The sequence below is a fragment of the Barbatula barbatula genome (assembly GCF_947034865.1).
Source record: "Barbatula barbatula genome assembly, chromosome: 2".
Classification (NCBI taxonomy): Eukaryota; Metazoa; Chordata; class Actinopteri; order Cypriniformes; family Nemacheilidae; genus Barbatula; species Barbatula barbatula.
In genome coordinates this window covers 31,217,101-31,287,365 of record NC_136767.1, presented here as the reverse complement: position 1 = coordinate 31,287,365, position 70,265 = coordinate 31,217,101, and the positions used below count along the sequence as shown (strand labels likewise).

Genomic DNA, 70,265 nt, shown 5'->3' with positions numbered 1-70,265 from the left:
TATGGCCGCTCCGGCGAAGGAAGTCCCACCTTCCAGCTAAAACGAGCCAATCGTCCATCACAATAAACCTGACGATTCTCTGTGCGGGGCTCTCCTGAGGCACTTGGAAGCCCATGCGCAGGCGCAGCAGATGAGGCGACCTTGAATTTTTTGCGCAATTTAAGCTTCACAAACCAAAGTTCTGATACAGTTCATGTCATGTTTAATTAATGATCGGAAATACAGTAGGCTGTTTAATCGCGCTTAAATCCAATGGACGTTGGTTTGTCCCATCTAAATTTTCTATAAAATACGCTTAATGCAAATAAAAACTATTTTAATTTGTAATTTAGAAGATGTTTTTAAAATGTAAAATGTGAAACTTCTGTGAACTACGTAAAAATTTTAATTTTACACATACCTATAACTCTTTGTAAATTGCTTTGGATTAAAGCGTCTGCTAAATGACTAAATGTAAATGTAAGTGGTAAATTCAGAAAAACTGAAAATAATTTTTCCATGGCTATTCAGGCTTTGTTGTTTGCCAGTCTTGATCTTAAAGGAAACTATTTTACAAGGTGGCTAATTTATGTGCATCTGTATGATTGAAATCGTACAAAACCGTCAGATTACTAGGAAAATCAAACTAACTAACTTACTCGTCCCTAACCATTTCTGATGTGAAAGCAGAAACATCAGCCGAATTAACCACCTCGCGAAATTAATCCAGCACTCTTATCCAAATCATTTTACAGAGTGTCACGTTTTGTTGCTTCAAGTATTTTAGTATTACACAACAAGCGGTCTTTAAACTACTTCTGAGATCAAGATACCTCTTGTTTGTCTTTCGTCCATCACGTGCGGGTCGACGGTTGGAGGTCCAGAGACTGATGGTTGTATGTCTGTGTAGGAGGGTCTGGACAGACTGGAGCAGGTGATGGCTTTTTGGAGTGCTCCCTTTCACACCCCTCTTATTTTGCGCTTGAGCAGCATGAAGAGGTGGGAGAGGCAAAGGGCCTCCGTTTCTCTCTCGCACAAGCTGCACCTGCCCAAAGAGAGAGAGAGAGACAGAGAGCGAGAGAGACAGAGGGAGAGAGAGAGTTTGGAGTGAGGGGAGAGAAATGGTGAACTCTGACCAGCTGACCTCATGGTCACCTGCCCCACAAGCATAATGAAACTCACTACTTTATGAAACTTTAATGACGGCTCTGGTGGTGTGATAAGTCACCATTGTGCAATAAATATTACATAAATCACAATAAACCTTCAATTTTAACTAGCCAAACTCTTATGCTATAAGTACGGAGCGGATATGTTGGTTTATTGTATATTTAACACAAATTAAATAAGCAAAATGCATTTTAAACATTTTGAAGTTCTTACTGTTACGAGGTCATTCACATCGCCGGAGAAAGAAAAATAATGCAAGTTCTGCTCTATTTTATCCTCCACTGCGAACAACACAATATCTTTGTCTATGTTGCCCATCAATTCAATGCCAAACTCATCCAATAAGGTTTAGAAGCGGCGGTGACGTTGTGATTGTAGGCAGGGCTTTGTTTTTGTAGGCCGCCTACTTGTTACATGTTGTGTATTATCAGTATGCAAAATGAGTAGTATGTCTGAAACCTCAGTATGCGAAACACGCCCAGATGATCTAGATTTGTAAGAATGTGTCAGATGGACACTTTTGTGTCCCATGAGACTTAGGGAGCCAAGTCTTACAAAAGAAACCTATTGCTTGTGGTTAAACTGTACTTGTTTAATAACACCGGAGTTATATATTTTCACGTTTGATGCTTACAGGTTTTGTAAAAAAAGGCCCTTGTGTTGCTCAGGGCAACGGTGTGCAGTCAGGCAGTCCTGCGTTAGATAATTGTCTAATATAAAATTTTGACATATTTTAATACACAAGCACCATCGCATTAAATATAATATGTTTGTGTAGTTTTAAATCGGGTTTTGCAACATTTTTTGTTGCAAAACAATGCTCCTCACAATGCTCTTTTACCCCTTTATCCACACCCAACTACACTCATATAAATGCATTACTGTGTTAATCCAATTGATTTGTAAAAAATAATGGATTACACTTTTTTTAAGGCAGTAACACATTTCTTTCCAAAAACAAGACTTGAAAAATAACATATATAAGTCTTTGAAAGAAGTTTAGTTGCTTCATTAAACATGTAAATCATATGTTTAAGCAAAAATAAAGTACATATGCCTGGCTTGGGATCACTATTTTAAATGATAATATTGTATACTTTGGACACGTTCAACTTCACGTCACACATACAGTAGAACGTGTCCACAGTCCATACTTGAAATTCTGTGTTTTCATGGAAGTGTTTATAAATTGAACGTCTGTATATTGTTTCTCTGGTGTGGTCTGTGCATGAGAACGCCAGCCACGGGATACAATGCTCATTTATAATGTCTGTCCCTCTCATGACGGGCTGTCATGCCGATGCCGGCGGCTCTTGTTATGTCAGACAAACTGGGTACAAATGGGGTATTATTTAGCGCACGGAGGTCTGTTTGGGTTTCATCTGGTTCCGGGTCTATGTCATAGCACCCCTGGCCTGCTCCGGTCCGCTGAAAGCAGGTTTCCAGGGAGATAGAGAGAGGGCGGGGGTCGTCAGCGGCCCCTCCCGGGACTGCGTCCCGCCGCGTGTCGACCCCTAAATTGAGCGCATCTGCAGAAAGGCAGGGAGCCTCCGCTCCTGCCCACTGACCCGTTCACACTTCAGCCACACAAAAACACACCCAACAAATTTTATACCCTGAGCACAGGCTTTCTCTGCACCCCTCCCCGACGTCATAACTCAACACAGGCAAACACATATACAAAAACGGCTGTGAGAGAGAGAGAGAGAGAGAGAGAGAGAGAGAGAGAGAGAGAGAGAGAGAGAGAGAGAGAGAGAGAGAGAGATAGAGTGTGTGTGTGTGAGAGAGAGAGAGAGAGAGAGCGAGAGAGCGAGAGAGCGGTTGCTCTGGTCATTAGTAAAGGGGTAGAAGTCAAATGCAAGAATGAAAGAGACCAGAGAAAAAAAAATCAAAGGGAAAGGCAAACACAAAGGCGACTCTTAAACACAAAACAGTTCATGGAGGTTTGGGAAGAAAAGGGGATATTGGGTTATGAAAATGAATCAGGGGGCTTTTATTGCACATGCAAATGGGCCTTTTTAGATTTCTCATTTATTACCCTGAGAGCGTAACTCTGGCCAAAAAAAGCATCTTTACGCCTCCTCTGATATAGTTTTCATTATCAGTCTTTAATCCTCATAATTGAATTATAATGTCTATTCTAATAGACATTACAGTCAAGCAAAGAACGACAATGCGTAAGCCATGATTCGACCCTGTGACTGTGAGCTATTCTCGTTGTGAAAGGATTGACTATATATTGTTAAACTATATTGAGTCGAGTTAGCATACAGTTAAAAAAAACATGATTTTTAGAAATGTTAAAAATCTTCTTTTTTGCAAAAGTGTGAAAAAAGACTCATGTTGTTTGAAAATAAGATACCAAATCAATCCTCGACTAATGTCACTTTTATGTCTGTAAAAAATCTAATCTGATAAAAGCTAAAATGTCATTTTAGCTGGCTCAAATTTTCACCTACAATATACAACAGAATCAATTTATCACAGATGAGATGTTTGTCATACCTCAGTAATTTCTCATAGACATCACCGAGATGTAAACTTGAAAGTCTCATCTGCATCACAAATGTCTCATTGGAGTTTCAGAAGAGATGTCAATGTCTCAAACTGAGCTCAGAAGGGTCAAGTCTGCAATCAAAAGTCTATATTATTGACCCAAATCCAGATTATTTTACCTCTGCAATCTACATTCACTTTACGCCTCCATATTACGGTTTCTGTTTTGGAATCTCCTAAAGAATTTTAAGAGAAACTTTGTTAATACTTTAATCAAACACAACAGAGAACGGTCTTTTAAAGGAGATAAAGAGATAACAAATATTTTATTATTCCAAATCTGTACGACTTTCTTTCTACTGCAAAACACACAAGAAGATATTTCGAAGAATGTTGATAATCCAACAACACTGGACCCCATTGACTTCCTTTGTATGAACACAAAACCACTGAGACATTTCTATAAATATCTTTATTATCTATACTTTTCAAAAACTCTTGCATGAAAACTAAAAAATGAACGCAATGAAACCAAATAGATCAGTTTAATTCGAGTCAAACGTATTTGTTAAACAATGGGTCACGTTTAAAAAAACACAACCTCTTCCGGTAGTAACCAAGGCACATTTTGACTTGTTTCAGTGCAAGAAGGGTGAAATCAATTGATTTAAGCACGCACATCAGACAGCAGGTGATTCAATTTAAACTCCTTCCCATCCATCATCCTTTCAGATCCTCTACCTCCCTCTCAGTCTCTCGCCTCTTCCCTTCATCTCCTCCCAGAGAAACAAACAAGACGGGATTAAAGAGAAGACGGGACGAGAAAAGCCAAAGTCAGACTTGTGCGTGCTACAAGCATCTGAAGATCTTCCCAAACTCATTCTGGAGGTGGAAAATGCGGTTCGCATTCCTGGACTTTTGTTGTGCGGGAGCGCCGTGGCCAGTGAAAGAGGAACTGGCTCAAATCGAGAGAACAATGGAGAAACCTCCGATGACAGGACCATCACTGCAGCCCTCGACACTTTGAACATCTTGTCAATGGGGACACTGAAGAGGTCTGCATTCTAAACATTGTCACATTTGTGTACAAACCTCTTGAAAGAACTTTGCTGACCTGCCTATCCGCCTTTATGGAAGTTCAAATGGCAAAACACTTTCTTTGTGTCGGCCAGTTCATTAAATTCATTGCTTTGACCCACCACTTTTTAAAGACCAAATGTCCACTGAATTGGAAACTAACTTCCATGGATAAAGACAAACCCCTTTTGAAGCACATGTCAGTGCTTTTAACGCAAAACGGAGGAAAAAAGATGACTTCTCAATCGTCGCTGTACCATAACCAATGGATTTACATCAAAAGACAATTCAGATTCACAAAGAGATATTAAGAATCCTTCACTTGATCTATCAGTCTGTCAAAGTAATAACCCTGGATCTCAACACTGGTGTGGTTGTCCACACGCACATCAGGACATTTCCACATTTTTTTCTCATCATACAGGCATTCTCATGACAACCAATTTGACAAAACACCAACAGCGATTTCACATATCCACGGTCTCATTTTCATCACACACAACATAACTCAGACCTTCAGTTTTGTGATAGAGATACTTTTAGTAGTGTAACAATTATGCATTTTGTCAATTCTACACACTTGATAATGATGTAAATAATTCAACACCCGTTTCAAGTTTTGCCTTAATAACCACAATAACCACTGACCGAAAGAGTAAAAACACAAAATAAACTAAACTAAAGAATTTTACTGATGGCATGCAAATACAAAAATGTATATGATACCGTGGAAATATCATTATCATATAGTCTTATTTAATGTATATCAATATAACCACAAACAAGACTAACTGCTAACTGCAAGTACTTTTAACCAGCTGCTTCAAAGATGAGCGTGTCAGTTCAAGTTCACTCACTGTTCTAGAAAAATAAACAAAGGTGAAGTTATGTGCATTGATTTCGTTTATATCATTTAATTAAGTCTTTCGAAGTCATTTCATTTGATGTTTCTACATCTAATGCAATGTTTTAGACATATTTTAAGGCACTTTAAAAAGTGTTATGCTCTTTCATAGCTCAGGAGATTTGAGTTCTCAGTTGTGCTTCATTAAAGCGTTGATTTATTTTTAGTTTTTTCCCCCAATTTGTTTGAGAGAAATAAAAACAGAAACAAACGAGAGTCTAATCGTTGAAACGCAAAATGAATGTGGATCTGGATTAGTGTGAATGTGATGAGAAATGTTTGAGATAGAGATCTTCAATAATATTGACTTTCGAATGCAAACTTGACAAATCTGAGCTCAGTTTGACACATTGTTGATCTCTTCTGAAACTCTAATGAATATTTGTGGGATTTCTGACTCTTTTTCCTCAGGAGAAAAATCTTAAACACAGATGAGACTTAAAACAAAGTTTCCTTTTGCTCTCAATATATACAAAAAAACAATAAAAACATGATAACATCATAAAATAAAACTCATTTTGGAAACAAACTCTTCATATATATATATATATATATATATATATATATATATATATATATATATATGCTTTCCTGTTGTTAACAACGCAAGGTTGTGGTTTCGATCCCAGGGATTGATACCTAAAATGTATAGGATAATGCTATGTAAGTCGCTTTGGATAAATGTAAATATATTATTATTATTATTATTAGACCAATCATTATTAGTGCAATCAAATTAGTTTTATTACAAACTAATTGAATTGAATTACACAGCACATTTCTTAAAGGAAACAGCTTTACGGATAAAACAATACAATTTCAATTATTGACTAGTTAGATTTTATTTAAATGTCTTAATATCTATGTACTCCAATAATTATTGTTAGACTTATCATCAAAAAATAAAACATCTGCTTGGATAAAAACCATGGCGAAAATGAATAAATGTAAATACGGTACAAAAGCTTTCACAAACTATTTTGGAAATATAGTTTTATGGTGACTCCTTAAGACACACACACACACACAGCAATGAATTCATCACTAGTCTTTCTGTTTGATATAAAGACCTGCAAATGCGGCTGGTGGCTGAGCAGCATGTAAAAGATACTGAGAGCCATTCAGCATCCATCATTTATTAAAGCAGGGGAATCTGCGGTCTGTGTCGTATACAGCCCCGGGCAATCCAGGAGGGGGACCAGCCACAGCCACAGCGCCCCGTCCAACTCCGGCAAATCCCAGTGGGACTTTAAATCCCGTTTCACTGTTAGCCCTCCATGCAGACAAGCGGGGGCGACAGGACCAGCACGCACTTCAACCTGTCTCTAACCAATACAGTCTCCGACCATGAATAATTCACACCATACGGAAGCCATTGACCCCCAAACCCAATGAACTTAATGCTCACTTAATTTTATTTTATTACTCACAATTGAGAGCAGGGAAAACAAATGCCGTGAAAGAGGAGCCTGCTGAATATAGCAGCTGCAGGCCAGGAGAACAAAACAACATCCCGGGACATGCCTCAGGCTCGACTCCGACAGCTAAACGGCTTTTATTATTGATTTCTGGACTTTTGTTGAGGATCAGATAAAAATTCATAAGGACAGAAGTAATCAAAGCTCCTGCTTTTTTCTGTTTAACCTACTCATGAAATATTTATTAGCAGAGCTGAAGCTTTACTTGGGATACTTAATCGTTTTTTACTTTTATTTATATATTTATTTTTATTTTGTTATGTATTTAGATGACACAATTGTTGCAGCTGTTACATTTTTGTGTGGCATTGTTAGATTTAAACAATATATGTATATATGATATAATCAAACATGCAATACATCTTAATATTATGATTTAATAATAGACTCGTTTTAAACATAGTATCTGTAAATACATGCATTGCTTCTTTGAAAATGTAATTTACACTAAATATTTATTCTTCTCTCTTTTTATTTTATTTAAATTTCACTCTTCATTTGATTATTCTTTCTTTTGTTTTTCAATGTCTGAACGGGATGTAAGGCACTTCTGGCAATAAAGCTCTTTGTAAACATGAACATTTTTCATAAGTAAATGTTGGTTATGCATACATCATTCCAGAATATAAATTCTCAATGCTGTTTGAGTTAAATGATTATTTACAGCTATGTAGATCAAGCCCAGTCCCTGTTGACTGCGTTTAAAGGAGACACCTCTGGAGGGCAGTCTGCGCCTCCTGCGCGGAGGTCAAACTTATTTGTCGGTCTCCAGTTGAGTGTACAAATGAGGATGAGCTTCCCTGAGAAGAAGCTCTCACTCTCTGATGAAGAGATCACAGGTGCTTCGCCATGGCAACCGCAGAGACGATTATTCTGTGCATAATTGAATATACATTTTCTTCGTGAAAAATCTAAACCCAATGCGCAGCATACCTATTAAAATGTGAAACGAACGAGATCCATTTTGCAGTTACATTAAACTGAGAGGAAACTAAGAAGAACTTTACGTGTGCGTGTTTTATTTCATTTTTCTCGTTTGCACTAAAGAATTTCAAGAGAAAAATCGGAGACACCGCGAGTCCCATTAAGTCTCATCAAAGCAAAAAAAAAACTCGTCTGTGGTGGGTTTAGATGACTAATTCTCAAGGAGACTCTAATGGCTGTTATTGATGTTGCCAAAACAAGGGTAAAATGTATTTATATTAAGTCTGAGTTATATTATAATGCCATAATCAAGTCATTTGGTAATTATGGACTTGGAATAAAACCGGGGTTGGTAAGGGGACGGGTGGTACTTTCCTGTTGGTTAATGGCGAGCGCCTGGCATGCGGTGTCGAGGGAAATGAAAGGCTTTATCACACCATCCCTCTTTCACTCCCTATCGGATAACAGGCCCTTGTCCGCGTGACTCTGTACCTGCCGCTTGTTTAAGGGTTTAATTGCTCCTAATTTGTCCAGCAAAGACCCACTATTATGGCGCTGCAAAGTTGCGACCAAATTATACCCTTTATGCGCGTCGAGTGGTGATTCCAGTGGACTGAAATGTGGTGGGAGGGTGGAATGGACGAGGGTCCGTTGTCATTTTCCAGAAAATAAAACGAATGGCTGGAGTCTACAGTCCATTACCGACTCAAGGCTCGGTTCTGAGCACAAGAGCTTCCTATTAAGCGAGTCGGCTCGCTTCAGGGCATGTACAGTATAAGAGGGTAGGAATAATTGTTACGGTTGTCAGGGGCCATCAGTGTTGTACACGGGTGGGCTTTAGATGGACGTATGCGCAGGTCACGCGCAGACCTGCTGATGCGCGTAAACACGGCCGCGTAAAACTGGGCAGACCCACGGGCGCGTTTTCCATCCCACCGTAGCGTGCATTTAGCGCAAAACCAAAAAGCTTTCACTGTGTTTTTGAGCTGGAAAAATAAACAATGCGTTACGCATAAGAGGATGCCGGCCGGGTGCCCGTGTAAGTGTAGTTAAATGAACTAATCTGAACAAACATAACCCGTAACCCATGATGCGTAAACATAAAAATCTCCATTCGTTCATATATTATCATGCAGGATGATGCGGGTGTCTTTCGTGTTTTATATGTTATGTTACTCGCTTCTTCATAAAGTGATGAAACAACAGAATTTCCAACTCGAAATGCTTCAAAATGGAACATTAAAGCCACATTTCGATGTTTACTCACACATTAGTCGTCTCTTTTCCCTTTGAACGTCTTGTTTAGCAAACCTAAAGTGAAAGAAAATGTTTTCCTATTACTTAATTCAATCAGGGCGCGGCGGGCAGGGCCTTTCACTCGCGCGCATTCGGGTCCTCGCTGACAGAGTCGGCTTTGTGCCACTTTGTCCGCCGCTGTCACACACTTTAATTCGAGCCTTTCTCTCTCGCATTGAAAACTCTCCACAATGACATTCAATAAGGGCTGGGAGAGTGAAAACCTGGTTATTTTTATATATTCCTTCCCGGACTCGGCGGGGGCCCGCAAGCAGGAATTAATCACTGTTCTTTAACCTCATCGCTTTGAGGTTGTGACGCGTCTTTTTTTCTCAAAATAGACAAGTGCCCATAGAGCTCATTTTAAAGCATCATATTGTTGAAAAAAGCACGGCTTCAAATGTTCAAATATTTTCGATACGTTTGCATGGGTCTAAAACGTCGATGCGCTGATGGCATCGAAAGGTAATACGCATCTGTAAAAAGTACAGACATAAGGGAAATGACGTGAAAACGTTTAAAACCAATTATCATCGAAACCTTTAGGTTTTGGTTTGTTAAGGGAATAACAATTTAACAAACGTACTTTTAATTAAAAACAGAGCATGCCTTGTAATTGTTGTGATAGTTAATAATGACCAGAGCTGCAGGTGGACGGAGCCCCGGTGACATTAGTCCTATATGCACCGCATGTCTAATAAGTCTCCATGTCTGCGTAAATACGCGCCTCACTGAATGAAATAATTAAAAGAGCAATAGTCTCCATGCGATCGGGTGAGAAAGAAAATAAAGTTTAAAACGACACTAAAGAGTAATAGTATAAAAGGAGGGGACATTTTTAAAGGGAGAAGGGGCAGTACCGCCTCTTGCAGTGTGGGTGGGGCTGACAAGAATAGACTACATTATGCAGTTCATTTAGTTAACAAGTGAAATAATAGGGAAGCGTGCAGAGTGAATGCCAAGAGAAAAGGCACAAAACCCTATTGAGGGCTCTCAGCCGCTAGTAGCGTAACCGTCACATGGACAAACTGGCTCTCCAACTATTTAAGCAGGAACATTCTCTGCCCAGCATCACTCCGCCGTCCAGCCTTGGCAACACACAGACTTAAACTAAGAGAAACTTTTCGAAGCTCTCAGACTTTTTTTGGTGAGGACACGCAGTGCTGTCAACATGCCAAGATCTTTTCTAGTGGATTCCTTGATTTTGAGAGAGAGCCGCGAGAAGGGGAGCGAGAGCAGCCCTCCGTTATTCCCGTACGCCGTGCATCCGTCGCATCCTCTCCACGGGCTCTCCGCCGGCACCTGCCACTCACGGAAAGCGGGTTTGTTGTGCTTTTGCCCGCTGTGCGTCACCGCGTCTCACCTGCACCCGTCTCCCCCGGCTCTGCCACTCATCAAGGCTTCTTTTCCTGCCTTCGGTTCTCAGTACTGTCACTCCGCGCTATCCAGACAGCACTCCAGCGGTATAAATCTCAACAGCGCCTCGGGGTTATATCAAGCCACGTATCAGGTGCCAGATCCGCGCCAGTTCCATTGCATATCCATAGGTGAGTTGTCTTTCTCTCTCCCCCTCTCTCTTCCACAGTAGCGTGTAAACATTAATAAAATACACCATGCAATACTCCTCCGATCTAAGTTATAATATACGAAGCTAAATGTTATATTTCTCTCCAACAGAAAACAACAGCAGCCAACTTCCGAGCAGCAAGCGCATGCGCACCGCCTTCACCAGTACGCAACTCCTGGAGTTGGAAAGGGAATTCACTTCCAACATGTACCTGTCAAGACTTCGACGCATAGAGATCGCAACTTACCTCAACCTGTCCGAGAAGCAAGTAAAGATCTGGTTCCAGAACCGCCGCGTCAAGCACAAAAAAGAAGGCAAAAGCGGTTCCCACAGGACGGGTTCACATAACTGCAAGTGCTCGTCGTCTCTATCTTCCGTCCGGTGCTCCGAGGAAGAAGATGACCTGCCCATGTCACCACCGACATCGGAGAAAGAGGACGGAGATCTGTCCGTAAGCCCATGAACTCTTATCCACCTCACCTCAAAAGACTCTGTGCCACACACCTGTGGTATCTTGAATGCAGCCAAAAAGCGATGGTACCTGCGTGCGCCGTCATCTGTAAATAGCGAGAAAGAAGAAACCTTTATATATGTTCGGGGTCTGCGCATCCCTTTAATGTTGTACATTTGTATACATGTTCTGTGTTTGCATTTTCTCCTGAAAACGACTTGTAAAGCCCAGAGTTCCGCATCCAACTTCAAACACAGTCCAAAATGATCAGAGGTTATTCTTTGGTTTCATTTTGGATATTTAGTTTGAGTGCAGGGTAGCTTCAAGCACATCCTTTGGGACGGAATATGGGATGTATACGGAACGGCGGAAATGAACTAGCGTCACTTCAGTGACATCATTTGTTATTGTACTTTTATTGTAATGAGAATATTTATTTATTTAAAAATCTTAATACTGAAAATAAAGAATATTTCTTAGAGACAAAATGTTGCCTCATGTAAGTTTGTTTTACAACCACATCACCCAATATAACGCATGCAACGCAAAAAACTTTCACTGAAACCTTTAATGTTGGATTTCACAGATATTTTACTTTTTCTAATATTTTGGGAACACGTTTGAAAGCAATATGAAACAATAAACACTCTAAAATATTATAAATTATTAATATTAACGTCTGAAAGAAAACCTTGTTTTGCACCTGTCACTTGGAAAAGCATGCGTAATTCCAAAAATGTATAAACACGGGAATATCGAAATGAATGTCAAGGACACACATTTTTATCTTAGTGCAATGGTGGACGTTTTAGGGGCATTTCGAAACATAAAAGTTGGATCAAATACACAGATTTACATGAGAAATACATCGTAGCCTAACATATGTTTTAACATGACAGCATGAAACTGGGAATAAGGAATTAGGTTGGTTTTGTGATATATATTGCATAAAATAAAATATAATTTAAAAGTACTGTATTTTAGAGTAAACGCGTATAAGGTGGTAAGCAAATGGTAAGCAATTGGATGCTTACCAGGACAAGGCTCGCGTGTGGAGCGCACGCCAACTTCTTTAATTAAACATTTAGAAGGTCTTTAACCCAGAATAGGAACTCAGTTACGGTCTTGTCCAGGCTGCTGTGAGGACTACATAGGTAGAAACTTACATTTTTGGGATCCTATACAGTTTAAATAAAATTTTGACTTGTATAATACGCACTCTTATCTTATCTAGTCGTCGTGAGAGTTTTGGCGCGTTGAAAGTATATATGCTTATCTAAATACAAGCGTCTCATGCTCTTCTATTCACAACTCAAGTACATCGGGATCGATCTCCGTCAAGAAGTCCAAAGAGACCAGTATTCATCTGGTTTCTCTGGCGTTCCCTGGGGACGCAGCTGAAAGCGCCTGGTGTCCCCCATGCATGGGGCCTCCCGTTAAACACTGAACCCTTTAACTCACGGTTCTTAACAGTCTCGTGAGAGCGGGTTAATAAAATTCCAAGTAGTGTATTAATGCACAGACAATAATACGCAAATGAATAAAATATGCGAATCAACGCGACAGATTAATCGATGTTTGTATTTTAATTTATTTAAAGGGGTCGAGGCGCGCACTTGGCGATTACGGTGATTATTATATTTTGCCTTTTCCGCTGGGGATCGGTGATATAACCAAAGCTTTAGTGGATTTAAATAACTGGATACATAAAGAGACAACAAGACAATAGATGAACGATATGAATGCATCGTTAAAAAATAATTATAACTCGTTAAATGTGTCCAAAATAAACGGTGACGGGAAAGTACTTCGCATCAAAAAACAATTCTTTTTTATAGTTTGAGAAAACATAGGCGTGTGCCTACGTGTTAAATGACAACTTGAAAATGTATATTATTTCAAGTTTTTATTTTATATATATATATTTGTATGTTTTTCAAGCGCACCCGATCTGCACCTCAGGCAATCGTGTCCGTTTTCAAATGCTGCGTTGCGCGTCCCCGTGCGCCCACATAACCATCACGACGCTTACATTTTTAAATAATTAAACATGTTTTTAAATGTTATTTATGTCGATTTATTTTCAAGTTATGGGTTTCGACAAAGGCTCTGGTGATTTACTAAATAGTCATTGAGTCTCGGGGACGGGCTGCGCCGCTCGCGCAAACTCTCCTTTAATTGTTCACTTAAACATTTTAACCAAACTCTAATATTTGCATTTGTTAAGATATGGGATCAGACCATTTTGTTAATTGCACCATAGAGTCCTATTTTCCACAGTGCGTCCTCTGCAAAGCGTCCTTTATCCATTCAATAGCCCGGGGGTATGCGCGCTGGGGGAGTTCTAAGCCTGCACGGTGCTCAAAATTTTCAATTTATTTATTCTTAATTTTGCGCCGATCAATTCATTGAAGCAAAAAGGGCTACAGTGTCTTTTTAGGGGAATAAAGGCGAATTGTTGACGTGACCCTGACAGGGGGCTGCTGAGAGGGCTTGCCTGACGCTCGAGGACCGCTTGAGTCAACAGACCCCCATCTAGCAGACTCGCCCTTGTCTTTCTTCTAACTAATTTTTCATTTACGGCTTTTCTTAGACTTGTCTCTTATCTATCAGATTAAAAGAGCAGCTTGTAACAAATCAGTCTGTCCGATTTACAAGAGCATTAAAAGCGGACAAAAGAGGCAGGCCGTCAGTACCTGAGTCTGGTAGACGGTGAGGCGCTGCAGCTGATTCGATGAGTTGAAAATGCGCACGAAACAAAATACTTGAATCCTGAAAAAGAGCCTTTGTATGTTTCTTTAGAAATCAAGCAATTCTGCATGACAAAGGACAATTAATAAGCCGTCTTTTCACGACCAGCAGCTGGTTTCCCTGTCAAGGAAAGTTGGAAAAAAATTCGGACTGAATGCGCGCAAAAGCCCTTTGCGCGCAGACAGCTACCCAAGGTGACCCATTTGGCACAGTTAAAATAAGCGGGCCGAGGCAAAAGCGAGGGAACTGTCAAAAACATTTAAGCTGGAATATCTTGAAATTGCAAATCCCTTTATGTGGAGGGACGCTGCCGATCTGGGTTAGACGTACAATGGAGGTGGTTAAGTTGGAGAGGCTTTGGAAACGGACACGTGGCCTCTCAATGAGAGCTTCTTGGGAATCGCGTGGCTCGCAGCGCGTCTACAAACTTTAAACGAGGTTTAAACTCGATAAGTTCTTCCATAAAACCACAATTTAGCTACACTTAATAACAATCTGTAACATTTTTTTAAATAAAATACGCAAATAAGTTTACATTTAAGGGTTAATCTTCGTGTGGCGGTGGCTCGCTGCAGAATTCCCGTTTTCTAAAAAGAATTATCTCTTTTTTTAAAGTTGAAATCTCACAATAATCGCTTTAGGTAAATACCAAACAGTGATTTTCATTAAATATATGTTAAATGGACACATAATGTGGAAAATGTTACGCTTGGATGCCTTTGCTTATGCAAATACATATAGTCTAGCATTGGACCGTTTTTTGGATACGTTTATTGCAACTCGTTTCAACAAACACGAAATTAATTCAATATAACTATAATAACACGTAAGTAAGTGTTTGGTGTATAATAAACGGATTTTTATCTTGTTCAGCTTGGTAACTAACCAAAAGAAGGTGTGTTTTATAAAAACCTTCTTCAAATTTGCACGCATAAACAACTCTTTGGAGCAGCTCAGTGTGCTGGTGAACTTTGACGGCACCCGACAGAGCAGACATCGACCATGACCTTGTATGAGCATCCCTGTTTGTGAAATAGATTTTGCGCAAAAAGAAAACCCACAATGTATCCGCAACAACATCCAAGAAAACCCGAGCACTGCAAACTTAAACTTCAGTCGCCTGCCGCGATCTTTTAACTCGGTAACACGCAGTTTGATGTTGCTCATGCAGAATTGAATCACTCAATAAAGAGACAATGGGAAAGGCTGCCAATGGGATCTGCACCTGCAATGTCAAGAGGTCGTGAAATAATGAACAGGGCTTACTCAGGACTGCGCTTTCAAGTGTTAACTCTTGTAAACTGATATAAAGAGACAAGACGCACAATAATGCGCAAAAACGCTCGCGTATCCGCCTGCGTGCTTCCAAACTTTCAGAGCTGTCTACATCTTTTGCATCGAGTTTTGCACAGTTAAACAGTTCCAGCCACCACCTACCCCCGGTGCCATTGATGTCTTTCTGACCTGATAAAATGCGCTTGGCTGCCGTCAAATGGGCCAGCTTTGCCCGTTCACATTTAAATATGGGAATTAGTCATCAGCTCCGACGCAAGCAGCAGAAATGAAGCAGCTAAACTGTTGGCCTCTTTTCAGCAGCCAGAGGGCCGGGGTCTGCATTCATTACATTGAATTTAGCGCGGAGGTGAGAGACCCCTGTGGCTGCCTTTTACCTAAATGTCATAACAAGGAATCGTTCTGGAAATGAGGGGGCGTGCGCACGAGAGAAGGGGGTGATTCGAACCCGCATCGTATCGTTTTAAAGCGCATTATGTCATTTAGCTATAAACGAATTAACACACACAGCCATTTGACGGTGGACATCGTTAAAATATGCCACTTTCATAAGGTTTTCATAGCAGAAAACATCACTCACTAAATGGTGGAAGTTACATTTCAATGTCAAAATTGTACTTGTCGTGCTTATCCACTTTAATACAGTTTCTCTCGTTTCTGTCTCTTTTTTACTTATTCCCCTTTACATACATATAGAGTGTCGGAAGCCTTCAAGACTTGAGAAGACTTTACTTCTTTAAAAACAAGTTTCCATTACTAATACCATAAGAAATCATCAACTTTATTTAAAATCATTACAGAATTTCTGCTTGTAGTTTGTTTTGGGCATTATCCCGTAAATTCCCTTTCAAACTGCACGGTTGTTACATCTCATTGTTGGGTAAAATGAGGATAAAACAAGCCAAGTGTAGAATGTATGTTCCCATCCGCCAGATAACATCCCACCGATAGAACCCAACACAATACCGGTTTTATATTTCTCATTAAAACCAATATACAATTCCATTTGTAAAAATGAAATCCATTTAATGTTGATGTTTTCTATTGTTTTTTACTTCAGCGTGATCCCTATCTTTTTTGTCATTTGATCTTTTTATTATTGAGTGGCCAATTTCCCACGTATGACTGTTTTATTGCAGTAACAGTAACTGTACCCCCATAGCCCTGTGATAAACGTAAGATGTCCCAGCTCACACCACAGACAGAAAGACTTGCTTGTGTAGTGGAGCTGCAGCGCCATCTGATGGACAAAACAAAAATGACATCCGAGATGTACAAGTTCTCGTTCTTTTAAACAAAGTGCAAATTAGGCACAATTTATTTAGTTATAAATTTGATTAAGTGACCATTCCGTAGACTGTTTTGTCATAATTGTGTCTTAAATTGAATAAAATTGCTCTAATGTTATTCCACACATGTACAGTTCTGCCTAAAGGGATTGACTTGTTTATATTTCTCTTTGTAAAATAGTTTTATTTATCTATTGCAACGAAATTGTAATGACATGCATTGACAGACGTAAATCATGTCCGGTCTCTTTGCAATACTCCACAAACGGAAACACTCGTGTACTGTTGGTATTTATGCCATGACACAAGGGCTCGCCATTCTGATGCTAATGACATTACTTTGGAGAGATGGATTTAGGATTGCAAACAAGCTTTTGTTACAGAAATACTCGTTTTTAATGTGCTGTTTGTACTTACTGGTTTGCTAATGTTAAGGATGATTGAAGAAATGTGCCAAAACGATAAACACTGGTTGCGTGCCGTTTGTGCTCCACGCCAGCAGGTGGCGGTGATGGCGCCCTGCGCTCGGTTTCCTGCAGCACTTTGCGAGCAGAGCGATCTGTAAACCTCTGTTCTCCGTGGATCGCGGTGCAGCACGGCATCAAAATGCTCAGAAACTATTGCAAACTTCTTCAAATACATGTCCGAAAATGTGCAATCTCCCATCACTGTGCTGCAGGTAAGCGAATCGTTTAAAGACAGCGTTATACGAGGGGGCGTAAATGTGGAGGTGTGGCCAACAAAGCTAGAGAGAACTAGTACGTACCGGCGTAACGCGACGTCCTTGTGTCTACTAGTTTCAGTTTGTTTGTTTGTTTATTTGCTTAATTTCACCGTGAATACTCGAATCGTAGCAATATTATTGCAAATCGGCATTTTTGATTTGGTGACTTTAGCGCCGGAGATCAGAAAACCACGTGCGGCGAAGATGACGGATGCGGAGAAATCATTTGTGTCTGACCTCCTATCTAAACGCCATCAACTACAACTAACAAGTTAAATTGTGTGACGATTTGTCTTCATAAACAAACAAAAGTCTGCTATTATGTGGACTTACGTGTTTCCCGTATATTTGTTTTGTATTTCAAGATATGCAAAGAAAATAATTTAATGTTAATATGTCAGCAATGATAACTGTGGCTGTTTACACCATCGGTGTTAAAGAATTAAGGCCTTTGTAAGCTCAACAATCGGATTGTGGAAATGCCACTTATTTTATCTATTGGGAAATTCCTCTTTAAACCTGTTGAGACGTATCCCACGGGCTCCAGAGTTTAGCACTTTAACTTAAGACTTATTAGAGGAAAACACACATTCAAATCCAGTGGTCGTGTTCCTAAAAACATCGGTTTCTTCTTTGCTGCTCCTTATATATCCAAATATATATAGTATATATAGGTGGCCTTTAGCTAATAAGAGGTTGGTTTACACTATGTATATAATAAATAGTCCCTTTTTGCTTATACATATACGCTTAAAAAATATCTATAAGTATAAGCGGGTTCTGTTCCATTTTTTTAAGTTGAAAACAATAAAAAAAAGCATGAACGCAAGTAGTGAAACTCATCTAACGTTATTATAAAATAACACCGACTGGCAGCACTTCGAGCCACCCGAGTTCGAGTCCTAGGTCGGCTCCCGATTCCCTCTCTCTCGTCCCATAATCTCCACTGTCCTATCTTTGTAAAGATGCAATGGCCAAAAAAAGAAAATTGAACACAGACAAAAGCAATCCAATTCAAGATAATTGCAGAAAAATATGAAGAATGGAAACGTAAAATAATTTTGGCTGCATTGCATTTGGTGCAGATATCCACCACTGAACTTGTGATTGGTCTTTAAAAAGAAATTCATCACGTCATAAATTGTCTTTGCTTTGTTTAGGTGTTCGACACAAGACGACGATACAGTACGCGGCGCGGCCTGACATGCCAAAGCTGGCCTACAGAAAGTTGACAGGGAAGAGTCCAGGAGTGGTGTTCCTGCCTGGTTTTGCCTCAAACATGGGCGGCATGAAAGCAGAAGCTTTAGAAGAGTTCTGCAAGTCATTAGGGCATTCGTATCTCAGGTAAATACACTGCATATGTGCTTATGCGTCTAGGTATTTAAGCACAAATGCAATGAGAAACAAATATGCAGCCATATGCTTGGGCATGGAGTTCATTATGTTCATCCACCTTGACATCTGTCTTGTGTTAAATAAACCGTCTTCAGGTTTGACTATTCTGGCTGTGGATCCTCCGAAGGGGAAATGAAAAACTTTAACATCGGTGCTTGGAAGAAAGACGTCCTGTATGTCCTGGACGAACTAGTGGAGGGACCACAGGTTAGTGCATGAACACCTGTACAGCTGCGGTTGTCTAGACTGATTTTCACTCTTGCCATCGGAGATGCATGACTCATTTATTTTTGCATTATGGTCAGATTCTGGTAGGTTCCAGTATGGGTGGCTGGCTGATGCTGTTGGCTTCTCTTTCACGGCCGGAGAGGATCGCTGCATTAGTGGGCATCTCGACAGCTGCCGATCACTTCGTCACAGCCTTCCACGCGCTGCCAATAGAGGTGTGATGAGTCCGCTTGTCTGCTGTAAATAACCAGGGTGTTTTGCTGCTGTTCGCTTTGCTCGGTTTATTACAGAGATCTTTCTGACATCTGCTTTTGTAAATGTCATTTTAGAGGCGTCGGCTCACACTTACGGTTATATACGATTATAGTCGTGTAAAAAGAAATGATAACATGTGGTATATCAGTAAGATGATAATTGAGATTAGCCATCAAATATCTTCCTCCTCTTATGCAATAGACGAAGAAGGAGGTTGAAGAACAGGGCTCGTGGAAGTTCCCTACCAAGCACAATGAAGAAGGTTTCTATACTCTGAGCGTGGACTTTCTGAAGGAGGCGGAGAATCACTGCGTTCTCCACAGTCCCATCCCTATGTCCTGTCCCGTACGTCTCATCCACGGATACAAGGACTCCGACGTCCCCTGGCACGTCTCCATGCAGGTCGCCGAGCGGGTGCTTTCCAACGACATAGACGTTATAATTCGCAAACACGGGCTCCACCGCATGTCAGAGAAAGATGACATTAAACTGATAGTGTACACTATAGATGATCTTATCGATAAACTGACCACTCTGGGGTAAGAGAGTGCTGAGATGGACCAGTTGGGTTGTTTCAAAGGCCCTTGACTTTCTGGCTTGTGTATCACAAATGCAGAAATGTTTGAAGAATTTTCCTTCTGGTGTGAAAGCGTACAGTGACCAGAATACCAGAATGAACATTTTTCAGATGGTTTTGCTTTTGTGTTCCACCAAACAAACACTTTAGGACATGATTAGTAAACAGTGATGTTTTTCTTCTAGAGTGAATTGTTCCTTGAAGCTACAGAATCTTTCTGAGCGGTTCACTTCTGAAATGTTGTACGTTATCCTTATTTTCCATTTTTATTTCCGTGACACAGATTGCATCTGTTTAACAAAAGGAAATACAATCAAGTCCAATAAGGACAGGTTTGTGCAGGCTTTTTCAACCCAAATCAAAATGCCAAACTGTTGTAGACATGTATCGTATCATGAACCTCACATTATTCCTTGTTGTTTATATTGTTTCTTGTTCAACTCTTATGGGATCATATTGGGAACGCTAAAACCTGTTAAAGCCTTATTATGTTTGCAAATTTGTACGAGTAGTCGGGCACAGTGTTTCAATTGTGAAGGGTATGATCACCGTAATGTCGTCAGATTTCACTCCTGAAATACACTTGGTTCTCATGTAATATGTATTTTTTGTCTGAAAGGTGTGGCGTTCATCTTGAGGTTGACTTGACTCTGTAATGAGTTGCTTTCTTGGACGAAGTCTAGAATAAGATATTATATGTATACACTTCATTATTTCAGAGCATCACTGTTTTTCGGTGAACTGGAAAAGAAAGTACATGCATATAGAGTCGACCCAGGGATTACGGTTTAATCATATGCAAGCTTTCTGTATTTTGTGAACAGATGATGGGAAAAAGAAAATGTTTTTTTTTTTCAATTAAGATATATATATATAGACACACACACACATATATTTACTTTACACTATTTCTGCCTTTTTAACTACCAGCTGTTTTTTCTGTGTGTTACATGTCATACTTTCCTTTACAGTAGTATCCACAGATTTAAAAAGCCTTGATTTCCTTCAGTGTCAAAGTTTTTCTTCATTTGCTTGGTGCATGTTTTTTCAGGTTGTTTACTGAAAGTATTATGACATTTTCCGTTCTTTTATCTGTAAACGGTATAAAAGCTTTTTCATATTTATGTCGTTTCATGTCATCATAGATCTTCCATGGAACTTCTTTTTTCGTATTAAAGGGATAGTTCTCCCAAATATGAAAATGAATTGACTCACTCTCAGAGAATAATCTCAATCCCCATTTACTCCCATAGTATTTATATTACCTACTATGGCAGTAAAGGGGGGACGAGATGTGCTCGGTTACTGACATTCTTCCAAATATCTTCTTTGTTTAGCAGAAAAAAGAAATTTATACAGGTGTGGAAAAATCAGATTTTTTGGGTGAACTATCCCTTTGAACATTATTAAAATTATATATGTCCTGTTGTCAAATATGTTTAAATGTATGCTTCTGTTATTAAAGCTCTGTGATGGTCAGCGTATGTCTGAGTGTTTTATTTATATGAGCGTGTGTTTGAGTGGCTGTATTTGTGAAGTTCAACATGTCTTTGACCTAAAACAGTTTTGTTAAGCTAAACCTCACTGTTGTTGAGACTTATTGAGACTTAATATGTTTGGTCAAATATGTTTTAGTCTGCCAGAAGCAGTACATTCTGGGTAATCACCTATTTACGTATTCTATATACATATACAGTACATACTGTAATGCAGTCATGCATTTTTAAACTATATACTTTATATTTATACAGATTTATCGAGAAAAGTTTTCTAATTCAGTTTTGTGTTGATGAAGTAACAGTGATGTTGTGAAAGAGTCGTCTCACTCCACAGCTTCACATTCTGCACACCGACTCGGTGTAGAGACATCTATGTCGAATTTGATTTATTAACTTCTGATCCTTATTTTGTTTTATATTTCTTTATTTACTCGAATCTGTTTTTAGTCAAAGTCAGACTGAGCATTAAAACACTACTCCGATGATTCAATAAACCATTTTATTTGATCCTTTTCACACTTCATCTCCTGCATGATGTTTTCCCCTATCATTTAAAGTTTAGCCATTTATATATAATATATAAATATACACATAATATATATCCTGAACACCTTTTTCTTGATTTAAAATTACATTAGAAAGAAAACGGTAGGACGTACGTAATTGTGAAATATAAAAATAAAAGAATCTAGGATTACATTTATGCAAAACCATCGTTATCAGTATCATATGTTTTCATAGTAAATATTATTCTTGGGATTAAATGTGTATTTTTTTTATTTACAGAACATGATGACACTGTAGAGAATGAGGTTTATGGTCATTCTAATGGCCCTGATAGATGGCGAGTTAAACAATCTTTGTGTAATATGTCTCAATAATATTTACAATCCCCAAGTGAGCAAAAAAACAAGGACAACTCCTTCAGATGTAGTAAATAATAACATAATCAAGATAAACCGAGACTCCATCACATCATGGCACACATTTTAGTCTGTTAAGGGTTATATTTCTGTGACCGTGAGGTCGGGGCAAGTTGGCACATATTAAAAATGTCAAACATTCATAAAAATGTGCTGAACATCCTCTAAAAATAGGAATTCTTTGTGAAAGATTTATTTATTTATAGTTTATGTCAACATTACTCTTAAAAATAGTATGTGTGTGGGGTATGTTGTCACACATGTTCACATGAGCTCAATCTGTGTTTTTTCTTGACGGTGGAAAATACGGTTAACGATGGATCTGTGTTTTACAGGTGCGATTGCTGTGCTCCGTTTGTCATGGGCAGGCAAGCCAAGAGATGTTTTCATTTGAAGCGATACTGAGATACTGGGCCCCAACCATTCCCCCATACATATGGGGTCACACCAGACAAGAGCATGTAAACAATTTATAAAAGTACTTAACCTTCACTGTTCATGTACATTTTTAATCATTCTTGGGCGTTCTCGTACAAGTTCGGCCAGTGACCCAGTCTTCAAAAGAAAAGACATCTTGGTCTATGTAAATATACTGTATTGTATACTCAGTGCTGTATATATTGTACCTTATCAGTGCTGTATAAACATGGTATAATGATATTTTGAAGAGTTTCAAATGGCTTCAAGATAACTAAATAAGGTCTGACTTTGACAGGAAAATGACTATTGGACTGCTCTGAGCAGAAGTTCAGTATTACATGGACATGGGACACCTGATGTTTGACCCTTATATGATGACTGAGTATTTGTCATTCACAGCTATACATCACCATAAACCCTTTACAGCAAATACAACACAGTGCATTGAAATTCAAGTCTTTATTGTGTTTTCCAGTGAGACCAGCAGGCCGTACATGGACATGTTGAGGAATGTGAGCGCACAGCTGGATGCACACACAAGGCCAACAGTGATTGATGTGGACTGATTGATGGATTGAAGACAATAGAGAATGCTGAGGCAGCTTTGCTGATGTCAGGGCTGAGCGCAAAGCAACAGCCAATGTTTTCTTTTCTCAAAGAGGTCTTTCAGAGATGTCTGCTAGAAGTCCAGTTTAAAGTGCTTTATTTACATAAAGCATTTTAAAAGTAGCTTTGTATAACATTTAATGTTTATTGAAGATGAAGGTGCAATTCGCAACCTCGCCGTTTTATACACTAGACCTTTAACTCTGATCTTCAATTTGTGGCAGCAGTAGGCTATCATTTAGCATAATATTTTAGAGTGTGTATACTTAGTGGCTATGCTATAACAAAATATTTATATAGTTACATTCAACAACAACAAACTGTTGTGGACATATTGTTTTGTAGCAATAACTTGAATGCACAATACATTGCTGGAGCTTTGGTTTTTCTGCATAAATGTTTACGTCTCATCCGCTTTGAATGTTTTACAATCTATTACAATCTAACACAACAACATGAATTCTCTTTTTATGGTCAGAAAGCTATTTTTCGTCATAAACCATTGTAAAACGCGTGCCAACCGTAAGCGTTTGCGTCCTGTTCACTACTATGGGAAGTCTTGCCCTGACCAATATGGCGGCGCCGTTTTCACGCATCAATGGGTTCAATGAAGCGTTTTTCTATTATAGTTCCCAGCCCTTCCGACTCTACATCACTGCATTTAGGAAAATAAACCATAGTTTTATCAAATTGCGTATGGTAGCCGTTCTTTGGCAAATTAAATTGATTCACATTTGCTTTGCGAGCTACAAATGTGTATTGTGTAGTGTAGTGTAGTGTAATGTAGTGAGTCAAATTTGCCTAATGCATTTATTACAAATGCTCAGTGAAGTAAAACCAAGATACAGTTTGATAAGTGAGACTCCTCCCCCTCTCGTCTCCATCAGTGTAAGTGCGCGAGGCTTCGGTTTAGCTGACGGATGCTGCGCTGCGTCCCACACACTGACCCACACTGATGCTCATCCATGGTGCAAACAGACGGACATTACACGAGATAAAAACAACAGACAGCCTCCATCACTGGTGAGTAAACGCAACTTGTCTCGGTGTCAGTATAATACGTGTCATATTTTATAAAGGGAGAGGAGAGCCGATTGCATGACTTGGATCGTGCATTCGTGATGAAATGCAAATAACAGTTACATGATGGCATCGCACTTTCATGTTTCGATGCGCGTTGCATGCCAACCAAGAGACGAAAAGATGAAACGCGCATTGTTTCTCTCTCTCTCTCTCTCTCTTTGTAAGGTTATACAATGCAATGCAGAACAGATGTATTATGGACTGGAAACGTATTTTTTCCAATACAGAATTTTAAAGAGAGCAATTTTTCAATTCAATTGTCAATAAGATTCAAATATAATATTGTGCTGTTTGTGTTCTGCAGGAGTTCAGATTTTCAGCCCTGTTGGGTATAGGCGTTGATGTCTAAGCTCTGCCATGGCTAACAGAGGACCGAGCTACGGGCTCAGCCGTGAGGTCCAGGAGAAGATCGACCAGAAGTATGACGCTGAGCTGGAGGCTCGCCTGGTGGACTGGATCCTGTTGCAGTGCGGAGAAGACCTGGAGAGACCGGAACCTGGCAAACAGAACGTCCAGAAATGGCTCATGAGTGGAACAGTATGTGCCGATTATATGAGTGCAGAAGAATGGATGCGTTAAATGAAATTAGCGAGTGTTGTTCACAAGCCCTTCATTTGTTTCGAGGGAGCATTAGAGTAGCTTTGTAAAACAATTCATTAAAAACTGCTTTTGCTTCAGTTTTAAACTTAAGCAACCTTAACCTAAATAAAAAAATGATGTTATCATTTATGCACCCATATTTCATTCCATTCCTTTATGAATTTGTTTTGTGATATATAAAGTCATTGGCAGGTGGCATTATTGAGAATGTGACTGAATCGTGCTCCAGGCCTGTGATGCTTGTTGTGAGTGTGCGTCGTGGATTCAGTTTGAGTGATGTGTCTGTCTTCTGTCTCCGTCACAGATTCTGTGCCGTCTTATTAACAGTCTGTACCCGAGTGGTACGGAGCCCATTAAGAAAATAACAGAAACTAAAATGGCCTTTAAACAAATGGAGAAGATTTCGCAGTTCCTGCAGGCCGCCGAGGAATACGGAGTCAACAGAGGAGACATATTTCAGACGGTTGATCTTTGGGAAGGTAAAACAAAATGTCAACATGTTAATTTAATTCATTAGACAGCTAACGTTTGTTTAATAAAAAATTCTTGACTTGAAAAATCAGCCAATGAGAACTGCTTTAATGCTGTTTTTAAAGCATCTCACTTACATTTACATTTCGTCATTTAGCAGATGCGTTTATCCAAAGCGACTTACAAAGAGTTCTGGGAGCATTAAGCGATATGTCATAAAAGAGCAATAGTACAATAGGTGCTAATACAAAGTTACTAAATATACGTATATACACTACTTTGATATATTTCAACGTAATTCCTGAAGTTTCATTTGTGTTATGGCATATAATACAGATACATATCATAATAATGATACTATGCACGTAGTGTATATTCAGACAATGAGAATAATGAGAAAATTTTCTTTCCATTGAAAAATATCACTGGAAACTCAATTTAGTATATTCATTGGCTCAGTGAAGAGTGTAAAAGATGCTTTGGTGTTTATTCTGGAATCAGGTTTAAAGTGTTTGGTTGGGTGTTAAAGGGAAGGACATGGCGGCGGTCCAGAGGACCCTGATGGCACTGGGAAGTGAAGCTCTCACGAAGGACGACGGTCATTTCCGTGGAAACAAAGACTGGTTTCATAGGTGAGATGTGCAGAAGAGGCTGTTACTTTGAGAATGTTCTTGACCGCCCGAATGCTACATTTGATGCATTTCGCATCACAGAATCGGAAGTGATTATCATGAAGTGCATTTTGGTCCCAACCGGGTTGTTTCTCTGTATTGTTATACTGGCATTCACTTTGATGTTGTCTTATGTAGAAACCGTTTTAATTTAGTCATCATTGGTGAATGACTCTTAAAGGAAAAGTAGTTTACCAGAAAATTGAAGTTATCCCTTTGTTTACTCGCATACATCCATTTGTGTGTGTACGATCAATCATATACAGCCACGAAAAAAAAATGAAGAGACCATTCCAAATGTACATTTCATTTAGCATTTCTAGATGTATTGTGATCATTACAGTCTAGAGTTGGATGGAATTCAACAAAATGAAACATTAAGTCATCCAACAGCAGACTGACAGCATGACAAGACACCTAAAAACTGTCATAAAAATCACATGAAAAAATGATTGTTGAACTTTACCTAAATACATGTAGAAATATGACTGTTGTGTTGCTTAAAAGTGAATCTAAACTAGTTTTTTTCTTTGCAGTATTTGAGGTCTGAAACAATACAGAGCATCTATTCTGTTATTTTCACCTGTTTCTCCAGTTTTCATTTACTGCAAATAAATGCAAATAGAAACCACATTTTTATTTTAAATTTGGTAGAAATATTGATAGTAGTTCACAGAATGAAACAAACATGATAATTTTACCTAAACATACCTAGACATTTTGAAATTGTCTCTTTTTTGCGTTGATGTATTGTGATTTCTGTGTTTAAATCTCTGTTATTGCGTCTAAGGAAAACTAAAGGAAAGAAGAGGGAGTTTTCCGAGGAGCAGCTGCGTCAGGGCAGGAGTTTGATCGGTTTCCAGATGGGAAGCAATCGGGGAGCGTCTCAGTCCGGCATGGTGGGTTACGGCACCCCGCGACAGATAATGCGCTACGACTCTCCCCGACACAACGGAAATGAGTCTGACAGCAATCCCTAAACACTCCAGTCTGGTATGATTGAAAAGCTCTGATGGAGTGAAACGGTCAGAGTCGTGTATGTTTGTACAGTATACACGGTATACAGATACAGTGGACTGAGGCTGCTTACACCAGATCTGAGTTCACACACATTAGTGTTAGTGCTTTACCCACAATCCACCAGATACGCTGTTAAAATAAAATGCAAACATGAGTAACGTTGAATGTGTAGCCCTTTGTGAAGCTGACAGACAGGCTTTTGTGGACGGTCAGATGTTTAGTCTTGCATGCCGCGAAATAGAAACGTTCAAAATACAAAAGTCTTCTTTTGGGGCGTCATGGTTATATTCAGATCTCTATTTATGGTTGATGTGATGCTGTATTACACTAACACTAACACTTGTGACTGCAAAAATGATTTTCTTGCTAAGGATGTTAATCTTGTTTTCCAGTACAAATATCTCAATGTTCAAGATACATTTATCTGAGAAGTAAAACAATGTAAGAGATGCCAATTGTTCTTTCTATGAATTGAACTTCTTTCTTAATTTTGAAAGTTTTTTTGTTCTTTCTAACTCAACATTTTGGCAAATTTGTGTTGTGAGCATAACCACACTGAATTTAGAAACCGGCCAAACATCTTAAATTATTTAGCTTCTTTAAAAAAGAGATCTTGGGAATGATACAAATTAATCTAGAATACATCTACAAAAATGCCCGAAAAAGCCTTTCTTGCAGTCTCACGGGTTCTGATAACTTGCAGAACTGATAGATTAGTGCTGTTTTCACCAAAAAAAAAACAATGTTCACATGCTTATTTTCTCAGACGTCACAGAAGCAAACTGATGCTTTAGGGTCTAGTTATGTCATCATACAGTGTTGAATTGCAATATATTCAATGTGCAGAATCAACTGTGGTATTTATGAAATGTATCTATTTTCAAAACATTTCATTGGATTTACTTACATGTATGTAAGTCATGTAAATGTGCTTCTGATGCTTTATGATTGTATAATAGAGTATAACATCATTATGTATCGTGAGGTCACATGTTTTTGACAATCACACACCCTTTCCACTTTTTATGACTTTGAGAGGTCGTTTAACAGTTTCAGTATTGTTCATTTCATATTGTTATTGCTGTGGTGGTTTGATTTTAAATGTACCTCAATAATTTATTAGAAAAATAAGTTTTCATGATTTGTAACGTAATATGTAATCATCACAGTGAATTTGTTTTGAGAAATGTAACGTAAATGTATTCTTTTATTTTGACACCGGTTGCATAAAAACGAATGAGCAAATCTTAACAGAAAGGCATCAACAATCCTAGAAAGTGTATTACAGTGAATATAATCAGGTTTATCCATTTAAAGATACAGACATTGTTTACACCTTGATTAAAGAATACAAGGTCAAAGGTGTTTTGAAAAAAAGTATGGGATATTTACAAAGCCAAGAATGTGTTGAAAGCAAATGGGTACGTTCTCATTTTATGTCCGTTTTAAAATAATAATCAGTGATATGATGTAACACACACACGTTCACACACAATGACATCTTGCATCACTCCTGATGGTCACATGTTCCTATTAATGTGATAAAAGCAAATGTGCACACTGTGATGCACAGGTGACAGTAAACATACCTGACCATCACACAAACTGTAGTATTTGTGTTTTTTTCTTGTTGTACAAACTCGAGTTTATTTCAAGAGCTTACTGTAACACTGTCATTCAGATACACAGTTTCATCCAGTCACATCCAAACATCACATTGTTATGTGTCATGATGTGTCAAAAACAAACATTTCAACGGTAAGAATATGTAAACTAATAAGATTGAAACGAAGAAGAAAAAAAAAGATTCCAAGAACGTCGTCTTGCTTATGTTTACTCGGGGGTCTGGTCTGGTTGTCCATCAGTCTGCTCCGCCGCTTCACCACGGTTGACCTGGAAATTAAAACAAGATGTAAGAAATTTCGCTGATTTACGGTAACTGTTGAAGATAATAATATAGATGTGTATAAGTCTTCTGAACAAGGCACAGGTATTGTCATTACTGAAGCAAAACTTCTACCTTGAGGTTGTTGTAATGTTCGAGGCTTTTGCAGTGCTCTGATTTTGCTTTTGTCTCATCGCTGTAGAAAATATTACACAGCTTGCAGAAGAAGCCTGTAACTGAGATGACGTAGTTCACACCTGAAAAAAAGCAGAGGAGTATTTGTTGGGGATGTTTTTTGACACAAATCTATCCCATTGATTTTAAACCATTAATGAAATAAATCTGGTCATTCGCAATGAAAGTGAAAACGGCCTGTCCATCAATGTTAAAAGAAACAATCAGGTCACAGTGTGAAGTTTCTCTTACCCGCAGCGTGTTCGGGGTCATATGGACCCAGTGGGCTTTTGTCTTGCTCATCTGTGTCTTCCGAAGCTTTGTCGTCACGCACGGGATCCCCACACACACCTTCACAATCTGCTGCAGAGCTGTTGTTGCTCTATAAACACAAAATACAAGAATTCAATCTAGTTTCTCTATTGTTTTGTTATCGTAGACCCCAACGATTTAAGTTACAGGTGATGCAGTGACTGGTGGAAATGTGATGTTTACCTTATATGTGGCGTTCTTGTTTGCCTGCTCTCTTTCTGACTTAACAGGGTTGAGGGGTTTTTGTTTCTTCTTATAAACGAGTGTATATAGCTCGAGTGTTCTCCTACAACAACAAGAACAGGGCCCAAACTGAAAACGCCACTACAGTAGGGTTGAAAGAAAAAAGGCTGATAGAGAGAGAGAGAGAGAGAGAGAGAGAGAGAGAGAGAGAGAGAGAAAGACCTTTCTTTCTCTTCATCAGAAAAAAGAAATGTATTCAGGTTTGGAACAACTTGACGAAATGATGACACAGGTAAATTATGACACAACTAAAATTTTTGGGTGGAGTATCCCTTTCATGACAACGTTTCATTTCAAGGCTGCACAAAAATAAACGAATGAATCACTCACCAGCGAATCAGTGAGTCTCCTTTCCTGCAAATGTCGACCTTAAGCAACGAACCCCAAAATTTGCAAGGCCTGCGCATGTAATACGAAACAATCTTCTCAGCCGATTTTGTAGTTTCGAACTGTATGTAACACTGATGGGAAAAAGAGGCCGCAGAATAAATGATTAGCATGAACGTCAGGTGCTGCTCCGAATGTTAATACGTGTGTGTGTGTCTGTGTATACGTACAGTTCCCACTTTCTTGTTAAGAAAGTAACCGGTCAGCTTTCCAAAGGACTTGACAAGATGAAAGATGTTCATGTGCGTGTATCTCTGCTGCGCGGGTGCAAAAGTAGGAAGACCACTGATGAAAATGGATCTCCCGCTAGGGCTCTGAAAATTATACAGGGTTTGAAACCATTACAACTATTTTACTTTTATCACCAGGATTGCTTAATGCATTTACAACAAGGGTTCTGGCTAACGTAGGTCATAATTTCACTTTTTTCATTCTAAATAACTATGTTCACTTTTAAAGAAAGACAGGTGCTACCAGACAGATGTTATCTAACAGATTTCATGTAACAATCACACCACAAACAGTTGAAAAATGTCATTGAAAGGTGATCCCTGTTCAAATCTCTGTTGTGTTGTGGTGTAGCACCTCAATTGTCTTCATGGTAAAAGACATGGAAATGGACACAGGTATCCCAAACAGGGTGGCTTTGTGCTCTTTGTAGTACCGCACCATTTCTTCAGCTTTCTGATCTGTTTCCAGTTCGATCATGGCCTACGGGAACACACAGGTATTGGTAAAACGATGGTAGAATGATTAAAAAAACAACTCACGTTTGGATTAAAGATATAAAAAAAGTGTACACAGACCTCCTGTTTGCACACAGATGTAGTATGCTTGACTATACTGCCAAAGGGTGCACAGAGTCTCCAGAGTTCCTTCAACAGGTCGGGGGTCTTTCTGACGGGCCACACCACCACCACTCTACCTTTCTATGAGACACACACACGCATTAAAGCATTTGGCATTAAGTTCCCATAAAGAACATCGGCTGGTAGGCGTAACTTGGCTTTTACTGTTGTTCTAATGCAAAGACATGCAACAACTAGGTCATCAAATGAGAACTGTGACACTGACCTTTGGCCCTGATGAATCTAGAACAAAAATAAGGAAAGAAGTCTTACTGACAGCACTGAATGCATTGTGGGACAACTGTGAATGTTAGTGGTCATATCGTTTCATGTGTCTTTCACATTGCTGTTGGATGACTTTATGTTACTCGTGAGGGTTAATTTTGTTGAAATTCAACAGACAATGACCATAATACATCTAGAAATGCTGATGACATGAAAATCTGGAACGATCTCTTATTATTCGACAGATATTTGGGACAGTTTGATGTACCTAAAGCCGTTTCGCCTGCTGTGCTGTCCAGCTCATCTAATGTCACGAAATCCTCAATGTTTTCTGGGAATTCTGTATCGTCGAAACCATCCTGAAAATACAAAAGGCATTCATACTGCGTTCAGTCACATCAATATGAATCATTAATATTCATTATCTGCAACTAGGCTGACTTCATCTAGTGTCTTTAAGGTGTTAGACGGACCTGTTCATCTGGATGTTCCTCTAGACCTCTTGTTCTATTCTCCTCTCTCTCTTCGTCAACAGCAGTCTCCTCCCCCTCAGTCTTTATCTTCTTGTCTTCCGTTTGCTTCATGACATCATCCGCTGTGTCATCAAGCAGTCCAGGTTCATCCTCCATCTGAATGCCCTCTTCGTCCTCCAGCATCCTCTCCTCTTCGTCTTTTTCTGTGACGTCCTGGCTGGAGCTGTCACCTTTCTCCTTGCTGCTAGAGGACTCATCTCTCGATTTGCTGCTGGTGCCGGAATCAGATTTCCTGGACGGACGATCTGGGCTGTTCTCCCTGCAAAAAGCATATACATTGAATGTGCAAGTCACGATACACGCAGCCCTTGTGTAATAAAAATGATTTGAGAAGTTTTTTCTCCCTTTCTGGATGCGAGATGGTAAAATGAGTCTCATACCGCAGACTTGTGATGTGGGTCATGCTGACTTTGACGCTTTTGCCTTGCATCCTCAGCGGGTTGATGTAGTAATACTTCACCATGATCTCTGCATCCCGCCAGCTTACCATCTCGATCAAAGCCTGAACACGCACAAAAACCTTGAAACACTTTGAAAAATCAAGATGACAAGAAAAACAGACAGACCGATTGCTTCACCTTACAGTCCTCGAATTTAGACTGCCGCACCCTGCCGAACATCCCTACGAGGTTTAGGACCTCGGCCTCGACGTCTCCGGGAGGCAAATGTGAGAAGCAAACCACAGTAGGCGGGTTCGGTCGTTTAGCTCGCTTTGGCAAAGGCTCGTCAAACTTTGGTGGTGACTGCCAAACAGAAAGGTCCAGGAATGCCCCTCAGTGATGCTAAAAAACGCTCAACTCTATAGGACGTGATGGGTTCTACTCACGTGGACGCCCTCCACTGTCGGTGATAAATACAGAGTGACTCGGTTCTCTTTGACGAAAGCAGGTTTCATCTGGTAGTGACTGATCATATTCTGCGCCTCCTTGTGGGATCTAAACTCCAAAAAACCCTACAAACCAGTGCGTAATATTAGCATTCACTTAAAAGCAACATCATTATTTAGCATTATGAGCGTTATGGATTTGAAGCGTATGAAACAATGACTTTTGTAATTTCATTATTCTCTTTTTAATGTTTTAGTACCTTTGCAGGGAACACCAAGTGTTTGACGATTGTGCCAAACGGCCTTCCAAGGACCAAAAGCTCCTCCACGGACACAGCGCCCATTGGAAACTTGGCGACTACAACTCTGGTTTTGGGCTGAGGAAAACACAAAAGCACAAGACATTTGAATTTCACTGTACAAAAAATTGACAATTTAAACAGGCTGAATTACCTTTGGAGGGTGTACATGGTCTAATGTGGTGGACTGCGACAGATCACCTTTATCACACGGACAAAATTAGATTTCCTTAACCTCTCATCAATTATGAACCGTTTTATCATTTTCCAGACTTAAAAGTGTGTCAAAAATGTTAATTTGATGCTGATTTCCTTAAAAATGCATAATGTTGTGTACCTGGGATGGGGTGTGAGCTGTAGGGTCTTTTAGGAGGCTGAGAAGAGCGAGAACTTTGCTGCGATGATTCACGTTTTTTGTGACGGACACCTAGAAGATGTTCTTTCCACGTCTATAAAGTCGAGAAAAACAAGTAACTGATGACAGATAAGTTCACATGCCGGCCTATATTGACTTGATTGACTGCTACAAACAGAACACGCCTACATGAAATATTCAAACGCATTAAATGGGCCTTTAGCATTAACCTCTTTGCGTTTAATTTGTATGTTGTGGGTATTTTATTAACAGAAAAATATTTAAAGAATTTTGATTTTTGGGTGAATACTGTTCCTATAAAGAACTGCCTATTTGGATAGTTCTGTGACATTAATATTAAACATTACTTCATCAGATTCTGTTATTTTGTGAGGTTTTTCTAAAGATGACCATTGATTTAAGGCTATTGACACCAGATTTAAAAACAAGAGACTCCAAAAACTTTATCAGAACTAAAACTTGCAGCTGGCGAATTGCAATTCAGATGCATAACAATGTTGATGTTATTTAAAAGTTGTTACTGTTATTTTCAGCTCACTACCTTTATGGAATTCACCACACACTTGCAGAGGGAACATTTGTGTGGAAACTCTGTGGGAACGTCGGCCACTTCCGCCTCCACGGCCACATCATCCCCACTTTGTCTTTCGTGGGATGACATCCTGTTTCTCAAGTCCCTTCTTTCACCCGTGGAGCGATGCCCCTCTCCTTTTCCATAGGGCTCATGGTCATAGCTGCCAGAGCGTCTTGAGCCAGAAGACGGGGGGCTTCTCCGCCTGTCACCGGTGCGGCTCTCGAGTGTGTCCGGCTTTTCCTGTGAAATTCTGGGTTTGTTTCTGTAGTCAATGTCTGTAGCGGCCGAAATCTTATTGGCCCGCTTCGCCTTGAGCTGCATAATTAGATAAGGGAGAGTCTCCACGCTGATCTCGCTTTCCGGAATCTGAGCGAGGGCGTCCACGTCTTCCGGGGACAAGCCGAGGGTGGCGTACAGGCTTTGCACATTGATTGTTTCCGTTTCGCCTGCATCCTCGCCACCGACTGACTCCATTGCGATCGCAGGTATCCGAGGAAGTCAAGCGACCATCTGAGTTTTAACACAGTAAAGACAGACAACAGACAAGGGATTGGATCATTCGCACAGTGAACAATATCATTTGTTTTTCATATGTTGTGCGATGGCATAACTCTTTATCAAATGCCCAATGAGAGATCCAGACAGACCTGCATGTTATAAAGGAATCAATAACACTTGCAAAGCAAGACTGTATTAAAATGAGTTTGAAATAATACTTATAACTTCGTTGATATATGTAAACGTATCCGTTAGTGTGACTGTGATCAACACATGTTTTAAAGTCTTGGTGTTATCTGTAGTTGACATTAGCAAAACTATTTTAAATACAATTCATCATTATTTATGAAAAATTCAACATTATCGCAGAAATAAGTTAGTTAGTGCTTATTTATCATCACCATTCATAATATTTAAAAATGACCGAAACAACTGCAAGCTGATTTTTTGTGTTAAGTGTTAACTTATAAGCAAATGCCTCTATAGGAATGCTAAAATGTTCAATAAAATCAAACCTGTGGACATAATACAGTCAAATCAATAAACACATTTGCGCCATGACGCGCAAATGTCTTAAATTTATAAAACCATTACAGTCACCAGTTAACCCCACAGCTAACCCGAACTATGATGTGTCGTCATACACGCCTCGTAAACACGCATATGAATTATGCTAAATGAACGTTACTCTTCTTTCACTTTCTGGCTTCTTTTACTTTCACACCGCTGACGTTTACACATATAACGCATAAATTAAGGAGGAACATTGCAAAATAAGTCTCAAATAGCATAATAAGACAAACGGCTTAAATAATTACCCAAACGTCGTTCAATTAATGTTTTTTATGGTCTGTAAACACTGACGGGAGCTCGAGGTTTCTTCTGTGGTGTATCGCGCTGAGGTCAAGACGTGCGAACAGCGCCACCTGCCGCACTGGAGGACAAGCCGCTGCAAGAGAGTCAGTCGCAGCCATTCTTCCCGTGAAATTGATCATAAATGTGTCAAATTCAACTTTTATTTAACCTTTTTTTATCATAACAAAGTATATCACATCATCAAAGTGTTACATTTTTCTCTTTTTATTTATCAAAGAGGTTAAGTCCGTCAACAGAAGGATGTCACTTGAACATCACTGCATCACTTGGTTATTTTAAAGCAGTTTTAAATCCATAAGTTAAAGCACTTACATGCAATACACATTTGTTTACAGTATAACTTAAAATATGCTTTGTTGAACAAAAATATAAGAAAAACATACAATGCATGTACTGTTTTACTGGACAAGAAAAGTGATATTGTCGTCGCTAGCCAAAATATTAGATTTGAGCGATATTAATATTAAAGTGATAGTTCCCCCAAAAATGAAAATGCTGTCATCATTGACTCACCCTCAGATTGTTTCAAATCTGTATAAATGTCTTTGTTCTGCTAAGCGCAGCGGAAGATATTTGGAAGAATGAGATTTGGCAGATCTCGTACCCCATTTACTGCCATAGTTGGGAAAATAATGTGGGGTGAGATCTGCTCGGCTACTGACATTCTTCCAAATATCTTCCTTTGTGTTCAGCAGAAGCAATACATGTAAACAGGTTTGGAACAATCTGAGGGTAATAATATGATGACAGAGATTTTTGGGTGAACTATCCCTTACTTTTTACATCTTGGTATAATATATAAAGATTGCGATATTTACTTGAAAATACAAACGCATTATTTTAGCTTACTATATATTACACATAAAATAAAGCATATTTATAATATTTAAAGATTCAGAGTATCTTTGAGAGAGTGTACATCTCATTCATCATTTGGTTTGTACACATTCACAGACGTTCTCAATCAAAATCAGATAATACTAAAGCCCTGTTTCAAGTGCCGAGATATTCATGTTGTCTTCACAGCTTGGTTTGTAGATTGGTTGTAGTGAATCCATTTGACTGTTCCTTCTTCAGTTTGCCATCAATGGTGTCAACACGGACAGGCTGTTGAGAAGACCGTTTCTTCTGTACGCTAAAGTGCACTCCATAACAGAAGTAGATGGCCAAGCCTGTGTGTTCATCAGGAAAATTAAGATCTGTCTGTATTCATTATTGTGGGTCATTGATGTTTCTTTAATGCGGTGCCTTTTAATAAGGTGATTTGTATTTCAAAAAAAAAAAAATGCCCAACTAACTATAAAATAAATAATGGCCATGTTGTCTTACCAATTGCCATCCACACTGCGTAACGTATCCATGTTTCACCTCCCAGCTGGACCATTAAATAGATATTGATGAATGTACTAAAGATTGGAAGTATTGGCAGCAAAGGGACCTTAAAGAAAATGTAAGAAGTTCACAGTGTATAAATCCTTTGCTGTTAATGGCTTCTGAGTAGCCTAGCTATATTTGTATGCATTATATCAATAATATACAATTTCAGTGGCAACTGCTCAAACCAATTATGTTCATTTTTGTGCAGTCAGCAAAAACTTACCATGAACGCGGCTTTAGTTCCACTCTGTGGCTGCCGCCAAATGACGATGGCCGTCACGACAAGACCCAGAGAAACCACAGTGGCGATCAGAATCATCCACCATTCATCTATCAGATTAGCTGCTATACCTTGAGATATGGTCACGCTCAAGATGATGGCAAACACAACTGGACAACACAAAAGACAAAAGACTTTGAACATGCAGCTATTTCATCATCATTTCAAAAAGCTATAAGCTACGTTTCAAAACACAAAACAAAGCGTCTAATAAAAACTCAAACTCACTGCACAGTATGGTCAGCAGAGACACGGCTTTGGAGCTTGCAGGAGAAGGGGATTTGGGAGGACGAAACGGATTCCATTTCTGATTCTTAAGTTCTTGCTTTTCGATGATTTCATTTGGGTCTGGCTGGTATCTGCACAGACAAAAAAAGAAACACTTAATCCGACTGGACAACTTTGTTATAATTGTACAAATAAAGCATGTCATAGTAATATGTATTAATTTAATACCAATTTTTTAAAATAACAAAACTAACAAAAAACTTCTAATTTCTCATCAGTAAAGGATTTTTGTGATTTGCCGTATTCTGGTAATCTACATTTTTACTCCGAAATCTTACACTTAGCCCATTGTTTTTCCTCAATGCATTAAAATAGCTTTATACGATTAATGGGATAGTTCACCCAAAAATGAAAATTCTGTCATCCTTTACTAACCCTCAAGCTGTTTCAAGAATGTGAATATTTCTTTGTTTAAAATATATATATTTGGAAGAATGTTTGTAACCAAACAGATTTGGGGCACTATTGACTTCCACTGTAGGAAAAAAATCTACGATAGTCAATGGTGACCCAAAATTGTTGAAACATTTGTTTTGTTTTGAATAAAAAGTTCATGCAGGTTTGGAATAACTTGGGGGTAAGTAACTAATGACAGAATGTTAATTTTTCGATAAATAATAAAAATATAATAATAATAATGCATTTTATTAATAACGCACATTTCTTGCACCCAAAGCGCTACAAGTAGTTAATACATAAAAGTAAATACAAATACACTATTAGTCTGTAATGCTGGAAATGCAAAATGATTGCATTATAAATGTTTTAATAAAAAATATGTTTATTTCTATATATCATTTTTAAGTAATGGCATATGTTTTGTGTGAATGGTTTTTTCGTGGGGATGTCCCAGTAAACATTACCCATTGTAAACATCTTACCCATTGTTTCACCATACCTTAGAATTAGGATGCAAATGGCTACAAGCGTGTAGGCAAAGAGAGTTCCAATAGACATCATGTCTACTAGAGCCTTCAGGTCAAACACCAACGCCATGATTGCTGAAAATCACAAAGAGTCATATCAGGCAAAATCATCGCATTTACATGTGCTAATAACAAGAGGAAGAAACGATTTGTTTGATCTCAAAGGTTAAAGACACGGATCAGAAGGATCTTATTCACATAAAGGTATTTGTACATGAAGTTTATAAAGTGTGCTTCTAGCAAACATTACAAACTGCTACGAATATGAATGAGATCAGCTTGACCGCTTCAAACAAAATGGGTTTCTGAGGTGTGCCACACGGGTTAGTTCACATTATGGCGTATTATGGAGCTGTGTTACCTGCTATCACTCCAGAAGCGAGTGTGGCGACGACCGGGCTCTGTCGGGCGCTCATTTTACTCAGAGGTTTGAAAAGCAGCCCGTCTCTGGCCATGGCAAACAACACACGGGGCATCGGAAACATGGAACCTAGCAGACTGTTCAATAGTAAACAACATTAAAATAGACATTCATTTAAACATTAAAGATTTGATCATTGTTAAATACCATTTCAAAGGCACAAAACCACTATAACTTTATTTTGCTTTTTCTGTGGAGCAGAGGAGTTTAGTTGCTTGCTCTAAAAAATGAGCAAGTTTTTCAGCCCCACAAGTAAAACGTGTTTCAACCATGACAGGTGAATAATTAACTTCCGTGTCCGTGCATCCTGGATTCTCACAGATCATCAGATATCAAGCCTTAACAACTAATGACAGTCAAGCATAGTGTCCAACATTATTCATACTACAATTGACTTTACGATCCGTTATCTTCTTATCTGCTATTACACGATCGCGCTGTGCTTTACAAGTCATTATGAGTCATTTCACCTGGTTGAGAGAGCACACAGAGATCCGACAGCAACAGCGTACTTCGCCGGATCCCAGCCCACATAGGTGAAGGCCACAGGTAGGGGACTCTGAAGACTCAGTTTGTAGTAGGGCATCAAGAGCGTCAGAGATGCAGACACCCCGAAATAAGCCAAGAAACAGATTAGAAGAGAAGCCACGATTCCAATTGGGATAGACTTCTGCGGGTTTTTCACCTCCTCACCTGCGACACCGAGAGAAAGACCAGAATCATTTTGAGATGTATACCTGTACCTTACTGGATAGAAATACTACTACAGACTATAGAGAAGAGAATAAGTCCGGCTGATGCCAACCCTTTAACAATAAAATATATATATTTGATAAATGTCACAAAATGAGAAATTTGAAATGAAAAGCAATTGATCGAGTTATTGAATTCTGGATGAGTCACCTGTGGTCGCAATGCAGTCAAACCCCACGAAGGCATAAAAACAGGTAGCTGCTCCGGCGAACGTTCCATCGAAACCAAAGGGAAAGAATCCGCCCGACCCGAAACTGGATAAAGTTTCATTGGAACTTGAAAGATTTCTAAAAAGAAAAGCAGATTTAATGGTTCAAGAGTGCAACGGCTGCCAAAATCCTTTGCCTTCCTTCGGCTTATCTACATTTTAACACACTTTAACATTGTTATGTCTTTTTTAACTAAATAAATCTGTTTATTTATTATTATGAAAAGAATACAAAATTATTAATAATAAAGTTGTAAAATATTGTGTCACACTATTAATTTAATACAACATACGCAGTTATCGTGTAGTTCCAGATTTCCTCCTCTGTTATCTGCCAATTTCCGATGTCACCTTTGATAAATCCAGCAATGATGACGAAAATAAGCACGGCTATATTTACAACTGTAAAGAGTTTATTGACAATGGCCGACTCCTTCACCCCAAATGCAAGAACACCTGGGATGGACAAAATTACAGTTATTAACTTATTTATTTACATCTGCAATATACAAGAAACATACATAGATCAGCCACTTTAAAGGAATACTCCCCCCCTGTCATGAATTACTCCAATTTGTTCCAAACCTGTATGCATTTGTACAAAGATATTTTTAGCAACTGAGATTTCTGGTGTGGTAAGAAAATGGTAGTCAAAGAAAAGATTCTTCTTCTTCTTTTCCGTTTAACATAACAAAAATGACAGTACATACAATATTTTTTTCTACTATTACGCTCAATGGTGCCCCAGAAATGTTAGTCGCTAACATTCATCCAAACATATTTCTTTGTGTACAAAGAAATCTATACAGCTTTGAAACAACATGAGGATGAGGGATTCACGGCAGAGTTGTCATTTTTGAGGGAACTATCCTTTTAAGTATACTTGCCTGCTAACAGCATGATAAGGCCAGCGGCGAAGAAGTCCGGATAGGGGGCGAGGCCTGGTAAATTCATTGGTGTTTTTTCGAGGAAAAAATTGGCAATCTTGTTTCCTATCAGATCATCAAAAGTGCCGCTCCACGCTCTGGCCACACTAGATGTGCCTGTCGTAAAAACATTCAGATGAAGCAATTCAGGTGTACAATCTGATACTGACCCTCAAAACACTTGTGATAAAGCACACTAATGGGCATAATACCTCAATGACTCACGCTTAATGTTGTGGAATTGATATTTACGACGACCACTTATAGTTTAAATACGTCTAAGTGACAGTATTCAGGTATGGTGATGTATTTGTGTGATCATATTGGTTTGACATAAAGGGAAGGAAAACCCTGAACCATCTCAAATAAAATATACTATAGTACACAATGGGATATAGCGTCGATGTGGAAAATATCATGTAAGCTCTTGCCTATGATGTAGGACAGCAGTAAGTTCCAGCCGGTGATAAAGGCCCACACCTCTCCCACCGTAACATAACTGTACAGATACGCCGAGCCCGTCTTGGGCACCCGGGCGCCGAACTCTGCATAGCACAAGCCGGCGAACACAGACGCCACCGCGGCGATAAAGAATGAGATGATGATGCTGGGACCTGCTACCGTTCGGGCAACCTCTCCGGAAAGGACATAGACCCCTGCACCGAGTGTACTTCCCACCCCGAGGGCGACAAGGTCGAGGGTGGTCAAGCAACGCTTGAAGTTGGACTCTTCACCATCGGGCTCCAGTGGTTTCCGTCTGGACAGACTCTTCACAAAGGACAGCACCTTGTAAAAAGCCATCCTGCGAGACACGGATTTGAGTGATTATGTAATAAAGGATTCGTTGAAATCAAGTTCAGTCTATCATTCTCTGTCTGTATTTCTATTAATAACAGATGTGTGGTGAATAAAAACAATGTATGTATATTATATTACACATCAGTGCACAGGAGCAACCAGCATGAAGATATGATATATACAGTAGTTATGTAATATTCATTATGTAAGGTTTTATGTGTCAATGAATGAAACTGATCAGATTTCAAATGCTGTTTAAACACTTTAGATTACAGAGAATAAAAGTAAAAAAATCCTCTGTTATTGTCATGATCTGTTATGTTTTCCCCTCTCTTGTGTTGTTTTATGTTGTAGTTCTTTGTACTTTTCTTCATTGGCCCTTTGTGCCTTTGTCAGTCAATTAATGTTTTGTCATGTTCCTTGTGTTTTCTTTCTGACGTTATAGATTACCGGAGATTTCATTTATTAAATTCTTTGTTTGCACGTGGATCATCGCTCCCTGCCTGGTAACTCCCGTTACAGTAATCTAGCACCATACAATCACTAAATAAAACTGAAAAACCTGCTGAAAATGTCCAAAAGTCGTGTGATGTATCATTAGCATTTTTCTCTAAAGCACAGAATATCTGCCGTGCGTCGCTTATCTTATTTTTATGACGTGCACTTGAACTTGTACATTCCCTAATGAGAACTCATGAACCCTAATCGCATTTCTGTCTTGCTGAAAACAAACAAACAGATTGAATTTCCATCAAACAAAATGACAGTATATCAAAAATAAGCAAAATGTTGTGTTCACTTTTACCTTACCTTTAAAAGAAATATAAAAAGAATATATAGCCGTTAAAACACTTATCATGTGATTGTGCTTGACATATATTCACTTCTGTCATGTAAACCTCTCTAAAATAGTTTTGACATCATACAAAGATTAGCATCTGTAAAATAAAATATGAAGTCACGTACCTGCGCGTATGGAATCCAGGCAGTGTGTGTGTGAAGATGTGCGAGCGAGCGTGCGTGTGTGACAAGAGCACAGTTCATATCACACAGCTCCTCCTGTCAACTTTCACGTGTCCAAAACCTTCACGTGTCCTTTTGGACATACTCTGTTACATTTAGAAGAAATGTGTGATTTCTGGAGAAGAGATGAATGTTTGGTGAAGAATTTTGCCCTTGTATGCCTGGCACGTACCGTACAAGAATCACACAATGGCTCTTATTTCAAATGTGAAATCAATGATTAAAATATAAATGATTTCAGAACCAACAAGATGCCTAGAGCAACATACAGAAAAGGGGACACTTCTGACGCTTGAAAGGTTCTTCACAGCGATGCCATTGAAGAACCATTTTTGGTTCCACAAAGAACCCTTCAGTCAAAGGTTCTTTAAGAAACATCTCTTTCTTACCTTTTTATAATCTTAAGAAACCTTTTAGCCACGAAGAACCTTTTGTGTAACAGAAAGGTTCTTCAGATGTTAAAGGTTCTTTATGGAACCAAATGGCTTTCGAAGTACCATAACTTGGATACCTTGTTTTTATACATACACTTATGTAATCGTAATTATATAAGGTTTGTATATTTCAGTAAGGCTGATGATTCAAGGAAATACTAATGTCGCAGAACTTGTCAGTCCTGATATTACAGCAAGTTTTATAGTCTGATAAAACCTTCCATTTATTGTTACGCTATCAGATCTGCCCTGCTGAAGTCCACACATTCGTACCACACTATTGCTGTAGTATACATGTATTCTTTTCATATTGAAAAGTGAGCCAAGAACGTGCATAGCATCATACTGTGAATTTACTATATGAGATCACGTGGATTGTAAGTCCCACGATGCAATGCACTTGACACAAACTTGGATTTCCAGTGTGATCAAGGAACCGCAAGATATGCTTTATAACAGACGTGATTGAAAATGTATTTCTAATTGATATGTACACGCTATTGTCGTGTTTGGGGTTTATTTGTATTAAATAGAAGACTGTAAACGGCATATACAGTGTTCGTTTCATTCTAAACGTCCATTAGTTCATAATGTCTTAAACACGACAGCACCTTTAAACTGGACCATTAGGAAACGGTAGCTGAAAGCATGTCAGCTGAAGGATTTGTCAGGTTCAGGAAGGCAAAGGTATAAGACAACCGTCGTTTGCAATCATAATGAGACGACAAGATAATAAATGAGATTTACCACAGGTGTGGTGAAGCTCTAAACGTTGTCTTGAAATAACAGTCAGCGACTCTCAGTATCATACGTTGAGCAGATCATGTGAAGGGATGCAGCTATTTGCTGAAAGAAGCGCTTACGGGGCGAACGCTCTGGAGAAACAGATCAAAGTTCTGATTCTCAACTGCAATGGAAGGTTAAAAGACTAATCATTAATTTCCGTTTAATAAACTTTAGAAATGCGTCTCCTAATACTGTTACTCATGAGCGACCTGCTGTCACGTGTTTCTCAGCATATTTAAACCAACAGGTAAGATGCATCGAGTACGGATAAATTCACTTTAAACACGACTTCGCTCTTACAGAAAAACTACGGATTCAACTACTTTGTGAAACTAGATCTGTTCGAGCGAATTTAGTGGGTAGTCAAAATGATGTCATCATTTAGTCCCCATCATGTGGCAATGGGCGGGGTATACCAACCACCTCGACAAAGTACAGATAACTCACCAACATGTCACCTGTGGTCGCCATTGGGCCATATCCGCCACCAGTCACTCTCAAACAAAGCCAGAACGCGTCCAAAAGAGAAAACTACCCCATCTGTGCACCTTTGTAACTCACAATGATTCAGTGATGTCAACCATAAATGTTATTCTTCAGCAGCATCTACCCCGATAGCACATGTAGATTTTCATCTGCAAGACATCTGGCAGATGCGGTTTGCTCATCTACCCTACATCTCTGAGACGTCTGCTGTCAGAGACGTCATATGGACATCTAGAAGATGTCTGTAAGATATGGATGTACAACGGCTCTTTCTAAGATGTTTAGCAGATGTTTTCATGCAGCAGATGTTTTCCAGATCTCCTGTGCTATCTGGGTATGAAATGAAGTGTTCTAAAGCACAACATTATCCGTATCTGAAATGACGACTGACATCGGACTTTATTTCATGAGGACTAGAAAGTGGCCTACTAAGAAATGCTTTTTGACCAGAATAAACATAATTCTTAGAATTGTAAAGTCACCCACCCAAGCCCTAAAGTCCGTGATGGGGCCATATTCAAACATCATCTTTATGTGAAAGATAGAGTCTGTCTAGTGTCTGGCAGCAGAGATGAGGATCAACCATCACAGCAGCATACCACATCCCATTTTTGTACAAATTATAAATATATCAGTTCATCTGATAACAAATATCTTAATTGTGTAGCCGACCACAAAACGATATATTAACAGACAAGTCATGCATTTCCACATGAATCCAATCGGTGGATGCTCACCTTCATATTTTTGACTAAACGGTGCCCCCTGTGGGCTCAACTCTGGATTACAATAAAAATTAAATTTTAAGAGTTTGGTTAAAACATCATGGTTTATATATCATATTTTTTATTTAATATCAATCAAACTGCAGTTGGTTTGTTTTGAGACATAATAACTCGAAAATACATCTAAGTAATACAACAAAAACATCATAAAAACACGATTTTTGAGTAATCTCATTTAGGAACCAAACTCGTTTAATCAATTATCTAATATCCAGATTAGTTCATCGTTAGTTGGAAAAGAAAACCTTTGCGGTGATAAGACGAAGCGCTCCAGAACTACAAATATCGCACGTGCTGCTCACAGAACTACAATACCACGCAACAACAACAACACAAACTGTTTAGGTGTTGTGGGGTCTTCGATATTAATTTAAAGTTGTTTAAAATCGATTATTGATTGAAATAATCAACACAGTTTAACCTGAGAAAAGTAAAGTTATTGAACAGTTTCATTAGCACTAGTACCCATTCTCCCCAAAATACGTAATAAATGCTAATGACAAATTTAAAAATACTTGTTGTTTTAAAATGTGTTAATTGACCGGACAACATAACTATGTTTAATAAATGATCGTTTTAAAAGCTGAACTGTGAAGTAATAAATGCCGCGCTGAGCGTGATCACGCAACGTAGCGTATCGTCGCGCGCGTGGTCGACATGGCGTCGTGTGCTGTACAGCTGGTGAGATATAAAGTCGAAATAAACTTACTTTACGCGTCATAATAGTCATGTTTGTGTTGTTTTGTGTGTGGTACGTTAAACTTGATTCATATAGTGATGCAGATTCACATTTGAAGTTTGGCGTTTCAGTGATGCGCTTTAACGTGACCTGCACGATTGTTTGTTTGTTTGTTTGTTTGTTTGTTTGTTCACAGATCGATAAAGTATCGAGAAAGAAGTTCGAGAAAAAGAAAGTTGTGACATGCGTTCTGAAGGAGCCCTGTACCAAGCACCCATTACAAAACAGGTGTGTTCAGTTTAATCTGTGTAATATTAATACACAATAAATAGTCTTATTTTGCCTTTGTCAATGTGAATGTTGTTTTTAATGGACATTAATCTTTGTTTGTAGATGGGGTCTTTGGTTCTACAAGAACGATAAGAGCAAAATGTGGCAAGACAATTTAAGACTGATCACCAAGTTCGACACAGTCGAGGACTTCTGGGCGTGAGTTCAAGATCCTTTGGTCCTCAGTTTTTCAAAAATCATATTATTTATGATGTTATCGTGTTTTTATTGTGTTAGTTAGCAATATTTTGTGTTATTATGGCTTGAATCAAAACGAACCAACAATTGGAATGCACAATACAACAGCAAGCCTTTTGAAAAATGTTAAAGGGTAAGTGCATCCCAAAGACACATTGGTTTTTATTTCTTTACTCGCCCGCGTGACTTTAAACATGTTGTGAGACCTCTCGCCGTCTACAGAGCACAAATAAAGATGTTTAGGTGACATACGAGAGATTTCCAGGCCGCCTCATAGACATCATGGCAACGTTGTAGTTGTTGCCAAGGTCCAGAAAAGTGCTAGAGACGTAGTTAAATCGGTCAATCCGATTAAAAGTAAAAAAAACATTTGAAACAACGACAATACTTTGTGTGAAAAACAAACCAAAATAACAAGCTTGTCATTCTATGATCTTCATGAGAGCATTTCGGCGCATTCGGTCGGGCCAAAAAAATGCAAGGCTGTGTCCGAAATCTCCCACTAGGTGCTCATTCGCTATTCCCTACATTAGATAACTAATATTGTCCACCTTAAGGAGCGGATGAAAACGAGTGCGTAAATTCGGACACGCTGTGCCCTGGAAATGGCTAGCAGCTAGCCCTGACATCGTTGTACACTCGTTATTATGAAGCATCATGGGATTGAATGAGAGCACTGAATGTCCACTATGAATTCGGACACCACTAAAAATTGATTGTGCACTGTATTAGGGTGTAGGGGGTATTTCGGACACAGCCCAAGTCTTTCTCGATATCAAAATCAGGTATTTTGCGAAGATCAGCTTATATACAGCGAGTTTAAACGCGTTTAATGTCATGTAGGTGTGTAAAAAACAGACAAATTTGGTTTTGGGATGAACTTGGTTATCTCATTTTGGAACCATGTACTTCGTTTGAGGTTTTCCCCATGCACTCAAAGTAATGCATTAACACTCTGTGGGTAGACCGTGTAAGTAAGGTCTGGTATGTGTACATCGGTTTCAGAGCGTATGGCAAAATTATTCTCATTTTGAAGATTCTGTCCGTCTTTGAATCAGCCATAAATTAATTGTTCACTATATAATGAATAATACATTGGTAAATATATGAAGGAGTGTGCAAAAAATGAATTTAACACGCTTGTAGACACACTGCGACATGCCTTAAATTGTTTTTTAATTCCAAAAAGCGTATATGAACCATATACTGTAAGTTAGGGATGCACTGATACTTATTTTGCTGATATTATTTGATATATGATTGATATTATCCGTCACGTAAAATAATTCTGTACTTGTATCAGTCTAAGTATGAGAGCTTTCCTGTAGCTCAGTGGTTAGAGAATGGTTCAAATTCCTTACAACTTAAAGTGATCGTTTGCCCGAAAATAAATATTGTGTCGTCATTTACTCACCCTCTTGTCATTCCAAATCTGCATGACTTAATTTCTTCCGCAGAACCCAAAAGACGACACTTTGAAGAACGTTAGTAACCGGCACCCATTCACTTGCATTGATTTTGTGTCCATACAATAGAAGTGAATGGTTGCCGGCACCGTTTGGTTTATTGAACATATTTTTGTGTTCTGCTGGAAAAATTCATAAAGGTTTGAAAGGACAAGAGGGTGAAATGATGACAGAATTTTCAACCTTGCCATGAATTGTTTTTACTATGGTAACAGAACAGATATAAACATTAAATGGTTGAAATACCCATGTGAAATCTCTATTCAAATTTGTTTTATTTTTAGCGCATGATTTTTCTAGTCAGGTAAGAGCCATTTTCAGGACTGTCACATCCGTAACGCTACATATTCCTCATAAATGGATTAAATGAAAAGTAATTTTATGTTCTATAAAGAGGCATTCCTTCTCCATCAATTGGGTATTATTGCTTCAGGATTGTGCATTTTAGTTCACAGAAATCCTACAAAGTTTGTCGTCTCCCCAAAAAACTTCCTTTTTTTGTCATGTTTATTTCCCATGTTTAAAATGGAAAATTATCTCATAGACTGATTTTTTGATGATAAGGGTTTAGTAATGTATAAACAGATGTTTCAATATATTCGTAACAAAATCATTCTCTGAGCATTTATGTCTTGCCCATAATGTTGGAATTGCCCAAATGTAACATTTCAATGCTTCCTTTGCTTCTACTGTTATAGAATATACAACAACATACAGCCGCCAAGCAAACTCTCCTCCGGGTGTGACTACTCCATGTTCAAGGTGAGCAGGTGTTATGTTTTGCTTTTGTTGTTGTTGGTGTATTGATGCTTTCTAAAAGTATCGTTTGCGGTTTCAAACATGTTCTTAATTTGTTCTGTCACAGGCTGCAGTGAACCTGTATCCCACATGTTTTGTTTTCATTTTGCAGGACGGCATAGAGCCCATGTGGGAGGATAGGAGCAATAAATGTGGCGGCCGCTGGCTGATTACTCTCGCCAAGCAGCATAGACACACTGAACTTGACCGTTTCTGGCAGGAGACGGTCTGAGAAAAACACACTTTCTGTTTTAATCGAATTCACCCTTGAAAATTGACCAATCTTTTACATTATAATTGATCAATTATACACAGGTTAATGAAAGCTAAATGTCCCTATGCATCTGTTCTCGTGACAGCTCTTGTGTCTCATCGGAGAGAGCTTCGGCTCTTTCAGCCGGGATGTCTGTGGAAGTGTTATAAACATCCGTGCCAAAGGGGACAAAATTGCCATCTGGACTTCTAATGCGGAGAATTGTGAGACCGTTACATACATCGGGTAAGCATAAGTTTGCCCTTGAACGTTAGCTTTGACCTAAAATGGTCCGTCTAAAGAAAATCAATTACTTTGCATGTGCATGGCTAGAGGGAGCTGCAGATTAAACGTCTAAACATCTTTTAAATGAGGTCGCATGTAAGCACTCTTGTGCCGCTGTGAACAGTAGCCATGACGGAAAAGGAATTTGTGCTTGCTTGGCAACCTAATGAAGTTAATTATGCATCATATCAGGAGGACGGTTGCGGTCCACTGCTGCTAGGAGATGCTGTACAACTGTGTGATTCTCTGTGGACCCAATCCCCACAGCAAACACGAGATTTGTTCTAAAACGTTTTCTAGTGCTTATAAAGTTGTGTCCTAGTGTTTGAAGTATGAAGCGTCACTTTCTGGCGTGTGAAGTCAAGAGGACACAGATTGGCAACGGAATGCGTATGGCAGAATGCAGCTGTATGATTTATGAAATGTGGTGTAATATTTGCCTTTGTTCTTCTTTGCAGTCAGAAGTATAAAGAGAGTCTGGGCCTTCCGCAGAAGCTTGTCATTGGATATCAAGCCCACGCAGACACGGCAACTAAGAGCAACTCTATAACCAAGAACAAGTTTGTTGTTTGACGATGTGTATCGAGACGTAGAAGGTTATCTTTGTATATTTTCTTAATTTGTGATGGCACTTAAATGTGTAATATGCGAGACTGTGCTGAAATGCTGAACTTGAGTTGCACTTGTTTTGATGCGATTTGTCTTGCGTGCCTTTTTTTTGACAATTAAAACTTGAACTTCTTTTGCAAAAGTGTACTGAAAGAACGCACTGGCTTTTCTAGTGTGAACGCTGTACCCTGTTAATACAGCTTGCGTTGGATTAAACGGAGACGGGTCTTTTTGTATGGAGAATTTTGATGTGCTTCTCTTACAAATGAGGGAGAAAGACAGATTTAAAGTCTGCATGAAATAAAAAAATGTCAATTCAAATTGATTTGCACAGTGTTGCTGTATTTATTATAAGTTATTTAAAAAAGAAAAGTGCACTTATAACCTTATATTAAAAATGTAAACCTCATTCCCCTTGAAACGACGGGAGTTTTCACTCGGATATACGATACGGAAGAAAAATTACGCTACTTCTGTTTCATTCCCACTTTCAAGAGAAGTGTTTACAAAAGGTATCGGACCAAGATTGTTACTCCATACATGAATAATTTTGCATCAAAGATGCCAAAAAACATGCAAATTGAGCGATACATGAAGACAAGCCGAAGTGCTTTTGCTTTGTCGGATGTGCTTATCTAATTTCCACCAAAATAGGAAATTGGGGTGGGGTTATATTGAGTGGACCCTCCCCCCTCAAAAGGACCAATAGTGTTTAGTTTACCTCGCAGCCTGGAATCTGAGGGGAAGCTGCGGTGCAGTATGATGTCATAAAAGTCGCTGATCCGTGTTTGTGAGAGTTAAACAGATATTTTATAGACTTTCTTGGAGCTCAATGGTCAGAACATGGCGCTAGCAACGCCAAGGTTCGATCCCAGGGATTTCACATATTTAAAAACAAATGTATAGTTAAATGCAATGTAAGTCGCTTGCGTCTGCCAAATACGTAAATGTAGATAATCTTAAGGCTAACATATTCTTACATTGATTTCATGGGAGGTTTAAGCGTGTACATCTCCGTTTGTCCTCAGAAAAAACTTATCTTGAATAGAAAATAGTGTACGTAAAGAAACGGCACAGGTTTCTTTTAAGATCTTCGGGGATGATATTATCATTGGTGTTGATTGGTTTGAAACAGGAGTGACCAGAGGAAGTGGACCTGCCTCTCTGGTTAATATTTCACTCTTCTCATAGGAACAACACACACAGTCACGGCGCTTGGAATTAATGGAGGAACTCGATCAAATTTCTCCAAAAAAGCAAATAGAGAGAGAGAGTACGAAAATTATAACACTAAAGTTGACCTGTTTCCATTTTAAGTTGATGTTCGTCTTGATATTTAGTGAAAGGCGTGATCTGGCTTTTGACTCTTTGATGGCTTGATGCTTTTCCTAATGAGGTAAGACCCTTTCTTGAACTTTTTGCATCTTATCAGGTTTTGACGTTTGTCCAATTAGGATTATTGTTTTGATTTTGATTTTGATTCAATTTATTGTCATTACACACATACAAGTACAGTGCAACGAAATGTATGATGTCTGAACCATCGTCAATTTTTTTGGGCTGTTACTATAAATTCTGCATCGTGTGTATAAGAGATACAATTGAGTTTTTAACTACTAAGCTTTAAAACAAAGTGCTAACATTTATACCTACATTGAAATACTTTGTCTCAATTATTTACATTAGGAAAGACCAGAAACATTCGTAAGAAAAGTCGATTTCAGAACGTGACCTGTTCTCTTACGTAAAGCACCCTTTACTTTTTTCCAGGGACTTGATCAGTATTTGGTGTGGAATAGCCGAGTCCTGCTGAAGCATATTTCCAGAGCTAATGAGTAGTAGATGCTGAACCGTTTCACCTGGGAAGTGACTAAACTGACCACAGAATAACACGCAGATCCTGCCGGGAAAGGTTAGTGATGTGGAACAAACCATTTAGTGCCAACCAGATATCATTCCCTGCGCCATCCGAGAAACCATGAATCTCAATATGTTGAATTCAAGTTATTGCCCTATTATCATCACGGATAAAGCATATAGACGTTTTCCTTATTTTGTGAAGAATAGAATAGAATAATAATAGTGAATGCATCGTACCCGTGACAGATAAAACGGTGGGAATTAAGAAATATATAAGAATATATTTTAATGTTATCATAATATATATTATAGGAAATATTCTCTTGTCATTTTATCAAGCAGCTTCTTGAGGTCCCACCCTGAGATGGAGTTCATATCTATTCTGATTCGTTATTTACATAAATCTGTGCGTTTTATTTAATAAATGTTTTGATTTTAAAAAATTGAATTGTTTGAACAATGATATGATGTTTGCCCAAAATGCGAATTACTCGCTTTTATTTCTGTAATGATAACAGATGGCAGTTCCTTAACATGCAACTGTATGCGGCCATGTGTCACAGCAATGCCGAATGAGTTTTGATTTTCACCAAAGATCTTTTGGTGCAAAGAGCCTTTTCTTTCTTTTTGTATAGTTGTGTTACATTTTTCCACCACATAGATTATTCAGGGTGCTTTATGGAACCATACATCCTGACACAAAACCTTTATTTGCTACGATTTGCTACTGCTACGAAATAGCATTCACTTTGACTCATTTTATTTGATCCGTTTTACTGTTTTTATTGACGATAATAGACACTCTTTACAGGACATTTTAGAAAATTGAGTATAGGTTAAATTGCATGTACAGCGGATTTCACACCTTGGTGTGGTAGTAATGCTAGTGACTATACTTGTTTTGACAAGTATCCTGTTTTAAATTGGTTTCTTTAGGAATATTAAGCATTCAACCAAACAGTGTGTGGTGAATCAAACAATCAATCACTGTCATCTCTAAAATATTTTCATGGGCCGTATTTTCTTCGATCCATCACAACCTCGTAATGAACAGGAGAGGCATTTACTGGAGGACAGACGGGAACGATCGACGCCTCCACCGACAGACCCTCGTATGATCCAAACTGTGAGTAAACACCAGTGTTTTGATTTGATACCATCATCAGTCGACTGATTTACATTGTAAATTATCTTTTGGCTCTAGACGGAATATAAGAAGTCCAAAATCTGCCGCGGTTCATGAAGACCACATCAGAAACCAACTGAAACAATGAAGTGTCATCTGATGTTTTACCTGCACTGTTTGGTTTTAATGGGCTTCAGCTGTGTCATTTCTACATATGGACCATATCAGAGAGCTCAGAGGACGGGTGACATACTGCTGGGCGGTCTTTTCCCCATACACTTTGGGGTGGCTTCTAAAGATCAGGATCTGGCAGCGAGGCCGGAGTCAACGGAGTGTGTGAGGTGATGATGAAATGATCCGTGTTGGTGTTTAAGGGATAACTCTTGCACGTAGATCTCGTTTTAGTTTCTCGTCAACGTTTAGATTCATGTGTGACGTCTAATATGATACGTGTGTTTCAGATATAACTTTCGTGGGTTCCGTTGGCTTCAAGCCATGATTTTCGCTATAGAGGAGATCAACAACAGCTCCACTCTCCTTCCCAACATCACGCTCGGTTACCGTATATTTGACACGTGCAACACCGTCTCTAAAGCTCTGGAGGCATCGCTGAGCTTTGTCGCACAGAATAAGATCGATTCGCTCAACTTGGATGAGTTCTGTAACTGCACGGGAAACATCCCGTCGACCATCGCGGTGGTTGGGGCGTCCGGATCCGCCGTCTCCACAGCAGTGGCTGACCTTGTTGGCCTCTTCTACATTCCTCAGGTTGTTTTTCTGCACTGGGTTGATGAATAATTCATGGATATTTTAAATTGTTTTGTGATGAATTATTTGTAGGAGGTATGCAAAGGCCGTTTAATGCATTGGATCTATTAACAGACATTAGTAATCCCTAATGTCTAAATTCTCAATGGAAAACGTTGTTGCTTAGATTTTGCTCTTCCACTGCTCAGGAGATTTGATGGAGTTCTGACTTGTGTTTCATTTAAGTCTGAGATGTTTCTCCTAAAATAGCTTGAATACAAACAGAAACAAATGAGGATTTGGGTAAATTTGATGAGAAATGTTTGAGACCTGACAAATCTGAGCTCAGTTTGAGACAGTGTTGAGATCTCTCCTGAAACTCTAATGGAGACATTTGTCTCTTTTGTCATTTTTCAGATCAGCTACGCCTCGTCCAGTCGCCTTTTGAGCAACAAGAATCAGTACAAATCCTTCATGAGAACCATCCCTACAGATGAGTACCAAGCAATCGCCATGGCGGCCATCATCGACCACTTCCAGTGGAACTGGGTCATCGCCATCGGCTCCGACGATGAATACGGCCGTCCGGGGATCGAGAAGTTCGAGAACGAAATGTTTCATCGGGAAATCTGCATCGACCTCAACGTTTTGATTTCGCAGTATTCCGACGAAGCTGAGATTCGTCGGCTGGCGGACCGCATCGAAAACTCGACGGCCAAGGTCATCGCTGTGTTCGCCAGCGGACCGGACATAGAGCCGTTGGTTAAAGAGATGGTGAGGCGAAACGTCACAGACCGGGTGTGGTTGGCGAGCGAAGCTTGGGCGAGCTCCAGTCTGGTGGCCAAGCCGGAGTATCTGGATGTCATGGGTGGAACCATCGGCTTTGTGCTGAGGGCTGGGAAGATTCCTGGCTTTAAAGAATTCCTACAGCAAGTGCACCCAAAGCAGTCCAGTCATAATGAATTTGTGCGGGAGTTTTGGGAGGAGACTTTCAACTGTTATCTGGAAGATAGCCTGAGGAACGAGGACAGCGAGAATGGCAGTACGAGTTTCAGACCCTTGTGCACTGGAGAAGAAGACATCGCGAGCGTGGAGACGCCGTACCTGGACTACACGCACCTGAGAATTTCGTATAATGTGTATGTGGCCGTTTATGCCATAGCGCAGGCCCTTCAAGACATCCATAACTGTACTCCGGGGAAAGGATTGTTCGCTAACGGCTCTTGCGCAGACATTAGAAAAGTGGAGGCGTGGCAGGTAAGATGCTTGAAAAAGCTTCTTACTAAAAGACTTTTTTCTGCAACATTTCAGACTCCATCGTTTTAACGGGAAGCCCTGCTGATATTTATTTTGCCTTTTGTATTTGTTGAAATCTTCAAGGTTCTGAAACAACTGAGACACCTCAACTTCATAAACAGCGTGGGCGAGAGGGTGCGTTTCGACAATGCCAGTGAGGTGTCAGCAAACTATACCATCGTAAGCTGGCATCGCTCATCTGAGGACGGATCTGTTGTGTTTGAAGAGGTTGGCTATTACAGCATACATAACAAGAACGGAGCCAAACTCTCCATAGACAAGACAAAAATACTGTGGAACGGGCGTCTTACTGAGGTGAGTCTGGACTTTTCTTTGGACTCTAAAACCAAAAAACCCTTGCAGTATTCCTTACTAGTGTCCACACTTTGCAAGTGTGCAATGCGACGTAAACTGTCAGGAAGAAGTTTGATTGTGCAACTAGCATTCTTATACAGTTATTGTACATTTTACTTTAGTATTAACAGTGGTATAGAATCGCTAGCTCAAATTATGAATTAGTTTTTAGTAAAGATATCGTTATCGCTTGGAGGTAAATTGATTTTAGTGGAAGTACGTCATCGCCCTGTCTGCATATATAGTCTATTTACTAATGTATTTCAAGTATTAGATCAAATGTGTTTCTTTTTTCTCCACCAGGTGCCGTTTTCTAACTGTAGTGAGGAGTGTGAACCTGGGACCAGGAAAGGAATTATTGACGGCAAACCCACATGCTGCTTTGAGTGTACTGAATGCTCAGATGGAGAGTACAGCGATCATAAAGGTTAGACTTTTAAAGCACGGGACAACTTGATGACTTTTGTGTACTTATCTAAATTTCCTTTTACACTGAATCACATATATGTTACCATTCCATTTTTTTTGAAGATGGATGCATTTTGGATAGGACTGAACATAGCAGGAGTTTTTAGCATGGAAATAATACATGAAATGCAATGATAGGGTGACCATGTTAACGGCGTTGAGCAAATTCTAATAATTGAGCAAAAGTAGTATTCTTAAAATAATAAAAAATCCAGAAATAACAAAGGATGAGTAAAAACCATGGGATATGACTACAATATAAGGGATAGAACAGTTGTTGCAATGCAAAAGTAAATGTTGAATCAGTTTGTGGTATTGTATAGTGGGGACATAAGTTAAAAAATAAGTTATTTAAATATTACATATAATTTTAAAACATGACACATATTGTTAAATAATAAATGCATATTATAGTTCATTTTCATGCATTTTATACATATAACGGCCTGGGGACAGAAATGGCGCCAATTCAGTAATATTGCCCATGTAGTGGAAATTCAGCTTGATTGAAATACCTTGTTCACATAAATAATATCTTATTTAGTCTTTGCACAAAATCATCAACATATAATAAGGGTTTCATGTGAATTACCGTAACGTGTAAATCATATTATGATTAGGGTAAAATTATTTTAAATACATTTTTAATCCTCTACATGGCGAACAATTGACAAATCTGTTGTAATGAAAATGTTATATCCAAATTTTGACTTGACCTCTGCCTTCCTGCAATACCGACATGCCCCACCGGGCGGCCGCGGCCAATTTGAGACGCACTGATCTAAAGAGAAGTGACAACCATCTTATACTTCACAGGGATTATGCTTTGTTTTCCATGTTTTTAACGGTAAGACTTTAAATGTTGTATTTTCTTTTCTCAGATGCCAGCATTTGTTCGAAGTGTCCCAACAACTCCTGGTCGAACGGCAATCACACTTCTTGCTTTCTAAAGGAGATCGAGTTTCTGTCCTGGACTGAACCTTTTGGGATCGCTCTGGCCTTGTTCGCAGTTCTCGGCGTCCTGTTAACGGCTTTTGTTCTGGGTGTTTTTGTGCAATTCCGTGACACTCCCATCGTGAAAGCCTCGAACCGGGAGCTCTCGTACCTTCTGCTTTTCTCCCTCATCTGTTGTTTCTCCAGCTCCCTCATATTCATCGGTGAACCTCAGGATTGGACGTGCCGCGTACGCCAACCGGCTTTCGGCATCAGCTTCGTGCTGTGCATCTCTTGCATCCTAGTCAAAACCAACCGGGTCCTGCTGGTGTTCGAAGCCAAAATCCCCACCAGCCTCCACCGGAAGTGGTGGGGCTTGAACCTGCAGTTTTTATTGGTGTTCCTGTTCACATTCGTGCAGGTCATGATCTCCGTGGTGTGGCTGTACAACGCTCCGCCAGGGAGTTACAGAAACTATGACATCGACGAGATCATCTTCATCACCTGCAACGAGGGCTCCATGATGGCACTGGGGTTTCTCATCGGCTACACCTGCGTGTTGGCGGCCATCTGTTTTTTCTTCGCCTTCAAGTCTCGGAAACTCCCAGAAAACTTCACGGAGGCCAAGTTCATCACGTTCAGCATGCTGATCTTCTTCATCGTCTGGATCTCCTTTATCCCCGCGTACTTCAGCACTTACGGCAAATTCGTCTCGGCGGTGGAGGTCATCGCCATCCTGGCCTCCAGCTTCAGTTTGCTGGCCTGTATCTTCTTCAACAAGGTCTACATCATCCTCTTCAAGCCGTCCAGGAACACCATCGAGGAGGTTCGCTGCAGCACGGCGGCTCACGCCTTCAAAGCGGCGGCCAAGGCAACGCTTCGGCACAACTCCGCCTCCAGGAAGAGGTCCAGCAGCGTGGGCGGCTCCTCCGCCTCGTCGCCCTCCTCGTCAATCATCCTGAAGACCAACGGGAATGAAGCTGAGTCTCCGTCCGAACGCAGACAAAGTAAAAAACCGAGGGTGAGCTTCGGAAGTGGAACGGTCAGTTTTTCTTTAAGCTTTGAGGAATCTAGAAAGAACTCTGTGAAATAAACAAGAACTGCTTTGTGAGTAGACATTGTACTATGAGCGTTTTATACTGGATTTTTCTTTTTCTTTTTTTTGATCCAAATCCTGTTTTCGGGTAAGGGATCGGCCTGTTTTTTCCCTGAAACTTCCACTAAATGTGAGAACAGACTTTAAGGCATGGATGGAAGTCAACCATACTTCAATACACTCAGTAAAGTCTTTTCCTCTGTCCACATAAGCCTTTTATTGACCACACACATCTTACATAGACACTTCTTGAGTAACTCTGATTAAGACGGTCAGCTCCATGTCTTCAATCTAAGCCAGATGCATAGAAAGAAAACCAAACATTGATTGATGTCTAATGTGATTTCACTCTTATCTGTTTAGATTCAAGGGGCCTAATTCATGAAACATTCGTAAATATGTGAGTAAATTAAGAATAATTTGTGCGTAAAACAGACCTTCCTGAACACTTTGCACTGGATTCACAAATACTTCGTAAACTTCAGGCTTGAGAATAAAATGAGTGTATGTTAAGGAATTCAATCACTCATTCACAATTAGCATAAACCCCGCCTATGAATTACAGACTTCATTATCGTCATTGTCTGGTTTAGCAAAATTATATTGCATAAATGCATAAGATAGTAATATGCTACATGGTCACCAGTAAATTAATCATTTACTGTGTCGACCAAAGCGTTTTAAGCCAGCTAAAATAAAAATACCTGGTGTTCTTCTGAAAACGACCAGCTAATGGCGCCTGAGAACGCTTTGGAGACACGGCACGTTATTCAGGAGATGAGTTGGTTACTGTGATTTAGAATATCCGCAACAAATAGCTTATTTGTTATCTTATTTTAAAGAACATTACTCAATATGAAAATGCAGTAACCAGTAATATTAACTTCTCCGTCGTTGTGTATGATGGTTGGTCGATGTAGTTTTTATCCCGCCTCTTCTCCGCTGTGATTGCACGGCTATGTAGAAAAGGACATTGACAAGTAAAAGTAAAAAATGATCAAAGACAGTATAAACAAACTCATAAAATTGCATTTTGATGCCCTATGTATCATAATGACATGTCATCATTTGGTCTAAAATAATACAGAACGTTACGTGCGTTTTTGACGCACTATTTCAGACAACTTTTTGTAATACAAACATTTTCATGAACCCTAAAATGTATGTTAGAATGACTTTATGAAGGATTGACACACACATGCTCGTGTTTCATGAATGATACCCAATGTTTTTGTTATTCGTCACACACAGTTATATACATTATACACAACCTGTAGTGAAATGTTAGTTCTGCTGATGAATTGTTGTGAATTGGCAAAATTAAAGTTAATCTGGGTCCATTTTTAATTCATGTGGACAATTCAAGGCATTTTTACATCCTTCACATTCTTGTATTTGTTGTTAATTGTTATTTTATTATTTAATCCAACTGGTAACCCAAACACAGTGAAATACATTTATACAAAAATATATGTTGAAAAAATATATAAATTGAAGCTGTAGGGGATTTACAGTAAAAGACCGGTTATTATGAATTAAGACAAAGAGTAAGCAATCCAATTCATGGAAGAAAATGTACTTTTTTAGTAGTTTTGCAGCAGAAATCGACTCTCAAGGAGTTCCACGGGTTGCTCTCCTTACATTCAAAATACAGTGACATTTACAGGCACTGAGATAAACCAATGCATCCAAATAAAGACGGTTGGACTATTAACAATGTCTATATAATCAATTATCTGTAAAATGAGTATCAAACCTGTCAAATGAAATCAAAATGAGTTACGCAATCATGAATCATGAATATGCACAAGGTTAAGTTATTTCTTCAAGAAACATTTTTTTTTTAATTTGAAAAAATAAATCAGGGTCTGGAACTGTGATACTTTAACACATTTTAATAACTAAGAATTTGGTTATTTTAATGATTTAAAGGAGCTTAAGTGCAAGTTTAAACAGAAGACACTGCTTGATTTTTAAATGTGAAATGAAACTGCATATGCGTTTATAATGGACAACTCCAAATAATGTTTATAACTTCAAATCATTTTACCAGAGTTTATATTTAACGACGGTATTAAAAATAATGCCCCAAACCTGAAAACAAAGGCTTGCTTGAGTTTATAGTATTTATCTTTTATTAATAAGAAATGTTGCTAATATCAAATAAATATATTGTATTCTTTCCCTTTATTGGTGATGCATGAGTATGAGAGCCAATGGTAATATATAAAAACTCAACTTCAGGCAATGTATCACAAAAACCTGATAAAATCAACACGTTTTTATTTATTTTAAGTAAAATATTTATTTTGTAAAGTCCGTTCGCTCATTCTCAATCTATTTTTTTTTTTTTTTTTTTTTAATTTTTTTATTGAAGAAACATATGCAAATATACAGAACACTCAGAAGAGTATCAAAAAGGGTAACATAAAAGATAAAGGTTACAGGGTAATTAAAAAATAAATATCGTACAGCTTTACATGAGGAATTTATATTAATAATATAATAAAATAATATAATTATATAATTATACTAATCCTGAGTATCAAAAACATTCTCAATCTATTCCAGTAAAGCGTGGAGTATTTGTGACGCACTGAATTCTTTCAAATGACGTCTACGTTGACTGCGTCTTGACGTCACGGTGGCGCCGGTGTTTGCGGAAGTGCGTGCGGTTAGCTGCAGTGTCAAGCTTCACCTCAGCAAGAGGAGCAGCTGTTTCTCAGCGGTGAGTCTTTTCTCCTTTTCTCTCTTGTGTTCTTGTACACTTTCTTTCAAAAGCTCATTAAAATGTCACGCGTGCTCAGTTTATTAGTCGATCGTGCGATCAGGTAAGTATTAAAGGGATAGAACGGCTTACAAATCTAAGAAAACTCGTCTGCACTGTAACGTTTTGCAAACTGAAGCTAAAAAAACACACAAACTCATTTGAATAACACTTTAAAATCGGTTTTCCTAATGTCAAGTTTTGTATATTTCAGAGATATTTAAAGGCGTCTTTTAGTTGTAATGAAGCGTTGATGTGCACCTTAATAAAATGACACATGCTTTTATTATAGTTTAATGTGTAGTTGCCATGTTTTTATGGCAGATTGATAACTATATACACTATACTATATATATTACCACAGTTTTGCAGTGTATTTTAAATATATTATACTTAATATATATAGTATATTTTATAAACATATATATATACACTATACTATATATATTACAACAGTTTTGCAGGGTATTTGAAATATATTATACTTAATATATATAGTATATTATATATATATATATATATATATACTATACTATACTATATATATTACCACAGTTTTGCTGTGTATATTAAAAATATTATACTTAATATATATAGTATATTATATATATATAGGGTCAGCAGAAATAAAATCCATAGCATTTTCAACCCTGTCAGGGTTTCCCTATAGTAACTATTGTATATATAGTATAATATATATATATATACTATACTATATATATTACCACAGTTTTGCTGTGTATATTAAATATATTATACTTAATATATATATAGTATATTTTATATATATATATATATATATATATATATGTATACTATACTATAACCACAGTTTGAACTACCATGGTTAAACTGTGGTTATTGTTGTGAGACCTTTGTCAATTTGTGGTTACTATGGTTTAACTACAAGTATGACAAAACAACAATAGTTACTATAGGGAAACCATGACAGGGTTGAAAATGCTATGGATTTTATTTCTGCTGACCCTATTGGGGTCTGTCCAGTGTTTAAGGTTTTTTTCTGTCCCTGCCTAAATGTTCACTCCCTCGCCACAAAAATATATTGAATACATACAGTAGGGATAGTAATTGTGTTTTCTTTGTTTAAAGTGGACCTTGTAGGTCAATTTTGCTTTTATATCGTGTCAGTGAGCCCTGCGTGTTTACAATCTTTAAGACTTTTATTTAAAGGAACGATTCACTTATTCCAGCAAATAAAAATCTACAATTATTAGGTATAAAGCATTGCTATCATGCAGGGGTCATCGACCTCTAAAACCCAGAGACCTCCACTTATCCCCCTAATATGTACAATGCTTAAAAATTAACCTGTATTTATAACAGTAACTATATATATGTATTATAGAATTAGGTTCAGTATAATAATATAACTCCTACATTATGACCTTATGCATTTCTCTGTAATCTTCATTGCCATGCGGTGGGTTGCCACTCTGATATCAGACAAAACAATTTTATTTAAATGAGTGTTTAAACTTTACAGAAGCCCCAGATCCGCCGAGACAATGAGAAAGGAGTGTCTGTAGTTTTACTATAGCTTGACGTGGCTATGGGGAAAAAAGAAAAAGGTCCTGTTACAGAACACACTTCAGGAAGCAGATGATGAAAGCACACAGCAGTGTGTCAACATGAAACATGAGACTGAAGGAAAGAATCTTCCAGAAGAGAGAAATGTTGCTTCACCTCTGTATACCTGAGGGCTGCATAACACCAGCCTGATAACGCCATAATGGAAGCTCGACAAATAACATAATATACTTTTAAAGGAATTGTTTGCCCAAAAATATTCACCCTCGAGCCGTTCAAAATCTTTTTTTTGACTCTCCCTGATTCCCAATCTGCAAACTATACGTCCTAAACATGATTCAACATTAGAAAGTACGCGGATGGGCTACTGATTCCGGTGAAAATTTGAAGTGCAGATCCATAGGCTGCGAGTAGGCAAAGTTTTGTGACGCAACACAGCATTATTAAAATTCAATGATTGATGCTTCACAGAATTAATAAATGTAAGTTTACAGTAAATATAACGTAAGAAATTATGAATATAGTCAAACTTAAAGGCAAAGATGGGCTGTGTTTGGATGGTCGTGACAGTGAAGGATCAAAGTGTCGTGCGGCGCAAAAACATGTATATACATTTTCAATAACAAAAACTGTTTTATACAACTTTTAGCATTATTTATGGCGGCATTTAGTACTTTTACATTTATGATGTACAATTTCTATGACCGTGCTTGTCAGCATTTAAGACCCGTGTTCCGGGATCTTGGACTCCCGTCCAAAACGGCGGGTACGGAAATGACCCAGCACCCGAAATAATATCAAAACACTTCAGCACAGCATCCCTTTGCGCTATGTGGGTCTGTTTATGTTCTTATTTGTTTCGTGCTATATCATCAGCCATGCTATCTGTGTTTATTATGCGCTACTGATGTACAGTGAAGATTCTCACCGGTGCACTGTCACAGGCCACGACTCAAAACATCCAACTCACGTAGCGAAAATACCTCCGCACATCACCTGCAGTAGCAATTACAAACTGAGATGGCGACAAACAGGCCGATCCTACATAGTGCCGCTTTAAGGGCATAGTATAAGTAGGCGAAATGGGACTCAATTGTTTGTGTTTAACAAAAAAAAGATGCTTAGACATTTCTCACAACATCTGTGGTCATACAATGGAAATCATTGTTATCATCATCCTTTAAAATATCTTCTCTTTGCCGTTTACTTCAATAGTTCCTCTGCCGTGTGAGCAATGCTTTTTAAAAGTATCACATTAAATCTTCCCGTGTAGTATCTTATCTCCCCTAATTCAGTTTTTCTTTTCCACTTTACAGCTATTTACAAAAAACCCTTTTCGCTTCCTGAAGCTTTCTTCCTCTCCAAATAAGCGTGGAAAAACCAACCGAGCACCTGCCGGACGGCCGCAGTGACTCCTGACAACATAAAGAGTGACTTATTAACGTGGAGTGGATATTAAGGTGTGTTTGTATGGACTGAGAGGCAGATGTCTCTGTTTGGGACTCTCTGCTGCTCTTCTCTGGATCTCGCATCAAACTGAACTGTCGACATGGGCGTCTTTCCCTCCATATTAAAGGTGACACGGAAGGGGAAGTGTCTGTTACTTCTGGGGTTGTGTCTGTGCGTTTTAGCATGGATAGCGGCGATTTCCAGCGATGATGTGGTTAAAAATAGTCCGTTTGAAGACTTAAAGGACATCGAGGAGTCTCCGAGACGAGAGCTTGAATCAGAGATGATACCGAGCATGGAGGAGCAAACCCTCAAAGAGAGCTGTCCGAAGCGTTCCCCCCTGCTCCGTGAGTGTCTTTGCTTTGACTATTTTCATCTTTTTATCTTTGCTGAAGGTTACGCTTGCAATGTCTGTTAGTGTCTGCTTTTAAACGAAAGGAAGTGGGTGTTTTTAAGCACCATGTACCTTCATCTCGACGTCTTTTTAGTTTTACGTAAGAAAGATGATTGCAATAAAGGTGTGGAGTGAAATGAGAATAAGAAAGTGTTTGGATCTTTGGGCACAAACATTCCCGTTAACATGAGCTGATAATAACAGCCAATGTTTTACTCCATAGAACCGCAAGGCCGAGGGAACATGTGGGAAACTCACGGAACCCCAGTGTGAATGTCTCTGTGTGTTTATCCCTTCGCAGCTGTCTGCTAGTTTCAGGCTCGTCTCCAGAGAAGCGATCCCGTCATTAATGTGCCCCCCACTTGCTGTTGTATTCAAGGACTGCACCTGGCTCGTGGGCCTTTCACTTACTTGTGGAGGTCTGTTTATTGGATTTCTGTGTGTTGTTCTTCGCAGGAGGCGCTCTCAAGCTGTCATTCGAGCCCTCTGTGACGCTGGAGCAGGTAGAGACTGAAAACCAGGAGGTCGTGGGGGGTCAGTATAACCCCGCCGACTGTGTCCCCCGACAGAGCGTTGCCATCCTTATTCCATACAGAAACCGAGAGAAGCACCTGCTCTACTTCCTCTATCACCTTCACCCATTCCTACGGAGACAGCAGCTTCATTACGCCATCTACGTAATTCATCAGGTACTGTACTCTTAGTGGTTAGTAAAATGAACTTAAATGCTGTGATATGTGATTGACACGTTAAGATGAATATGGTGTGTGATCTGGAGTATCTGGCGACAAAGTTCACAATAATGTAAGATGCAGACATGTTTCAACTGTTTGTGTTTGTCTCGCAGGCTGGAGATGTGACGTTTAACAGAGCAAAGCTGTTGAATGTTGGTTATCTGGAAGCTCTTAAAGATTACAACTGGGACTGTTTTATATTCCACGATGTGGATCTCATCCCTGAGAACGACGAGAACTTATACGTCTGCGAGGAACAGCCCAAACATCTAGTGGTGGGGAGGAATTCCACTGGCTACAAGTGAGTGATAACTTCAACTTCTTCATTCAAAGTCTTCAAATTCATCTGTCTTGTTAAATGTGCCGCCTTTCTGCGCAGGCTGAGATACAAAGGGTACTTTGGGGGAGTTTCAGCCATGACAAAGGACCAGTTCCACCGGGTGAATGGCTTTCCAAACACATACTGGGGCTGGGGCGGAGAGGACGACGACCTCCGGATACGGTAAGAGAAAACTGTACAACCATACGTATGTGGTCGAGTACTTTGGAGTGACAGCAGCGATCATGAAAACATCACGATATTTCACTCCACCCAAAGTCCAGTAAGCATTTAAAATAGAGATATACAGTTATTTTTGCTCGTACCTTGTGGAATGAAACGTCTGAGAGCTATTTGCGTTTACATGTTTTTATTTTCCTGTTATTGAGTTAACAGAAGCATGTTTTTCAGGATACAGCTACACAGTATGACAATAGTGCGGCCGCCCGCCGAGGTGGCGCGTTACACCATGGTCTTTCACCAGAGAGACAGCGGAAATCAAGTGAATAAAGACAGGTGAGTCGTGCGGAAGGTGACACATTCATGATAAGTGTATCAGTGTAGGAGAAGTTTAAAAAAGGAAAGCCAACAAAGTAACACATCACAATAATATACTTTTGATAATAATATCCCGAACGTGATGTTTGTGTATGTTTATATCTGATGTGCCGAAGCACTGATGTCATAGGGTGCTGTTGATATTCATGCACATGTATTATATTTGTGCTTGTGTTATGTTCTCGCTGCGATCACGAGCTCATTGAGAGATGCTACCTACATCCTGTTTGTGTCCTTAAACATCTCTTTAAAACAGAATGAAAGAGCATGAAGGTGAAATCGTCGTTGGGCACAAACCTCACATTCCCTTCATTCATTTGGACCTTTTCCATAGATGTATACTATTGCTCAACGTTTATCGGTTATGTAAATATTTAACCTGTAAGTATTAAAAAGAGCTTGCCTAATGTAATTCTTTACTCAGCAAACACTATGTATGAAGAAGGCAAATGTTTTATGTAGTTGAGGGTGGGAGAACAGAAACTTAGTCCTGGTCAGTAATCTCTTAAAAAAACCTTTTACCAAGACAATGTCTAGTTTTGTAAGGTGTAGCGGATTGGTTGAGTGTTGCACCTGATGTTTGTTTTTCTCGCTGACCCAGAATGCTTCTGTTGCGCCGGACTCCTCAGACGTGGAAGAAGGACGGTTTAAATTCCTGTTCCTACAACACTCTGTCCGTCAACAGAGAACTTCTCTACATTAACATCACCGCAGACATCGGCCAGCCCGAGCGTGCTCATTAAGCCGTGTGTGCGCGATAGTCCAGAGACCGTTTGGATTGAAACACACAGGGAGGGATTCTTCCTCTAGCGTTCACAAGTGCCTTTCAGATCCTGCGCTGCTGCGGCCTGCACCTGATTTAAACATCTCTCTGAAGTTCAGACGGCCGTCACAGGTCCAGATGACGTGTGTTTATCTCATCTTAGAATGTTATTAAACAGCTTCACATATGGAAACTAAAGGCGATAATTGTTTTACTGAACGTGACCGGAGTTAAATGTGAAGGGGGTTTGCTCACGCAGTCTGAATTCAGCTCGGTTTGTTTCAGGTCCGGTGGGCTGGGGCCGGTTGCACCAGCTGTGTGTAAACATCAACTTTAAATGGAATTGCCGCAAAGAGAATTAAGTTACAATTCACACACTGGTGAATGTGTTTGCGTTCCACCAGTCAACTCAGCGTAATGTCTAAACTAAATATTTGCAGAAGCCTTCTGTCAGGAGGAACAATTGAAATAAAATAGCAGACTCGCTTTAGTTAATTAATAAACTCATCGGTCATAAGTAATGTCATTTATTATGTTTTTTATATCTGTGTTTATTTATTGTTGCGAGTATTATTTACATATAAAATACATATTGTGTTTATAATAATTCAACTATTCTCATGAATTTAAAGGCTGCTGGTGGTTTATTTAAGGTAAAAATGATATTGTACGACTACGCATTACTCAACTATGTAAGCCTGGATTTTACCTTCCAATTTAGGAGTTATACGAATGGCTGGTGCAACCCTCTCCTGATGTCTTGAATCGGTGTCTTTAAATATTTTATACGGGAATGAAGGTTTTTAGTCAGATCAGTTGATTTTTGTGTTCGGTGAAGTGCAGTTGTTGGTGCATTGTTATTGCTCACTTTATTGGTTGGTGATACTGTACCAGATCAATGGTGTTGATCTTCTTATCCTTTGTTTTTTAATCGAATGAAACCATTGAAATGGGACCAAAATGACCAGGACCGAGGCAGAAGATGCTGAAGATTTTATTTCAAGGTTTAGTATGTTTTGACAGTTAGAATTGCTAGATTTTGGATTATCCATCAAATAAAATGCATCCTTCCAAGAGAAATTAAGTTTATATTAAATCATGTGGCGTGAAACAAATGAGCTGTTTGTTGAAGAGTGCGACTTTCACTGGAGTCCTTGGTGTCTTTTGTTCTTTATATTTCATTCAGTGCATGTCATATCATCACTTTTATTTCTTTTTTCATATCATCACTTTTATTTCTTTTTATCACTCGGCTTCTTTTCTGTCTTTATGACTCAATTTAGCTGTTTAAATGATGCTTTAAGGTTGAAACACTAAACAAAATGTATAGCTAAATATGTGAATGCAGGGTTTTATGAAAGGCTTCAAACGGAGCGCTTTGTTAATGAAAGGCTTTATTTTCTTCTTTGTGACTGGTCACATGGCTGTTTAGTAAGTGTTGTATTATGTTTACTCGTGGTTCATTTAAGGAACGGCAAAAAGAAGATCTAAACATTTCAACATGAAATCAAATTAAATAACTCATTACAAGAACAGATTTTGTAATGCAAAATGATTTGTCATCATGGATTATATGATTATGCGGCACGTTTTTATTATTTTACATTTTATATATCAAGACCCCGTGTGCTCCTATGGTAAGTAAATGATGGCTCACAAAGATTTGACCTGGCTTTGATTTTTTTCTTAAGTTACGTGCCTGTAATCGGACAGACTTGAGAATCTTACAAGATAACATTAACGTAACCTATATGATTCTACTAGCAGTGCAAAAATACAACTTATAAAAGACGACAAAGTGAAAGTATTTCTTTGTTTTGTTGTAATTCATGCTTGCTGACCATACACAAAACTTCCCAAATACACAGAGCTCCAAAAACAAGTGTCAGGGTTAAGCAAGGACTTGAAACAGGGGTTAAAATTGATATTCAGGCATTCCCATGTCATATGCTTTAAATGGTTGTACTTTAACAACAATACACCAAAAGCTACGTACATATAGGCATGACCGATATGATTATAACATCGCAATGAATGCATAGCGGGTATGGGACACGCAGTAGATCACACACATCATATGAAATACATTTGTATATAACAATGAATCGTTCAGTTCAAGTTTTGTCTTTCTAACATTATTTTCAAACTGTAGTCATAATGTGTAAAGACTCGTAAAACAAATGAAGTGCTTGACAACATGTGATTTGAAATGTTTTCATTGTGAAAGTTTATAATAAAAACTAAAGAACTACAATGAGTCAATAAGCTGTATCTAACAGTCATTTCATTACACTTTCCTTAACAAAAAGCTGAAATCTACTACTAAAGTATTACTGAAATCATTCCATCATTTATGAACTTTATTAAATGATGATATGAATGTAAATAAACATATAACGTGTCAAAAAGTGTTGCTGAGGTCAAGAGCTGCTGTTACAGTCAAATACTTTCGAGGTTGAGAATATCTGTTTAATTTCAATAATGTTTTTGTCAGGCTGCAGTTTTGTGTAGTTTTCTTCCTGGCCAAAAAAAGTCACACACTCTTATATTTCGTTGGACGGCCTTTAGCGTTGATCGCAGCACACATTCAGAGATGAACAGCTGTCAGTCCATTATGAACACGTCACAGGATTACTCAACAGCTCCTTCCCCGGCAGATTCATCTCTGACAAGCCACCCAGAACCTTGCAAAGGGCTGACACTCATTCAAGACCCCACAGAAGAGACGGAAACACTATTAGGAAAAAGACATGGGTGTCAGAAATAATTCAGGTACATATGACATTTTTCAAGGCCTTTAGATGGAAAATGTTTTTGGTAGACATGAAATAATGTAAATGAAGTTTGGTGTGTGTTCCCTATAAATAGTTGACTTAACATCGTTTCTGTCAGAGGCTTTTGGCTTCCTAACGAGTAAAGATCCACGGCTTCAGGATGGATTCCCTGTTGAAGAAGAAAAATAATGTAACTACTCAGAGCATGTTTATGAAGTTCAAAAGCTTGTAAAATGTTCTTTTGTTCCATTTATTGTGTCTTTCTTACATTCATTCATAGACTTGTTTATTAACGTGCTACATCAACACTAACATGTGAAAACTGCTTATGCTTTATTGATGAGAAATTATTTTTTTTGTCTTCACTTTTCTCTTATCGCTCTAAGTATCAAATCAATACTGTAATAGTGAAATCACGAGTTTATGAGTGTTTTTTATTTGATGTGTGTCATTAGAGACTACATAACAGCATTCAGTCTGCTGATGAACCTTTAATGCATGTTTTTAACTTTATTTTAATGTAGTGGTGATACGAACTCTACCTAAAATATGTATTTATCTAAATTTGTATCTGTGCAAAGAATCATGGGGGTGCGAAATGTCCATCAGTTGTATCCTTCATTGCTGCATGGCCAGTTATGAGCACTTGGGTTTGGAACGACCTTTCAATATGGCGGCCAGTGCACTTTAGAGGGCGATATATCCCATTTGGAACACACCTACAGTATCTGTGCTGGGTCATTTTGCTTCTGTGAGAGGCCTTTGATAGGAAACTTATGTTTCTGTTGCCATCGTGAGTATTGTAATTATTGTAATAATGTGATGAATTCATTGTCTGTAAGAAAGGTATGGTCATGATCTCTCTATCATCTTCGTCGTGTCTCATGTAACAGAGTGACAAAACAATGACATATTCATAGAGAAATACCGTACAACACGCGTGTTCAATATATCTGACTCTGTGTTTTTATACCCATTAAAAGTTTGGGACCAAATGTGAAGTGATCTTCAGCAGATCCAGCGGCTGAAACGCATCTGAGAACAAACACGAACTACAGAAAGAATCTGTTGAAGCACCAGAGACGTGACTTTGTTGTTCATTCTCATGCTTCACACATTTCAGACCTTTGAACCACTCAAAGTAACATGACAGTAAAAATGTCTTTATTTATGATGTTGTCTTGAAGTCAACACGCTGATGTTTCACTTAAATGTTTTATTGTTCTGAGACTACATGTTCTGACTCTTAAGTCTTCCTACAGCTTTGGAACCACAGTCATCAATCTTCACACAGATCTTCACACTTGTCTGAGGGATCGGACTTATGGTTTCCCCTAAACAGACGACCAAACGTCCCCCAAATCCCATAGACTTACATTGATAGAATGTTCAGCTGATGATGTTTACTTTCAAACTATCAAGTCCCTAACATTTACATTTAGTCATTTAGCAGACGCTTTTATCCAAAGCGACTTACAGATGAGGAAACATTGGAAGCAATTATAACAACATAGACAACAAAATACATACAAACATAAACACTCTTCAACAGTACAGGGGGGCAAAAAAGTGTTTATTCAGCCACCAATTGAGCAAAGTTCTCCCACTTAAAGAGACGAGAGACGCCTGTAATGTCCATCATAGGTTCATCTGTTAAAACACGTGAGAAACGTGAAGAGAGGTCAAGAATAAAGTGACATGATGTCAGTCCAGGGTCTCACAGACCTCAGAACACAAGGATCGGTGACCGGAAGTGAAGCGGACATG

At 38.8% G+C, this 70,265-nt stretch overlaps 8 protein-coding genes across 11 annotated transcripts; 6 read left to right on the top strand and 2 right to left on the bottom strand.

The window, feature by feature from the left end:
- Nucleotides 1–10,495: 10,495 nt before the first annotated feature.
- gsx1 (GS homeobox 1) lies at nt 10,496–11,354 on the top strand (the record flags this gene model as incomplete). Its single annotated transcript, XM_079481365.1, has 2 exons — nt 10,496–10,871; nt 11,002–11,354. 2 exons carry the CDS (start codon nt 10,496–10,498, stop codon nt 11,352–11,354), a joined length of 729 nt encoding a protein of 242 aa, XP_079337491.1.
- A 5,579-nt stretch (nt 11,355–16,933) lies between these two features.
- On the top strand, nt 16,934–21,333 carry abhd10a (abhydrolase domain containing 10, depalmitoylase a). Of its 3 annotated transcripts, none has more exons than XM_079451354.1 (5): nt 16,934–17,354; nt 18,560–18,743; nt 18,890–19,001; nt 19,100–19,237; nt 19,479–21,333. In XM_079451354.1, exons 1-5 carry the CDS (start codon nt 17,282–17,284, stop codon nt 19,818–19,820), a joined length of 849 nt encoding a protein of 282 aa, XP_079307480.1. In that variant the 5' UTR covers nt 16,934–17,281; the 3' UTR covers nt 19,821–21,333. The 3 variants fall into 3 exon arrangements, with proteins under 3 accessions (XP_079307480.1, XP_079307482.1, XP_079307481.1); XM_079451356.1 differs by lacking the exon at nt 16,934–17,354 and adding an exon at nt 17,423–17,678; XM_079451355.1 differs by lacking the exon at nt 16,934–17,354 and adding an exon at nt 17,429–17,670.
- Nucleotides 21,334–24,187: 2,854 nt separating this feature from the next.
- On the top strand, nt 24,188–28,747 carry tagln3a (transgelin 3a). The gene is made up of 5 exons (XM_079487820.1): nt 24,188–24,325; nt 24,690–24,922; nt 25,290–25,464; nt 25,986–26,088; nt 26,918–28,747. Exons 2-5 carry the CDS (start codon nt 24,743–24,745, stop codon nt 27,105–27,107), a joined length of 648 nt encoding a protein of 215 aa, XP_079343946.1. The 5' UTR covers nt 24,188–24,325; nt 24,690–24,742; the 3' UTR covers nt 27,108–28,747.
- On the bottom strand, nt 28,329–35,295 carry LOC306912010 (uncharacterized protein). Its single transcript, XM_079487772.1, has 19 exons — nt 35,146–35,295; nt 33,797–34,339; nt 33,217–33,328; nt 33,034–33,080; nt 32,841–32,957; nt 32,581–32,706; nt 32,333–32,497; nt 32,135–32,256; nt 31,695–32,013; nt 31,490–31,580; nt 31,223–31,239; nt 30,955–31,077; nt 30,734–30,859; nt 30,319–30,462; nt 30,092–30,222; nt 29,702–29,804; nt 29,459–29,588; nt 29,168–29,289; nt 28,329–29,040 (listed from the first exon to the last, which is right to left on the bottom strand). Exons 2-19 carry the CDS (start codon nt 34,301–34,303, stop codon nt 28,981–28,983), a joined length of 2,562 nt encoding a protein of 853 aa, XP_079343898.1. The 5' UTR covers nt 34,304–34,339; nt 35,146–35,295; the 3' UTR covers nt 28,329–28,980.
- A 96-nt stretch (nt 35,296–35,391) lies between these two features.
- Nucleotides 35,392–43,522, bottom strand: LOC306912016 (cationic amino acid transporter 2). The gene is made up of 13 exons (XM_079487788.1): nt 43,385–43,522; nt 42,147–42,318; nt 40,814–41,184; nt 40,344–40,499; nt 39,750–39,912; nt 39,399–39,535; nt 38,966–39,188; nt 38,436–38,572; nt 38,047–38,149; nt 37,089–37,219; nt 36,804–36,970; nt 36,533–36,641; nt 35,392–36,375 (listed from the first exon to the last, which is right to left on the bottom strand). Exons 3-13 carry the CDS (start codon nt 41,181–41,183, stop codon nt 36,224–36,226), a joined length of 1,848 nt encoding a protein of 615 aa, XP_079343914.1. The 5' UTR covers nt 41,184; nt 42,147–42,318; nt 43,385–43,522; the 3' UTR covers nt 35,392–36,223.
- Nucleotides 43,523–44,917: 1,395 nt separating this feature from the next.
- eif4e1b (eukaryotic translation initiation factor 4E family member 1B) lies at nt 44,918–49,746 on the top strand. The gene is made up of 7 exons (XM_079450933.1): nt 44,918–45,375; nt 45,570–45,661; nt 45,767–45,862; nt 48,066–48,129; nt 48,278–48,391; nt 48,525–48,664; nt 49,162–49,746. The coding sequence occupies exons 1-7, from the start codon at nt 45,352–45,354 to the stop codon at nt 49,274–49,276; spliced, it is 645 nt and encodes a 214-aa protein (XP_079307059.1). The 5' UTR covers nt 44,918–45,351; the 3' UTR covers nt 49,277–49,746.
- A 2,696-nt stretch (nt 49,747–52,442) lies between these two features.
- On the top strand, nt 52,443–57,189 carry casr (calcium-sensing receptor; the record flags this gene model as incomplete). The annotated part of the gene is made up of 6 exons (XM_079476108.1): nt 52,443–52,639; nt 52,760–53,066; nt 53,463–54,302; nt 54,426–54,656; nt 54,999–55,122; nt 56,045–57,189. The coding sequence occupies 6 exons, from the start codon at nt 52,443–52,445 to the stop codon at nt 57,187–57,189; spliced, it is 2,844 nt and encodes a 947-aa protein (XP_079332234.1).
- Nucleotides 57,190–59,767: 2,578 nt separating this feature from the next.
- b4galt4 (UDP-Gal:betaGlcNAc beta 1,4- galactosyltransferase, polypeptide 4) lies at nt 59,768–67,984 on the top strand. 2 transcript variants are annotated; one of them, XM_079451056.1, is made up of 8 exons: nt 59,828–59,920; nt 62,824–62,967; nt 63,084–63,303; nt 63,807–64,039; nt 64,198–64,385; nt 64,464–64,586; nt 64,815–64,919; nt 65,563–67,984. In XM_079451056.1, the coding sequence occupies exons 3-8, from the start codon at nt 63,240–63,242 to the stop codon at nt 65,702–65,704; spliced, it is 855 nt and encodes a 284-aa protein (XP_079307182.1). In that variant the 5' UTR covers nt 59,828–59,920; nt 62,824–62,967; nt 63,084–63,239; the 3' UTR covers nt 65,705–67,984. The 2 variants fall into 2 exon arrangements, with proteins under 2 accessions (XP_079307181.1, XP_079307182.1); XM_079451055.1 differs by having other exon boundaries at nt 59,768–59,920; nt 62,824–63,303.
- The last annotated feature ends 2,281 nt before the right edge of the window (nt 67,985–70,265 follow it).

Coding starts and splice junctions, on each gene's coding strand:
- abhd10a (XM_079451354.1), top strand. CDS start 17,282: ATGCTCAGAAACTATTGCAAACTTCTTCAAATACATGTCCGAAAATGT. Junction 17,355..18,559: donor CTCCCATCACTGTGCTGCAG/GTAAGCGAATCG, acceptor TGCTTTGTTTAG/GTGTTCGACACAAGACGACG. Junction 19,002..19,099: donor AACTAGTGGAGGGACCACAG/GTTAGTGCATGA, acceptor CATTATGGTCAG/ATTCTGGTAGGTTCCAGTAT.
- eif4e1b (XM_079450933.1), top strand. CDS start 45,352: ATGGCGTCGTGTGCTGTACAGCTG. Junction 48,392..48,524: donor ACCGTTTCTGGCAGGAGACG/GTCTGAGAAAAA, acceptor TTCTCGTGACAG/CTCTTGTGTCTCATCGGAGA. Junction 48,665..49,161: donor GAGACCGTTACATACATCGG/GTAAGCATAAGT, acceptor TCTTCTTTGCAG/TCAGAAGTATAAAGAGAGTC.
- b4galt4 (XM_079451055.1), top strand. CDS start 63,057: ATGGGCGTCTTTCCCTCCATATTAAAGGTGACACGGAAGGGGAAGTGT. Junction 64,040..64,197: donor CCATCTACGTAATTCATCAG/GTACTGTACTCT, acceptor TTTGTCTCGCAG/GCTGGAGATGTGACGTTTAA. Junction 64,386..64,463: donor AGGAATTCCACTGGCTACAA/GTGAGTGATAAC, acceptor CTTTCTGCGCAG/GCTGAGATACAAAGGGTACT.
- LOC306912016 (XM_079487788.1), bottom strand. CDS start 41,183: ATGGCTTTTTACAAGGTGCTGTCCTTTGTGAAGAGTCTGTCCAGACGG. Junction 38,150..38,435: donor CGCTTCTGGAGTGATAGCAG/GTAACACAGCTC, acceptor TGTGATTTTCAG/CAATCATGGCGTTGGTGTTT. Junction 36,971..37,088: donor TCTGCTGACCATACTGTGCA/GTGAGTTTGAGT, acceptor TGTGTTGTCCAG/TTGTGTTTGCCATCATCTTG.
- tagln3a (XM_079487820.1), top strand. CDS start 24,743: ATGGCTAACAGAGGACCGAGCTACGGGCTCAGCCGTGAGGTCCAGGAG. Junction 25,465..25,985: donor GACGGTTGATCTTTGGGAAG/GTAAAACAAAAT, acceptor TGGGTGTTAAAG/GGAAGGACATGGCGGCGGTC. Junction 26,089..26,917: donor AACAAAGACTGGTTTCATAG/GTGAGATGTGCA, acceptor ATTGCGTCTAAG/GAAAACTAAAGGAAAGAAGA.
- LOC306912010 (XM_079487772.1), bottom strand. CDS start 34,303: ATGGAGTCAGTCGGTGGCGAGGATGCAGGCGAAACGGAAACAATCAAT. Junction 32,498..32,580: donor CGACAGTGGAGGGCGTCCAC/GTGAGTAGAACC, acceptor TCTGTTTGGCAG/TCACCACCAAAGTTTGACGA. Junction 30,463..30,733: donor TTACCATGAAGACAATTGAG/GTGCTACACCAC, acceptor TATAATTTTCAG/AGCCCTAGCGGGAGATCCAT.